Source organism: Pseudophryne corroboree, chromosome 10, assembly GCF_028390025.1.
Source record: "Pseudophryne corroboree isolate aPseCor3 chromosome 10, aPseCor3.hap2, whole genome shotgun sequence".
Classification (NCBI taxonomy): domain Eukaryota; kingdom Metazoa; phylum Chordata; class Amphibia; order Anura; family Myobatrachidae; genus Pseudophryne; species Pseudophryne corroboree.
In genome coordinates this window covers 37109566-37171938 of record NC_086453.1, presented here as the reverse complement: position 1 = coordinate 37171938, position 62373 = coordinate 37109566, and the positions used below count along the sequence as shown (strand labels likewise).

The following is a 62373-nucleotide window of genomic DNA, read 5'->3' as shown; positions in this document are numbered from 1 at the left end:
CTAGTGTGCAGAGACTGGCAACAAGTGTTTAATAACAACCTTGATGTTTATAATGTGTCAATTCAGTCTTATCGGCAGAGTGGCAACAAATGTTGCTAAATGTAGTTCAATTCCAGTTCTTAGCACTCTGCCCTTATTTATATGCTAGGGACATTGTGCAGGCATTACATATACCAGGCTTCTTGGCTGCACCTGATATTTATACCCCAAATAATTCCAATTTATGTCCCTGTTTATATAATTGCGTAATGTAGGTATATATGGTTACACACTTGTAATTGCTGATGTTGTCCCACAACTGGGGAAATACGTCTCAAATAGTGTATTAGTATGTTTATATGAGTTATATTAAATATCCCAGTGTGTTTCCATCCACCTCTAATCTTGTGCTTTTCTGCACAACTTTCTTAATTCCTCATGGATCATATATACGCTCAACACATTCATTATTGTAGGGACTGCTGTTTATTGCTGATGCACAGAGGCTGTAATAAGATTTGCAGGAGTCAGCAGTTCATAAGTATGTATTTATTGACACTCAGGGGTAAATTTACTAAGGTGGGAGATTTTTAGAACTGGTGATGTTGCCCATAGCAACCAATCAGATTGTATCTATTATCTTCTAGAAGCAGCTAGACAAATGTTTTGTAGAATCTGATTGGTTGCTATGGGCAACATCACCAGTTCTAAAAAAACTCCCACCTTAGTAAATTTACCCCTCAGTACCCTGTTTGTTACATGGACTGCTGTTTATAGCTAATGTGCACAAGTTATTAGCGGTGATACTTGTAATCAAGGTACACCTATGATTACTAATATTATCCCACATCAGAGGAAGTATGTCCCAATTGGTATATGGTTACGTTTAAATCAGTTGTATAGATTACTACCATCTACTTCAAAACACCTCTGATCTCATGCTTACTGGCACAGCGTTCGATAATAAGATGTGCCAAATTTAGCAATATATATAGAGTTATTGTTATCTCAATTTCAAAATATGCTGACCCTGCTTGCAACAGCTATCTGCTATTCAGCATAGCCATGCGTCATAGGATAATACGTGGATAACAAGCAAATCCTAAGTGTGCACGCAGAGCCCGGCTTCCTTGTGACTGAATCTCCTCCATATACTAAACGGTATTTGTGTAGCAGTAAAGACAAGTGTTTGGTGAGCTAAAACATTCAACATGCATCGGCGGCACACGGCTAACCAATGCGCATTTCGCTCTATGGTAGAGCTTCCTCAATGTACATATTAGAGCTGATTGGCTGGTGCGTTATTGCCTTGAACTTATCACCGCTTTATCACTTCTTTATGCCTTCTCCAGGCTTAATACATTTGCCCCACTGTGTGGCGTCAGACTGCTTTCCCACATATGCACTGAGGTACAGCGTACTGAGGTACAGTGCGCAGAACAGTACAAATAAATTATACTAAATGTATACTTAATTTATCCATATAGAAACATAGAATGTGATGAAAGATACTTGGCCGATCTAGTCTGCCCTATTTTTAACCTTATTGTTACCTCAAACCCTATTAGATCCTTAGTTCTTTGTACGGATATACCAAGCATGTTTAAATTGCTCTACTGTCTTAGCCTCTACTACCTCTACCACCTCTAATAGGAGGCTATTTCACTTGTTCCCTTCCCTTTCTGTGAAGTCATTTTTCCTCAAATTTCTCCTGACCCTTTCTCCCTCCAGTCTCAGTGTATGTCCTCGTGTTCTAATATTTCTCTTCCTTTGAAGAATATTTCTCTCCTGTACTTTGTTAAAACCCTTGGTATATTTGAAAGTTTCTGTCATGTCCCCCTTTGCTTCTCTGCTCCAAACTATAAATGTTAAGATCTTATAGTCTTTCCGGGTAAGTTTGGTGATGTACAGTAGGCCATACACCAATTTATTTGCCCTTCTTTGTACAGACTCTAATGTATTTATAGCATAGCCTTCTGAAGATATGGCCGCTGGAATTGAACACAGTATTCTAGATGAGGCCGTACCAATGACCTATACAGTGGCATTTTACTTCTTTCTTTCTTTCTTTCTTTCTTTCTTTCTTTCTTTCTTTCTTTCTTTCTTTCTTTCTTTCTTTCTTTCTTTCTTTCTTTCTTTCTTTCTTTCTTCTGATTCCTCTCCCAATGCAGCCAAGCATCTGACTAGCCTTCCTCATTGCTTTGTTACATTGCTTACCTGCCTTTAAGTCACCTGAAATAGTGACTGCTAGATCCCATTTCTCCTCTGTAGTTTCCGTATATAGGCCCTCATTCTGAGTTGTTTGCTCGCTAGCTGTTTTTAGCAGCAGTGCAAACGCTAAGCCGCCGCACTCTGGGAGTGTATCTTAGCTTAGCAGAAGTGCAAACGAAAGGATCGCTGAACTGCTACAAAAAAAGATTGTGCAGTTTCAGAGTAGCTCGAGACCTACTCCTACCTTGCGATCACTGCAGACTGTTTAGTTCCCGTTTTGACGTCACAAACACGCCCTGCGTTCGGCCAGCCACTCCTCCGTTTCTCCAGCCACTCCTGCGTTTTTATCTGGCACGCCTGCGTTTTTCAGCACTCTCCCTGAAAATGCTCAGTTACCTCCCAGAAACACCCACTTCCTGTTAATCACTCAACGATCAGCAGTGCGACTGAAAAGCGTCGCTAGACCTTGTGTGAAACTATGTCGGCTTTTGTGAAAGTACGACGTGCGTGCGCAGTGCGCACCATACGCATGCGCAGAAGTGCCGATTTTTTGCCTGATCGCTACGCTGCGAACAACTGCAGCTAACGATCAACTCGGAATGACCCCTGTAGTCCTCTTGATAGTATATTTAGCCTTTGGGTTTTAGAGACCCAAGTGCACGATTTTGCAATTCTGGTTGATCCTGTTGTAACTTATTTAAACTTCATTTAGTTAATTAGATTAGCAGGAAGCACGTGGTTGTGGCTTTACAACACTGCCTTCATTGTGGTCTATTGTTGAAGTTCAGATAACACTTTAGTCTTTCTACCCAAGTAGTTTTTTGCACATTATTTGGGCTCATATACAGGTAGCTTTGTGATTCTTTTTGCCTACATTGATTGATCCTAAGCTTTTAATTTACAGTGCAGCTCGTGTAAGTAGTATTTCAATCTTTTTTGTGGTTTTTATTAAGCTAATACTGTAGATAGCAAGTCAGGAAGACAGTAGAGGATCCCCTGACGTAGGTAAATGATAAACGGGAAAAGAGGATATTCTGACGTGGCCACACTCATCGTGGCTACATCTGGCCACATTTGCACCTCGTTTGCTGCGCACTTGCCCCATTCACTTTAAATGGGGTGCCAAAATATGCAGCTTGGCGCAGCTAGGCACCGGCATGCCTAGTTGTATGGCGTGTGCATGTATCCGTGGGATGTAGCCACGATGAACATGGCTACATGTGTATGCCAGGGAATATTTCTTTATATAAAACTTTGCCAGTGGTTTGTGTCTCTTTATTTTACAGGGCATGATAAAGCTTGCAGATATATATGTGACTCACGGTTATGCTAGTGTTTGCAATTTACCCAGAACTAGCATACTCTAACACTTTAGGCAGACAGGGATTGCTGGGAAATGTAGTTCATAAACAAAAAGTTTGCTTTTTTTTATTACATGTTTAAACAATTACCCCCAGACATAGAAGAACCACAATGCTGTTTTTTGCAAGTGGGGGGAGGGGGGGTGGGAGTGAGGGGAAATATATCATGGGATGGTATTCATTCTGTGGTATCCAGCTTGTCACAGCTTAGTGCTTTAAATGTTTTTTAGGGATAACAACACAATTGTACCCCAACAACCGGGGTCACATACACACAATGGTGCACCAGAACTTTTTTAGGTTGGTGGGTGCCAACATAATGGCCCAGATTTATCAAGACTTGGAGAGTGAAAAATAGCCCAGTGATAAAGTGCCAACTAATCAGATCCTAACTGCCATGTTACATGTTGTGTCTGAAAAATGACAGGAGTTGATTGGCTGGTAAATTATCACGGTGATATTTATCACTCTCCAAGGCTTGATAAATCTAGGCCATAATTTCATTTGGGCGTCCCAACACAGATGTATTAAAAATGACATCCAGAGACAGGATACACCCACAGCACCCACCCTGGCTGAGGATGTGCATGAAGGGTTATGAGACTTTTCTCTTGACTCTTAAGGGAACATTTCCAGCTAAACCCTCTGGGGGGTGCTGCGGGAAGGGTGGTTTCTGGGGGGAGCATTTGGGTCCAAGGTGGGGAGAGAGCAGGGACAAAGTTGGAGCTGAGGGGGAAGAGGGGAGGAAGAAAAATATGAAGTGGGAGGTGAGAATGGTGCTGGATTGGTCCCAGAAGAGAGTCCAACACTGAGTAACTAGCCACACACACTGTAGAGGTTGGAGCTAGGTGTAGGGAGGAAAGTGTGAGAAGAAGGCTTCTGGGGAGGAATGAAGTAGAACAGCTTGAAAGGGGATTATCTCCATCCAAAGGCTACAGATGCACCGCCCATGGTAACCCTAGACAGCATCCGCACTGTGCACTGCGACCCAGTACATTGACTGGTGCCTCTCAAATGTTTAGGGGACAAGTTGCCCCTTGCTCCCCCAACCCCACCCTTCTGATGCCTTTAAACACACAGAATGTTTCTAATGTATATTTGTTTTAACACTCTTCCAAAATCTGCACTATTGTAATCATCAACATGCATTTCCCATAAGGACTAAAGCACACACAACAGATACTGTGCACCACCAGAACGGCATATCTGCAACTGTTTTATCCAATGCATGCTGTAGGCAGAGTATATGTAGATTTTGATGCATTCGTTCTACATTGAAACCTTTCTCTCTCATACTCCACATCTGTAAATCAGTGATGTGCAGTGAGGTGAATGGCTTTAGAGGCACACACAGTGATGGATCTGAATGCTGGGAGCCTGTCTCACCCACTACTCACTTTAACTCTCTCCTCACTAAACTAAGCTACAGTGTCCATTGAGTCTCCTACCTGTATCCCTGTGTCTTCTCTTGCTGCTGACTGAGCTCCGACTACAGTGCACTTCCTGGTCACATGACACATCCAAGTGTCTATCAGTGCATAAGGTCCACCCCCACAGTCAGAGGCATGCCTCTATTGGCTCCATTTTTGTGCTGCATTACTGCCCATGGTGTGGCCCCGCCCCAGCTCTACAAAGCAGTGTCTGGCTTTAGAACCGAGGCAGAGCTGGTGCTGCCTCATCTCTTACCTCGCTGCTAGCTCCAGGAATCTCCAAAGAGCTGCTGAGTGTTAGCTATAAATAGGATTACAAAATACAAAGAAGATGTTTATGATATAAATATCTTCTTAGTATTATTCTGATCGTTTTCATATAAAATCTCAGGAGTTTGATAGGGAGTAGGGTCTGCCTACCCTGACTGCACGTCCCTGCTCTAAATGTAAGTTTAATATCCTTTATAGGACCTACAGTAGGTAGTATATTTTTATTGGGCATTTGTCATGGATAAATACATATGCTTAATGGACTTATGTCAATCTGTACATGAGACAAAAAAGAAAAAGTGATATTGACCTGACTCACAAGCATCTGAAAAACCTCAGCAATCAGCAAAGACAGATTTGTAGACAAGCCGAATAAAAGCTATGAAGACGTAGTGGAAGTGATGCAATGGAAGGGCATCCTATATTTACAGAAGTGTTTGTTTTTCTTTTGTATTGCAATATATGCAGCCTAGCATGTAACAAACTAGTAAGTACCACTGTTCTTTTTATTCAATATAATTTTATTTCTAGCTATATTTAATTTACTTACATAGACCATTTGCTACTAGAGGTAATTCAAATGAGCAGTTAAGCTCAGTTTACTCCTTATTTTAGCATGTAAATATACTGCTGGAATATAACTGTTTTTGTATCTCATTATATTTTTAATGCTTCAGCAGAGCCAGTTGATGTTTTTTTTTAATATATGCAGTTATGTATATTTTAGTTTGGTGTATACATTTATGTATGTTTTAGTTTGGTGTATGCATTTATGTATGTTTTAGTTTGGTGTATACATGTATGCAGAGGCGTAGCATGGAGACATGACACCCGAAGCAGGGTCATGTCATGGTGTTCCCACCCACCACCACCACACACACACACATACATACATACATACATACATACATAGATTCACACACATTTAGGCACAGACATACATAAAAACACACATATACACAGAGATATAGACCTATACACAGATGTATACACATATACACACAGATATACACACAGATATACATAAACACACACATATACACAGAAATATACACACACACACATATATATATACATACAGATATACACAGACATACATAAACACACATATACACAGATATATACAAACTCATATATACACACACATAAACATAGAAATATACACAGACATACATAAACACACACCTATACACAGATATATACGCACATACACATAAACACACAAATATATCCACAGATATACACAGACATACACATATACATATACACACAGACATACATAAACACACAGATATACACATACATATTACAAACAGACATACATAAACACACACATATACTCACACATACTGTATACAAATACATATACACATAAACACACACATACATGTATACACATAAACACACATATGCACACAGACATATACACACATTTATACACAAACACAGACATACACATAAGCACACAGTATACACAGACATAAACACATATACACACAGTATACACACATTAATTCTCACCAAGTAGGCAGCAGCAGAGCAGCTCCTCGTTCTAGCCTGGAGAGGCGGAGCTTCTGTGTGATTGACCTCTGTGGGTAGAAGGAAAGGACTGAGGAAAGGGAAAGGGTGGCCACCACACTGCCTGCATGTTTCAGATCACTGAATGCAGATACCTCACAGCCAGGAAGCTACTTCTGACAAGCCTCCAAACCTCCCCACTTCCATAACAGCACACCACACTACACTGCACTGTACTCTCTGCACTGTAATCAGTGACATGGAACATGCAGGCAGTGTGGTGGCCACCCCTTACCGCTCTTCTAGTCATCTCCTCCTACCCCAAGATCCCGGCTCTCAGCTGTGTTACTGGGAATCGGCGCCTTCTGTCCCCAGCGGTGCCTGGAGCTCAAGCTCCACACGCTCCACCCTCCCTACGTCCCTGCATGTATGTATGTCTTAGTTTGGTGTATGCATTTATGTATGTTTTAGTTTGGTGTATGCATTTATGTATGTTTTAGTTTGGTGTATGCATTTATGTATGTTTTAGTTTGGTGTTTTCATTTATGTATGTTTTAGTCTGGTGTATGCATTTATGTATGTTTTAGTTTGGTGTTTTCATTTATGTATGTTTTAGTCTGGTGTATGCATTTATGTATGTTTTAGTTTGGCGTAAGCATTTATGTATGTTTTAGTCTGGTGTATGCATTTATGTATGTTTTAGTTTGGTGTATGCAGTTATGTATGTTTTAGTTTGGTGTATGCATTTATGTATGTTTTAGTTTGGTGTATGCATTTATGTATGTTTTAGTTTGGCGTAAGCATTTATGTATGTTTTAGTCTGGTGTATGCATTTATGTATGTTTTAGTTTGGTGTATGCATTTATGTATGTTTTAGTTTGGTGTATGCAGTTATGTATGATTTAGTCTGGTGTATGCATTTATGTATGTTTTAGTTTGGTGTATGCAGTTATGTATGATTTAGTTTGGTGTATGCATTTATGTATGTTTTAGTCTGGTGTATGCATTTATGTATGTTTTAGTTTGGCGTAAGCAGTTATGTATGATTTAGTCTGGTGTATGCATTTATGTATGTTTTAGTTTGGTGTATGCAGTTATGTATGATTTAGTCTGGTGTATGCATTTATGTATGTTTTAGTTTGGTGTATGCAGTTATGTATGATTTAGTCTGGTGTATGCATTTATGTATGTTTTAGTTTGGTGTATGCATTTATGTATGTTTTAGTTTGGTGTATGCATTTATGTATGTTTTAGTTTGGTGTTTTCATTTATGTATGTTTTAGTCTGGTGTATGCATTTATGTATGTTTTAGTTTGGTGTATGCATTTATGTATGTTTTAGTTTGGTGTATGCAGTTATGTATGTTTTAGTTTGGCGTAAGCATTTATGTATGTTTTAGTCTGGTGTATGCATTTATGTATGTTTTAGTTTGGTGTATGCAGTTATGTATGTTTTAGTTTGGTGTATGCATTTATGTATGTTTTAGTTTGGTGTATGCAGTTATGTATGATTTAGTCTGGTGTATGCATTTATGTATGTTTTAGTCTGGTATATGCATTTATGTATGTTTTAGTTTGATGTATGCAGTTATGTATGATTTAGTCTGGTGTATGCATTTATGTATGTTTTAGTTTGGTGTATGCAGTTATGTATGATTTAGTCTGGTGTATGCATTTATGTATGTTTTAGTTTGGTGTATGCAGTTATATATGATTTAGTCTGGTGTATGCATTTTTGTATGTTTTAGTTTGGTGTATGCAGTTATGTATGATTTAGTCTGGTGTATGCATTTATGTACGTTTTAGTTTGGTGTATGCAGTTATGTATGTTTTAGTTTGGTGTATGCATTTATGCATGCTTTAGTTTGGTGTATGCATTTATGTATGTTTTAGTTTGGTGTATGCATTTATGTATGTATTAGTTTGGTGTTTTCATTTATGTATGTTTTAGTCTGGTGTATGCATTTATGTATGTTTTAGTTTGGTGTATGCAGTTATGTATGATTTAGTCTGGTGTATGCATTTATGTATGTTTTAGTCTGGTGTATGCATTTATGTATGTTTTAGTTTGGCGTAAGCAGTTATGTATGATTTAGTCTGGTGTATGCATTTATGTATGTTTTAGTTTGGTGTATGCAGTTATGTATGATTTAGTCTGGTGTATGCATTTATGTATGTTTTAGTTTGGTGTATGCAGTTATGTATGATTTAGTCTGGTGTATGCATTTATGTATGTTTTAGTGTGGTGTATGCAGTTATGTATGATTTAGTCTGGTGTATGCATTTATGTATGTTTTAGTTTGGTGTATGCAGTTATGTATGATTTAGTCTGGTGTATGCATTTATGTATGTTTTAGTCTGGTGTATGCATTTATGTATGTTTTAGTTTGGCATAAGCAGTTATGTATGATTTAGTCTGGTGTATGCATTTATGTATGTTTTAGTTTGGTGTATGCAGTTATGTATGATTTAGTCTGGTGTATGCATTTATGTATGTTTTAGTTTGGTGTATGCAGTTATGTATGATTTAGTCTGGTGTATGCATTTATGTATGTTTTAGTTTGGTGTATGCAGTTATGTATGATTTAGTCTGGTGTATGCATTTATGTATGTTTTAGTTTGGTGTATGCAGTTATGTATGATTTAGTCTGGTGCATGCAGTTATGTATGTTTTAGTTTGGTGTATGCATTTATGTATGTTTTAGTTTGGTGTATGCATTTATGTATGTATTAGTTTGGTGTTTTCATTTATGTATGTTTTAGTCTGGTGTATGCATTTATGTATGTTTTAGTTTGGTGTATGCAGTTATGTATGATTTAGTCTGGTGTATGCATTTATGTATGTTTTAGTCTGGTGTATGCATTTATGTATGTTTTAGTTTGGCGTAAGCAGTTATGTATGATTTAGTCTGGTGTATGCATTTATGTATGTTTTAGTTTGGTGTATGCAGTTATGTATGATTTAGTCTGGTGTATGCATTTATGTATGTTTTAGTTTGGTGTATGCAGTTATGTATGATTTAGTCTGGTGTATGCATTTATGTATGTTTTAGTTTGGTGTATGCAGTTATGTATGATTTAGTCTGGTGTATGCATTTATGTATGTTTTAGTTTGGTGTATGCAGTTATGTATGATTTAGTCTGGTGTATGCATTTATGTATGTTTTAGTCTGGTGTATGCATTTATGTATGTTTTAGTTTGGCGTAAGCAGTTATGTATGATTTAGACTGGTGTATGCATTTATGTATGTTTTAGTTTGGTGTATGCAGTTATGTATGATTTAGTCTGGTGTATGCATTTATGTATGTTTTAGTTTGGTGTATGCAGTTATGTATGATTTAGTCTGGTGTATGCATTTATGTATGTTTTAGTTTGGTGTATGCAGTTATGTATGATTTAGTCTGGTGTATGCATTTATGTATGTTTTAGTTTGGTGTATGCAGTTATGTATGATTTAGTCTGGTGTATGCATTTATGTATGTTTTAGTTTGGTGTATGCATTTATGTATGTTTTAGTTTGGTGTTTTCATTTATGTATGTTTTAGTCTGGTGTATGCATTTATGTATGTTTTAGTTTGGTGTATGCATTTATGTATGTTTTAGTTTGGTGTATGCAGTTATGTATGTTTTAGTTTGGCGTAAGCATTTATGTATGTTTTAGTCTGGTGTATGCATTTATGTATGTTTTAGTTTTGAGTATGCAGTTATGTATGTTTTAGTTTGGTGTATGCATTTATGTATGTTTTAGTTTGGTGTATGCAGTTATGTATGATTTAGTCTGGTGTATGCATTTATGTATGTTTTAGTCTGGTGTATGCATTTATGTATGTTTTAGTTTGATGTATGCAGTTATGTATGATTTAGTCTGGTGTATGCATTTATGTATGTTTTATTTTGGTGTATGCAGTTATGTATGATTTAGTCTGGTGTATGCATTTATGTATGTTTTAGTTTGGTGTATGCAGTTATATATGATTTAGTCTGGTGTATGCATTTTTGTATGTTTTAGTTTGGTGTATGCAGTTATGTATGATTTAGTCTGGTGTATGCATTTATGTACGTTTTAGTTTGGTGTATGCAGTTATGTATGTTTTAGTTTGGTGTATGCATTTATGCATGTTTTAGTTTGGTGTATGCATTTATGTATGTTTTAGTTTGGTGTATGCATTTATGTATGTATTAGTTTGGTGTTTTCATTTATGTATGTTTTAGTCTGGTGTATGCACTTATGTATGTTTTAGTTTGGTATATGCATTTATGTATGTTTTAGTTTGGTGTATGCAGTTATGTATGATTTAGTCTGGTGTATGCATTTATGTATGTCTTAGTTTGGTCTATGCATTTATGTATGTTTTAGTTTGGTGTATGCAGTTATGTATGTTTAGTTTGGCGTAAGCAATTATGTATGTTTTAGTCTGGTGTATGCATTTATGTATGTTTTAATTTAATGTATGCTTTTATGTATGTTTCAGTTTGGTGTGTGCATTTATGTATGTTTTAGTTTGGTGTGTGCAGTTATGTATGTTTTAGTTTGGTGTATGCAGTGGTTCTTGAATTGTATGCCTAGGCACCCTGGGATGCCTCGGTGCACTTGCAGGGGTGCCTTGGATTGGTGGCCCAGAACCAATTCAAATTATATTCTGATACTCTAGGGTGCTGAGATTCAAAAAAGTTTGGGAACCACTGGTGTATGCATTTATACATGTTTTAGTTTTTTCTTTTTTAGTTTTTTTAATTTGATCTCTAAGTCCTTAAAGTATGTTTATCCCAGGCAGTTTACCATTTTCTAGTTGTATAAATTTCCCCTACATCTAGTTTGATACTTTGTGGGGAACATTATTTTGCAGCCTTCCTTTCATGAGAGGTCAGTCTTGATGCATAAGTGAATATGTCTGGAGTTCATGAATACACAAGTTCTCTGTTTAGCAGCCCAAGAGCTACCATCTTATTGTTTACTCTGAAATGTATTTATATATTTTTAAAATAATGTAATGTTTGTTAATAAATAACTCATTTGTTTATTATTAATATTTAAATTAAAGTGATTTTATTTCTCAAATGAGCTAAATAATTCATTTATTATGGCACATTAACTTTATTTAATATTTTTCCCCACAGGTGAAACATAGTTATTATCAGTTGCCACCAATAGAATTTCACATACAACCGTTCATTATGAGAGAACAATTTATGTTTCTCTTCATTCTTGCACAAGGTAAATGAAAAGGGTAATTTAAAAATGTACATTGCTGCTTACTGTAATATTCTACTGACAATATTGAAGCAAGCATGTATCAATCAATATGTCTATGAGATGTGAGCAAGGGAAATATATTATAACGGGATGCTGAATTGTGAGCAGTACTACTGTATATTACGGAAGTATGTTTTCAGAAAAAAAATGTTGATATGATTTTCCCGCAGCCGCCATGTTTTCCAATTCAATTAGAGAACAGAAAATGAGACATGATGATTTCTATAGAAATCGTTGCACCTTTTTTCTCACACCTCCAGAGCAAGTCAGATTTTTCCTAAAATCGTTACTCATAGGAAAAATCACCAGGATTTGCTCTGGCACACTTGCAGCAGCCTCCCCTCCCCCTCTCGCCCCTAAAGACGAATTAAGCAATTGGAAATTTCCAACTAGCTTAAAAAGTCTGTAAATACTCACCTTCCAAACTGATGTCTCTTCCTCCAGTGTTGGCAACTGGACTCCTGCAGCAGTGGTGAGTATGTAATGTTGTGTGTATTTGAGTGTCTTTGAGTGTGTGTAAGTATGTGTGAGTGTGTGTTTGTATGTATGACCCTCGGTGTATGTGTGACAGTGCAGTGTCATCCCCCCCAGAGCCAGCTGCTGGGAGAACAACATCTCCCAGCAGCCCTTGAGCCCTTGAGTGGGAAGATGGAGGGGAGGCCACCTGTTGCCATGAGACTACCAGGAAGTACTGGGCAGGTGAGATTCTTTTTTGTTCACGCATCACAGGGTTTTCAGAGCTGAAAACCAGGCAACCATTTAAAAAAAAAATTGAATACCATAGGTATCGATAGTGAGCATACCTGCAGTAATCCAAAATTGGTCATGAGCTATGCAAGGCTTTTGACCGCGCTAAATATTGCACCCAATTGAGTTCCCCCCAGAGAGGTATACTTACTACAGTGCAGGTTTTCAAATGTGGAGATGATGTTAATAGCAACCAATCAGATTCAAGTTATTATCTTCTAGAAGGTTCTAGATAAATGTTAAGTACATGTAGAATCTGGTTGCTATGGGTAACATCTCCACATGTGAAAACCCGCACTTTAGGAAATACAGAATACACCTATTTGTTTTGTAATACTGTAACCATAGTTAGTTTTCTTCCAAAACCATTTGCAATATTACATTTTTTTAATTGTGTAAAATGTAATTTGCTGAATAGCAAACGTAACACCCAGTTTATTATTCAGCTTGTTAACTTTGACTTCTATTGTAGAATTATCTTGAAAAATTAAATTCAATTGTTTGTTATTTCATTTTCAGACCATTTCAGACCATTTCATTAGTCTCATCATCTTTAAAGTTTTTATTTCATAGTTAACTCAGATCCAAGTTGGATAAAATTGTTTGAGTTTTAGACCATGTAATATAGTTTTGCCCATGTTTAGCCTTCCATAATGGCTAATTGTAGACTACTATAGTTTACTTGTAAAAATTCTAAGATTACAAACCAAAATGAAAACAAACAGGAGGCTACTATCGCATGTCCTACAACAGGTTGATGAGCTATGACTCAGAAAACAATTTACACAATTCATGTGCCTTGTAACCAGAGGGGGTGTTTCTTCTGCACAAGGGCTGTTTATGGACGGGGGCTTCTAATAGAGGACGTGTCCTAAGTCCGACAATTCGTAAAATAATCTGTAGAGTACAGTCTATTATATGGTCGGTGGTGCTCCAAGAGTCAGTGGTGAGTGCAACTTAAGCAAAAAAAGAGAAAAAAAAAGGACTCTTTATTAGGGAACGCTTGAAAAGATAAATAAACCTTAACTTTTAATAGAAATCAATGTAAAATATATAAAAAAATCTTATATAATAGAAGCAAAAAGTATTTCCGCAGACATATAACACAAATGATGATTACTATTTCGTAAGGTATATTTTTGTAAAAAAAAAAATTTTGACTTGAATGAGACAATTTTTTTTACTTGAATAAGCCAAAGGTGAAAATATTTAAATTATCATGGATGGTACTCCCAGTCTCTTTTTTTTTTTTGTTATCAATAATTTTTATTATATTTAAATGAGTAAACAAATGGGGGTACAGAAGAAGAAAAGAGGAACAGCATAGGTTACATACATATATCCTGTAGTGGTTAAAGTTTAGAGTAAAAAGAAGAAGTAAGAATTATAAGAGAAAAAAGAAGGAAGTAAGAAGAAAAGAAAGAAAGAAAGAAAGAAAGAAAGAAAGAAAGAAAGAAAGAAAGAAAGAAAGAAAGAAAGAAAGAAAGAAAGAACTGTCAGGTCCATGCCAATCTGACACACAAAATTTATAGAGTCAGGTCAGTAGGTGCACTATATATATAAAAGATTGTCCTTGTTTCTCCATGTATTCACTCCACTTAAACCATTTCATAAGCGGTGCTGTGGCCGCAGAGGAGTACGTACAATCAGCAGTCTCAAATAGATAGTGCTTATGAATTTTATTAATAATGATAGTAAGACTGGGGATCATTGCCGATTTCCAAAGTTGAGCTATGGTGGTTTTAGTGGAAATTAAAATATGGCCTAATAAATAGGCATCACCGTCGGATAACAAGCTTGGATGGTAATGAAACAGAGCAACAATAGGGTCAACAGAGACATCTTCTCCTAACACATCATTATTATGCGCAAATACCGTAGCCCACAGGGACTGTAACATTGGGCAGGACCAGAAAATGTGATATAGGGTACTTATACAACCAAATTGTTTCCAGCAATATTTTGAAGTGGGAGGACAAATCTTATGGTGCCTTTCTTGAGTAAAATAGGCTCTGTGGCACAGTTTATAGTACATCTCAGAGTAATTTATACATTTAGATATTCTAAAACATAAACAAGAAATACGGTCCCAGTCATCTATCGTAAAAGACCTGGCAAGGTCATGTTCCCATTTAATCTGTTTCCATGAGCATAAATGAGTACCACCAAGAGATCCCACCTCTACTGCGTAAAGTTTGCAAATGAGAACAAATCATCTTCAGTGTAGTTGAGGAATCTAGGGTGGGCTTAGGATGGGAACTTAACCAGTGACAAATTTGTAAGTATTTATAAAAAGTCTTGTTTTGGGACATCATAAGACAATTGTAAACTATTGAAAGAAATCAGACCAGTTGAATCAAAAATGTCCTTAAGTTTTACAAGACCCCTGGGTGCCCAAGAGTTAAGACAAAGGTTAGGAATAAGATTAGCAATAGTTGATAATGACAGTTCTGGAGTGGGCAAAGAAAGTCCCTCACAAAAAGATATACTGTAAATGTATACCATGCCTGCAAAGTCACCCGGACCGCTTTGCCCAGTCCAGAATGTATCGGGGGAACTCCCACCAGCAACTATAGAACCTCCGACAAAGGAATGGTCTCCATGAAGGAATGTTTAATAGTCACCTAAGGTTTAGGATTGTCCAACTAAAAGCAATCTGTAAGGTGGCTTAATATGCAGGCACTATGATAGGTTTCAAAATGAGGATAGGCCACTCCCACAACACTTTTGGGAAAGATGAGGACGTTTCTGGCAATTTTCAGAATAGCTCCTTTCCACACACACTAAGATAAGAGTTTATTAAATTTATTGCAAATGGATTTAGTTAACGTTCTAGGGATTGTGTGTGAAAAAGGTACATAAGTTTGGGGAGTAATATCATTTTAGCTGCTGCTACTCGACCCAACCAGGAAACTTTATATAGAAACCACTCCTTAGTCAAAGCCTCAAATGCGTGCAATAGGGGGGCATAATTGTAATGAAAAAGGTCAGAATCACTGGCCAATTGAACTTCTAGGAATCTCAGAGATTTAGTTTGCCATGCATATTCTAGCATAATCATCCAATATGGAGTGTAAATGGGGTAAAGAAATTGCAGGTTGAAGAAAAAACAACAAAATGTCATCAGCAAGGAGATGCCTCCTATCTCAGGATCCAAAGACATTGGCAGAGGATCTAAGTCTCTCAGCCAAAGGCTCTATAGCCAATGCGAAAATAAGTGGCGAGAGAGGGCATCCCTGCCTGGTACAACTGGAAATATCAAACTCAGAAGATAAGCACACATTTACAGCAACTTTAGTGGAGAGAAATTAATATGATGCCAGGATCGACTGCAATATCCTCTCCCTGATGCCAAAATGCTTCAAAGTAGCTTGTAAGTAGTGCCAATTGTAGCCTATCAAAAGCTTTCTTGGCCTCAAGGGAGAGGACTAACAAGGGGACTTGTTTAAAATTACAGAATTCTATAATATCAAAGGCTCTATGGGTATTATCTGGGGCATGTCTGCCCAGGACGAATCACACTTGCTCGGCATTAATTAAAGAGGGAAATAAGGGACACAGACGCTGGGTGAAGAGTTTTGCGTATAATTTAATATTGGTGTTTAATAACACAATGGGCTGATAATTTTGTACAGAAGTGCCGGCCTTACCTGATTTAGGAACAGTAGCAATCTGTGATTCCAGCATCTCCTTCTGGAAGCTTTTGGATTCAGAGGCAGCATTAAAGACTGACAAAAGCACAGGAGCTAAATCAGTTTTGTAGGCCTTATAGAAATTAGAGGGGAACCCGTCTGGGCCTGGGGCTTTGTCTGAGGGGAGGAAATCAAGAGCTTTTTCCACCTCTAACAGAGACCATGGAGAACAGAGGGAAATGCAAGTTTCATTGTCTAAAGCTGGCAATAAGAGGCTACCTAAGAAACCTTCAATATGTTCCTGAGAAGGTTGTGGGGTGTTGGGATCATCCCTTAAATTATATTGCTTCGAGTAGAAGGCTGCAAATTCATTAGCAATAGCATTTGGGCCAGTTAACTTAGCTCCCTTAGAATTATAAACCCTCTCTTTCACATGAAGACCTCATAATTTATGAGCGAGGAGACATCCTGCTCGATTACCAAAAGTATAAAATTTTTGGTTAAGACGTGAAATATTGTGTTGTACCTCTCTAAGAGCGAAAGCATTAACTTCATCACCAGCTACAAGCAACAGTTTGTAACGGGCTTTGTTTGAAGGGTCTGCTTTATGCGCAGTCTCCAATTCAGCCAATTTAGAGACCACCTGCTCATACTTAAACTTATACTCTCTTTTAAGTCTAGTGGCCGACTGAATGATCGAACCCCAGACTAATAGATGTGTCCTCAGGATGGTTAGTAGATAGATACTGAAGTAAAGATTGGTGAATAGTTTAGGAGGCAGCTGATTGTGTTAGAATATATTTCCAAAATCTCCAAGGGCCAGGTGAGACCTTCCGCTGAGCGATGTTCCATGAAACAAAGAGGGGAGAGTGGTCAGACCAAGACATAGGTAAAATCCCAATTCTAGAAATAGACTCTAGAGTCCACTTATCAGTCAAAACATAATCTATTCTGGAATATGAGTGATGGACGTGTGTATAGTAATCTCTCACAGTCGGATGCTTGGCTCTCCACGCATCAAATAAATCATATTCCGCTAATATTTGTTGGAAACTCGAGGATAAAACTGGAATTCTACCATGATCCAATGCAACTGATCGGGATCTATCTATAGTTGGATCAATGATCATATTAAAGTCACCTGAAATCATAAGAGCGCCTTTAATATGTTCTTGGAGGATCCTACACATACGTCTGCAAAACCGAATTTGTTTAGTGTTAGGGGCGTAGCAAGAAACCGTAATATCTACATTATCAAATTTCCCAACCAAGATCAAAAATCTCCAATCTGTTACTTCCAGTCTTAATGTAGGGCCTCAAAATTCCCTGATTTGCTGACTGTTACTTTCTTTTCTCCTTTTTTCACCCAATTCCTGTACCTGCAAAATTTTGGGCAAGACATGAAGGAGTGCCACAGTCCAAATTTAATACAACAGTATTTAGGTAAAAAGTGTTATCACAGACTCATAGACTCATAGATTGACATGGGTTCCCACCTTCCATCAGTGTTGCATCATGACTGCTAGTCGCTTGATGAATTCTGAGTGCTTACTTAAATTCACACTGAGTGGAATGTGCACAATGTAGAAGCAAACTCACCTCTTCAACTACAGCATAGGATACATAAAGAGTCATCTGCACAGAACTTACTACAGTTGAATAAAGGTCTCTTCTTGTTAAAACAATAATATAAAACATTTGGTGAAAACATTCTGCAGGGTCTAATGAAGTATGCACACAAGACATGGAGAGGGTAAAGGATGTTGTGATTTATTTAACTTACTCATAAACTGTAGGGTATTGTTATTATCCATAACCTAGTTCGATAACTCGTGTTTTGCTCTTTTAAACCAGTACCTGTTGGCCAACAAAGGGAGTATAACTTCCCATCCAGGATCCAGGCATTACTTGGCTCCTGTGTTGAAATCCCCTGCTCCTTCTCACCAGCTCTTACAGAATTAGAAATCCTCGAAGTGGTATGGCATGTTAACAACATTCTACCTAGCAACAGGATAATTTACAGTACTCATACGAATGAAATATCAAATATTTACAACAACCGCGCAACACTAGTAGCACATACAAAGGAAATGTGCAATCTCCGTATACACAAAGTGAAAAGACAAGATGAAAATTCATATTATCCAAATGACAGGAAGATTCTCTTCTATAGACAAGTTTCCAAGTACGTCGAGCTAAAAGTCACAGGTAAAAAAAAAATTAAAAAAAATAATGTAATCTATTTTTTATGCAACACTTTTTATTGAACATTTCACAGACTTTTGGTAAAAAAAAAATGTACGTACTGTACATGCTGATGAAGCAATATAAGGGATTAGTGGGTGACATTAAAGGGATTATGCAGCCTGGAGGTAACTTTTTTCTGAGATGTCTAGGGGAGGTATGAGGTGAATTTAAATGCTGTAGATGAAATTAGTTAAAGTAGTTGCTTCTGATTGGCTTATAAATACTGTCTTTCCTCTATTACACGGAATGATCCTTCTCTCCAGTTGTTTACAGTGAAAAATACTTTAAATATTTTCCATCAAGTATATGTGTAAAATTATTGTCTGTTGATAGTATTGTTGATTCCTCCAATAAAGGGGGAGTTTTTGCAATTTTTTATTTTTATCAGCAATTTTTTTTTCTGCTGTATCTAATTAGGGTCACCAGTTTTGCGTCAGAATTTTTTTTCCTAATCTACCAAAAATGCATAAAATCTGTGAAGAGCGGACCATTGTGTGTTGACCATTGTCATGTCAATCTTTTGAACCTGCCGACCGTTAGTACCTGTTGACCTTACCCACGGTCAACCTTTCATCTGTCAAACTTTTGTACCTGCTGACCTAATGCATGTAAACCATTTGGTGTCAACCTATTGGCTGGTGACCGAAATACTGTAGACCTTCTATACCACACCCCAACAGATGATGGAGTTACTGTTGATTGATTGCTGTCTTCTTCAGGCGCCCACCTTGGCTGCAATATAACTACCAATATCAAGCAATTTGTCCAGTATTACAACACATGTGGTCTGTTTTTATTCCATTGTAATAGTTAGGATCACTATTGATCATGACGGTCACCTGCATCACTAAAACCAGAAGTATTTCTAATTTGAACTAAAGTCCAACAGTAATATATTTATTATATTTGAATAAGTTGCTATTTTAATATGTTAAAAATTCATAACCATAGATTATGTTTTTTGGTTTTTTTTGACAAACCAAATAACAGTTCAAAGAGATAGAGCGGTTTTAGCTTCAATAATATAAGAATGCCCATTGTCAGTAAAGTACATGAAGCTCATACGAGTTGTTATATGTTTACAAAACAGTTATTTAGTCTTTTACGCACCTACATTTACATTATACTTTATGAAAACAATTATAAACTCTTAAATTATCTCTGCAGATGTCCTACCTGAGTCAGTGCTGTCAGTGCCTGGAGAGACGACAGTGGGGGAACCCACCAAAATCACATGTTCTACAAATCATACATGTGCCTCAAGTCCACCTAGCTTCACTTGGAATGTCACTGGTGCACATGTCACCCAATATAACCTAGACCTTGGTGAGGGGGTGACAAAAGCATTGTCTGAACTAACATATCAACCCTCTGCTACAGATATTGGGTCAGAAATTCAGTGTAAAGTTTCATTCCCTAATGGCCAAACAAGTGTCAAGACGGCTAAACTCTTCATTAAACGTATGTATTACATATTATTGCATTCATGCTACTGTCCTCTTCCCAAAAAGAGGAAACCAATGATAATTTTAAATGTAAGAATATTTTTGTTTGTTTTGTGTTCATTATTGTTTGGTTTTAGTTTTCAAATAGAATGTGTTTATCAACTAAATAGGGATGCCTGAAAGAAAATGGAATTATTCATAATAGTGCTCTCTTAGATCGGTTTTATATGCTAACATGGTGTTTTGGACCTACAACAGATTTGGGCTTGTCCCAGTTCCATCCTCTATCCTTGTCCACAACCACTGTCCCAGCTCCAGCCTACGTCTGTATCCTCAACCATGCTCTTTGTAGCCATCTCTGTCCTAAATCCTCCACCCCCTCTCCGTCCTCACTCCGACCCTGTTATACTTGCTGTACCCTACTAACATGGATGGTGACCCCGGGTCCTTGAAGAGATATGGCAGACCCATTATATTTTATATTGCAAGCAAAAAAAATATTAAGTTACTGGAGAAAGTAGATGAGTGGCCTCAAAGCATTTCTGAAAATGCCTCATGGAATGTTCCACATCTTGGCACTGATTAATGCTAATGAAAAGAGTGACAAAAAAACACCATTACTAAGTAACAGCTACACTGAAGTTACTGCCAGTTGGTCTGAACTTTGACCCCCTACTACCAGTGTCACTTATGTCATCACCTAAGAGTTACAACACATACTGAGTATGTCACAGGCAGCCAGTTATTACATAGATTCACCCAGGAAACTGAGTGTGAGCAGTTGTGTGAGTCATCATTTACAGTACTTTGTATTTTGATGACATATGTGACAATGGCTAGGAGTATAGAGATGGAAATAAAAACAGGACATTCCCAGTGCACAGTAATACATTATAGGAAGGCATTGGTTATTCTGCAATTGGTTAAATTATTCATAATATGAAATATTAAATTAGCATGGCATGCAAAAAATATATATATATATAAATATACCAGATTATCTTCAAGACCCTGCTGAGGGTCTCAAATAGAGGGCACTCACCAATCAATTTCCACAGATAAAAAGTTTTACTTAGACCATTGAAGTCATCACATACATGTCGACGTTTCGGCTTCGCAGAGCCTTTTTCAAGACCACCACAGGAGACATCTGTTCAGCACGCCAGAGAGCAGTATACTGACATCTGCCTCCCGGGCTCCCTTATATAGCACAAACCCAATTACCTTAATGATTTAATTACCTAATTGCCTGGAGCAGCCCTGCCCCAGTGTTCCATATAATCACTGGAGCAGGTAACCATATAGGACATAAATAACAACCGATACTGATGTACTACAATACAGGGCTTTATTAACTACCTGTACTGAAAAGACCAACATATCACATACTTACAGCACTGTGTTTTCTGTGTAAAACTCGCGGTATGACCGGAAGTGCATCATATGCGTTCCTCTGGTCACCGCTGTGCGTTCCACTGACATTGACCGGAAGCGCGTCATATGCGCTCCACCGGTAAGCACTGTGCGTTCCATCAGTACTTCCGCCTAGGCACACATCGTGTGTCTCATAGGGTAAAATTGAACATAGTCATCATCTTCATATTTTCAGCTAATGGTTATACTCATAAATCTGACACATTAGACCCGCCATCACATAGGCTGCGGTCTCATAAACTAACTATATATAGGAGCCCGGAAGACAATGCACACATAGTCCCTTTAGGAGTATATACATACAAATATATTAGTGCATCAGAAAACCTGTCATGCTGATGCACAATGGTAAATACCTACATAGAAGAAAAAAACAAACAAGAAACAAAGGTTTAAAATGGCATAGGGAAAAGAATAATACTGTTTCTAAATATTCGATTATTTAAAATAGATACTATACTTCTTGCTAAGACTAAATCAGGATCGAAAACGATCCCCGTCTAATGTATGAAGATCTTTAGTGGATTATTTTCATTAAGTCCACGAGGTGTGATGGTGTCCAGTCTGTATATCCATTGTGACTCAAGTTTTTTTAACGCTAGGACCCTATCACCACCTCTTGTTAATTCTGGTACCTGATCGATGATCATACACCGCAGAGTTGAAACCTGATGATTATGAAGAAGAAAATGTTTGGCAACAGGTTTATCAGTAGTATTTGTCTGGATCGCAGCTCTAATTGAGTAACGGTGGTTTGCCATTCTATCCCTGAATGGTCTACTCGTCATACCTGTGTAGTAAAGACCACACGGGCATATTATCACATAGATGACGAAGGCACTCATACAGGATAGGTTATAACGGATACGAATTTTCATACCGTTATGTGGATGCCGGAATTCCTTGCCACTTAACATCGAATTACAGGTGGTACAACCTTTGCACTTGAAACAACCCGTCCTGCCAGACCTTAGCCAGTGCGTTGGTGCATATGTCGGCTGCATAGTTAGACGCATCAATAATTGACGTAAGTTGGGTCCCCTCCAGTATGCATTCATTGGAGGTTTGGTGCCACCGAGACCAAGCTGGGGATCAGTCGTCAGTAATGGCCAATGCTGACCATAGATGTTTCTTGCTGTGCATGAGGTGTGATCATATGTACTAACATGTACAATTCGATTGTCCTTCTTTGATTTCGCAACATTATCAATCGGGTGTTTAAAGCGATGACATGCTTTTTTAATGCATCTATTCAATGTTGTAAGTGAGTACCCTCTCTGGAGGAACCTGGATTTCATCTCCTCTATTTGTATTTCAGCAAGTTCGTCTGTGGAGTTTATCCTCAGTACACGCAGGAATTGGGATATTGTCAAGCTTTCCTTGAGCATAGGTGGATGCTGGCTTGTGGCCTGTAGGATGGTATTGCGATCCGTTGTCTTGCGGTATAGCGTAGTATCAAGCTTCCCACCATTCCACCATAACATCACATCAAGAAAGGTTATTGTAGTTAGATGAAACATATAGGTGAATCTGATGGGTCCCTCAATGCCATTAAGGTTATCAATCATAGCTACCAGCTCGTCCCTAGTACCTGACCAGAGCAAAAAGATATCATCAATAAACCTCATATATATTAACAATCTATGTCCAAATTGTGAAAATATATATTTACGCTCATAGTCGGCCATGTATAAATTAGCGTAAGCTGGCGCAAGGTTGGAAACCATGGCTGTCCCCTGTATTTGAGCATAATAGTCTGCACCATACATAAAATAATTTTTTTTGAGGACTAACTCAATAAGGTTTATCAGAAATTCTACAGGTGGTTTTGTATGTTGAGCCTCCACAAGTTGTTTTCTGATTGCATCAATACCATCATAGTGTGGGATTACTGTGTATAATGATTGTACATCGAGGGTCACGAGCCATACATCAGAATCTGGTAATTCAATATCTCTGACCTTAGAAAGGAAGTCAGTGGTATCACGTATATAACTCATTGTATTGCACACTAGGGGCTGTAAAAATTGATCAACATAAATGGCCAGTGGTTGTAAAAGGGACCCCTTTGCCGATACAATAGGCCGACAATGGATATACAGACTGGACACCATCACACCTCGTGGACTTAATGAAAATAATCCACTAAAGATCTTCATACATTAGACGGGGATCGTTTTCGATCCTGATATAGTCTTAGCAAGAAGTATCTATTTTAAATAATTGAATATTTAGAAACAGTATTTTTCTTTTCCGTATGCAATTTTAAACCTTTGTTTGTTGTTTATTTTTTTGTTGGTTTTTTCTTCTATGTAGGTATTTACCATTGTGCATCAGCATGACAGGTTTTCTGATGCACTGGTATATTTGTATGTATATACTCCTAAAGGGACTATGTGTGCATTGTCTTCCGGGCTCCTATATATAGTTAGTTTATGAGACCGCAGCCTATGTGATGGCGGGTCTAATGTGTCAGATTTATGAGTATAACCATTAGCTGAAAATATGAAGATGATGACTATGTTCAATTTTACCCTATGAGACACACGATGTGTGCCTAGGCGGAAGTACTGATGGAACGCACAGTGCTTACCGGTGGAGCGCATATGACGCGCTTCCGGTCAATGTCAGTGGAACGCACAGCGGTGACCAGAGGACCGCATATGATGCACTTCCGGTCATACCGCGAGTTTTACACAGTAAACACAGTGCTGTAAGTATGTGATATGTTGGTCTTTTCAGTACAGGTAGTTAATAAAGCCCTGTATTGTAGTACATCAGTATCGGTTGTTATTTATGTCCTATATGGTTACCTGCTCCAGTGATTATATGGAACACTGGGGCAGGGCTGCTCCAGGCAATTAGGTAATTAAATCATTAAGGTAATTGGGTTTGTGCTATATAAGGGAGCCCGGGATGCAGATGTCAGTATACTGCTCTCTGGCGTGCTGAACAGATGTCTCCTGTGGTGGTCTTGAAAAAGGCTCTGCGAAGCCGAAACGTCGACATGTATGTGATGACTTCAATGGTCTAAATAAAACTTTTTATCTTTGGAAATTGATTGGTGAGTGCCCTCTATTTGAGACCCTCAGCAGGGACTTGAAGATAATCTGGTATATGTGGAAGTCTATACAGGCCTCCTTGTGGAGCACCCCACTGATGACTGTGATATAGCCGTGAGTGCGGACTTATACAATGCAATATTAGTGGATCATGGCCTTACTGGTTTTTTGATACCTTTGTCAAGCACCCGCTTTTCTAATATGAACTTTGGCTACCTTGGTGAATAATGCTACTTGTGTATATGAATATCTCTCTTTATCCCAGGATATCTGGTCCTCATGCCTGACAGATATGCTGACATCATTGATCACACAAGTTGTGGTATTTTTAATGTTTTTGCATAGTGGATACTTCTTGCGTTTGTCCATACTTGTACCTGATCAGAGCAATAGAATTGTATATGAAGCATTTTTTATTTGTTATATTTTGACTCTATATCTATGATGACGCAGACAGGGGTCAATGTGTTTGACGAGGATTTATTGAGAGCAGCAGAAAGCAATTTTCTATCCCTCACTGATGACGATGCAGAGAAAATATACTTTGGTCAGATTGAGTTTTCAGAATTACCGGCTGAAACAATACCTGACCTATATACTAAATTACTAAGGATGAGAAAACGTGAAACAGATCTGGTGTTACATGGCCAATTTCTCAGTGAGTATCACCGCTCCAAAAAAATCCCCAGGGGATTCAGGGTACATAACATGCCCACCCTTGGGAGGAATAACCCTGCATTCTGCACTAAGTGGTGTTCTGTCCTCAATAAATGCTCGTCAGATCTGATCCTGCTTGTTATCGAAGAGGTTACCAATGAACTATTGAAATTACGGTCAGAAATTGAGACTTTTAAGAGTCTATATTTGAAAAAGTTGATTAATGACAAAACAGAACCTTGGTTGGATAGACTTAAGGGACAAATAGATTCTTACCAACAGGAATTATTACAATTTAAACGGAAAAAAATGGAAACAGTTAATATGGAATACAAATTACACACAGTTTATAGATGGTTAACGGGTAATTCCAATGAGGGTCAGAGTAGACGACCATATAGGTATCGTCGACAGAGACCTTTCAGCCAAGAGGGTAGCTCCCCAGTACAAACATCATCAGAAGGTGAAAATACAGATTCCAATGACACCAGACAGGAACATTTCTTAGAGACAGGGACGTACCTATACCCACCATTCCGAAGAGGAGGCGCCCGAGGAACTCGCAGAGGCGGGGGGGTAAATATAGGAAGAAGGGGTCGGCGACCCCGGAAGTAAGCTCTATATTTAATTTATCTTCACACACCTTAAGTACAGCTGAATCGTCAGTATTGTCCCTCGGTCTATCCTTTGTCCCCACCACCACACATAATCCATTTGATTGGAGTGTTGATAATTTTCGATTGGGGCGAAAATTGCGACTAAGAGAACAATTTGGTAACAAGAATGACCAGGGTGAGCCAGTTATATGCAAAAAACCTAGCTATTATGATCCAATATCACACAATGCAAGTTTTAAAACATTTGTACGCATAGCAGAAGCAGATATGGTGGCGAGGGCTGATGTAAAGCCTCAATACTTTAATTTATCTATTGAACAGAGAAGTGCGTTGAAATCCCCGAAGGATAACAAAAATATTGTGATACGCCGCGCTGATAAAGGCGGGGCGGTGGTTATCCAGGATTGGAGCCAATATGATAGAGAGATCAGATATCAATTGTCTGATAAACTCACATATATCAAATTAAAAACTGACCCGACTCAGATGTATAAAAAAATTATTGATGAGGTCATTGATCTAGGCCTTCAGGGGGGATGGATTGATGATTCGGTAGCGGAATAGCTTAAAGTGGAATATCCTGTTGTACCAATATTGTATACACTGCCGAAAGTCCACAAACGATTGGACAATCCTCCAGGTTGGCCTATTGTATCGGCAAAGGGGTCCCTTTTACAACCACTGGCCATTTATGTTGATCAATTTTTACAGCCGCTAGTGTGCAATACAATGAGTTATATACGTGATACCACTGACTTCCTTTCTAAGGTCAGAGATATTGAATTACCAGATTCTGATGTATGGCTCGTGACCCTCGATGTACAATCATTATACACAGTAATCCCACACTATGATGGTATTGATGCAATCAGAAAACAACTTGTGGAGGCTCAACATACAAAACCACCTGTAGAATTTCTGATAAACCTTATTGAGCTAGTCCTCAAAAAAAATTATTTTATGTATGGTGCAGACTATTATGCTCAAATACAGGGGACAGCCAGGGTTCCAACCTTGCGCCAGCTTACGCTAATTTATACATGGCTGACTATGAGCGTAAATATATATTTTCACAATTTGGACATAGATTGTTAAGATATATGAGGTTTATCGATGATATCTTTTTGCTCTGGTCAGGTACTAGGGACGAGCTGGTAGCTATGATTGATAACCTTAATGGCATTGAGGGACCCATCAGATTCACCTATACGATTAATCTAACTACAACAACCTTTCTTGATGTGACGTTATGGCGGAATGGTGGGAAGCTTGATACTACGCTATACCGCAAGACAACGGATCGCAATACCATCCTACAGGCAACAAGCCAGCATCCACCTATGCTCAAGGAAAGCTTGACAATATCCCAATTCCTGCGTGTACTGAGGATAAACTCCACAGACGAACTTGCTGAAATACAAATAGAGGAGATGAAATCCAGGTTCCTCCAGAGAGGGTACTCACTTACAACATTGAATAGATGCATTAAAAAAGCACATCATCGCTTTAAACACCCGATTGATAATGTTGCAAAATCAAAGAAGGACAATCGAATTGTACATGTTAGTACATGTGATCACACCTCATGCACAGCAAGAAACATCTATGGTCAGCATTGGCCATTACTGACGACTGATCCCCAGCTTGGTCTCGGTGGCACCAAACCTCCAATGAATGCATACCGGAGAGGATACAACTTACGTCAATTATTGATGCGTCCAACTATGCAGCCGACATATGCGCCAACGCACTGGCTAAGGTCTGGCAGGACGGGTTGTTTCAAGTGCAAAGGTTGTACCACCTGTAATTCGATGTTAAGTGGCAAGGAATTCCGGCATCCACATAACGGTACGAAAATTCGTATCCGTTATAACCTATCCTGTATGAGTGCCTTCGTCATCTATGTGATAATATGCCCGTGTGGTCTTTACTACACGGGTATGACGAGTAGACCATTCAGGGATAGAATGGCAAACCACCGTTACTCAATTAGAGCTGCGATCCAGACAAATACTACTGATAAACATGTTGCCAAACATTTTCTTCTTCATAATCATCAGGTTTCAACTCTGCGGTGTATGATCATCGATCAGGTACCAGAATTAACAAGAGGTGGTGATAGGGTCCTAGTGTTAAAAAAACTTGAGTCACAATGGACATATAGACTGGACACCATCACACCTCGTGGACTTAATGAAAATAATCCACTAAAGATCTTCATACATTAGACGGGGATCGTTTTCGATCCTGATATAGTCTTAGCAAGAAGTATCTATTTTAAACAATCGAATATTTAGAAACAGTATTATTCTTTTCCCTATGCAATTTTAAACCTTCATTGTTGTTTGTTTTTTTGTTGTTTTTTTCTTCTATGTAGGTATTTACAATTGTGCATCAGCATGACAGGTTTTCTGATGCACTGGTATATTTGTATGTATACACTCCTAAAGGGACTATGTGTGCATTGTCTTCCGGGCTCCTATATATAGTTAGTTTATGAGACCGCAGCCTATGTGATGGCGGGTCTAATGTGTCAGATTTATGAGTATAACCATTAGCTGAAAATATGAAGATGATGACTATGTTCAATTTTACCCTATGAGACACACGATGTGTGCCTAGGCGGAAGTACAGATGGAATGCACAGTGCTTACCGGTGGAGCGCATATGACGCGCTTCCGGTGAGTGTCAGTGGAACGCACAGCGGTGACCAGAGGAACGCATACGATTCGCTTCCGGTCATACCGCGAGTTTTACACAGTAAACACAGTGCTGTAAGTATGTGATATGTTGGTCTTTTCAGTACAGGTAGTTAATAAAGCCCTGTATTGTAGTACATCAGTATTGGTTGTTATTTATGTCCTATATGGTTACCTGCTCCAGTGATTATATGGAACACTGGGGCAGGGCTGCTCCAGGCAATTAGGTAATTAAATTATTAAGGTAATTGGGTTTGTGCTATATAAGGGAGCCCGGGAGGCAGATGTCAGTATACTGCTCTCTGGCATGCTGAACAGATGTCTCCTGTGGTGGTCTTGAAAAAGGCTCTGCGAAGCCGAAACGTCGACATGTATGTGATGACTTCAATGGTCTAAATAAAACTTTTTATCATTGGAAATTGATTGGTGAGTGCCCTCTATTTAAGACCCTCAGCAGGGTCTTGAAGATAATCTGGTATATGTGGAAGTCTATACAGGCCTCCTTGTGGAGCACCCCACTGATGACTGTGATATAGCCGTGAGTGCGGACTTATACAATGCAATATATATAAATATATATATATATGTATATATATATATATATATATATAGAAACCAAGAATATGGGCACAAGCGACCAATGGTGTCTATAGTAAAGGAACATAAAAATATTTTTATATAGAAAATAAAAGCATATTTATTTTACACGATTAAAAAACACTGATAAAATTTTAGTTTAAGAAAACATGCTTTAAGCATAAGAATACATAAATAATGTGAACAAAAATATGGTTAAGAGAGAAGAAAAAATCTAAAAGTACAAGGTACACATCAGTTTGCAGTAAATGTGTAAAAAGTGCTTATCTTAGGTTCAGGAGGTTGGTCTGGGAAGGATCATGGAATGTCCAACGCGTTTTGTCCTTCAGGACTTCATATACTGTATATATATATATATATATATATATATGAAAAAAATGAATGAAAATAGGCGACCCCTAGTGTGATATTATTGATATTAGGTGACCTTCACCCTCACCCACAAATGTTTCTCAGAAGGAAAAGAACAAAACAAATCATAATATACAGCAGCTATAGCTGCCATAAAAATAGCCTCAAGGAGACAAATTTACAAGAGAGGTGAAATCTATGAATGACTCCCAGGATATTACTGGCATTGACGACACTGACATCAAAACTTGTACCAGAACTGTGATATTGTGTTGTTTACAATCTATCAGGAAGTGGTTGGAATTCCACCATTAATGGTACACCTCCAATTCACTAGGGTGTTGCTATAGAAAGGGTATATCTCCCAGATGAAATAAATAAATAAATAAAATTAAAAATTGATATTCAATATAAAGGACGGTAGGATAAGTTGAATTAATATAAACTCAATTTAATCAAGAATGATGTCTAAAAAACACATGATGTCTTTCACATAAAAACACCTCAATAAGAAATTCATAGGTCAAGGAACATTCACGAACCCCTAAGGAGAAATGTTTATCATACCCCAGGCTAGGATTCCCTCCAGAATAAAGTCCGCACTGACGGATAGAAATACAGGTGAGTGGTAGCATTCAATGAGTCCCTTTTAAGCACAAAGTGCAAGCTTTTCCATGCAGATAGGGATATCTCCAATCTCACCGCAGGTGGTAGTGTCCAAAGGAGAGAGTCCAATTGGTGCCATCCAGGTAAAGTTTAAAGGAAGTTCTCCAATTTCATAGGGGGAATGTTTGTGAAGTGTCCAGCAATATCGTCTCAATGCGTTTCGCTGGTGTTGACAGCCAGCTTCCTCAGGAACAATGGAGATTATATTGATGAAGATGATGATGATGATGATGATGATGATGATGATGATGAAGTTGTTAGTAGTAAAAAAAAATCTGTTATTTTCCCAATTAATCTAATTTAATGTCATCTGAGATCACCAATAATAAACATTTAGATCAGAACTCACTTTTTCTATTTAGGTGCTATATACTCACATAAGAATAATTTATGTATGATGATGATGAGGATTTTGTAGTCAATGGAAAAAATAATTTTAGACTGATAAAGATGATGATGATTACTAATAATTGTTGTTTCTACAGCGAGACCCCTAACGAACATTTATATTGGAACTATTATTGGACTCATCTGCATTATTGCACTTTTAGGGATTGTCCTCTTTATTTGGAGGTATAGTAACATTATATTCTCCCCTCCGTTGTTTAACACTGCAGTAAGAGCTACACTTGTTTTTCCTTTACTTAATAAAGTTTAAGATGAAAGGGTTAAGACCCACTGAACGGCTACTAAATCATAATTTAATCTGATGAGGGTCAAAGCATGAACAGTTTATGAGGTCTATTCAATTACTGTTGGATCTTCTTAAAAGTCTGAAAAACTGCACTTTCCAACTTTTTTAGGTCGAATTTGGATTAGACCTATTAAATTATAGTGCCATTTTTCCGACTTTTAAAAAAAATCTGACTTGTCAGAAAACACGTGGATCGGTGTATTAGCCACGAATCCATGTGTTCTGTTGGATTTGTGGGCAATTTAGACAGCTTTTGGCTCATTTTCGACAATGTCAATCCCACTTTAAAAAAAAGTCGGATCGGCATTGTCGAAAACGGGCAAAAACCTTTCAGAATTGCCCGCAATTTGAATACTGAACTGTCTAATCCTTTCCGTCGGAGAGGATCCGACAGGCATTGAATAGACCCCTATATGCGCTTAGGTGCCCTATAGATCTCAAATGTATCACTGGGCTGCAAATACCTTAAGGTGTTAGAATCCACTTTCCTTCCTACTTTCAGAGTGTGAGTTAGATTGTGTAACATTGTATCAGCTAATAGGAATCCTGTTGTAATCACACTGCAATCGCTTGTTTATCATTTGCGAAACAAAACTAAGTTCTGCATTTTCCATAGATTTATGTCGCAATCGCTCTACTGTTAAATATGTATAACACACAGAGCTGTATTTGGAAATTGACATGCTAAAAATAATTTTAAATGATTACTAGATTACTAAACCTATCTATCCAATAGTACACAGCTTATCTAATGGAGCTGAAAGAAATATGGTTCTATAAAACCTCACGGCAAAACAGGTCCAAGCGTTTTGGCAGCGCCAAAAATCTTTCTCACTCAAAATGTGCTTCCTGTGATTAGGCCACACCCCCTGGAAAGTTCCCGGGCCCGGCTAGGTTGTCTACTGCCCTGGTCACAGCCAAGTGTCTATACTAGTGTTTCATTTTACTGCATCTGCAATGTGTGTAATACACAAAACTACGGTACACTACTAATCTCCGAGCGTCTCATTCGTGCCAGGAATCCGACGCCGTAGGGCTTATATATGGTAACTGTATTAGGACATAGGAGGTATTGTATGTTAAAACTCTAAAATGAGGCATAAGAAGGAAAAAAAAACATCATGGCTAGAAAAACAAACAAACATACAAACAAACAAACTAACAAACAAAACATATAAGAGATTTGTACATAAAATAGGTGAAAGGAGAAGTAGAACTGATTATTTAAGTGCTAGAACATTTGACTAATGACATAAAAGTGTTCTAGGGCTGATATGAAGACAGAAGAATAACAGGGGTATAAAACTGTCGAGGTATGGTGATAGAACTAAAACACAAATTAAGTACTGTAGCTAAAAATATTAGCAGTACATACGATAACATGAATAGGATGAGATACTGTAAGTAGATGAATGAAAAATATAAAGAAGAAATAACTGCACAAATAATTATATTCTATTTTTGGATAAGTGAATTGCAGCTTTATGATGAGGGGAGGTACAGTATAGGAAGACTGAAGACTGTTCACTCACATATGATTATAATGAATTGAAATCAATAAATAATTTGAATAATAAATAATACAAAGACTAATAAGAGATTAATGAAAATGTATATACAGGTTGAGTACCCCATATCCAAATATTCCGAAATACGGAATATTCCGAAATACAGACTTTTTTGAGTGGGAGTGAGATAGTGAAACCTTTGTTTTCTGATGGCTCAATGTACACAAACATTGTTTAATACACAAAGTTATTAAAAATATTGTATTAAATGTCCTTCAGGCTGTGTGTATAAGGTGTATATGAAACATAAATGAATTGTGTGAATGTACACACACTTTGTTTAATGCACAAAGTTACAAAAAATATTGGCTAAAATGACCTTCAGGCTGTGTGTATAAGGTGTATATGTAACATAAATGCATTCTGTGCTTAGACTTAGGTCCCATCACCATGATATGTCATTATGTTATGCAATTATTCCAAAATACGGAAAAATCCCATATCCAAAATTCCTCTGGTCCCAAGCGTTTTGGATAAGGGATACTCAACCTGTAATAACAATAATTGGTATATGGCTATAGGGGGTGTAGTGATCTGTGGTGTGAGATTCATTCCAAATGTGTCTTGGCAATGGTCATTGCATTTTTTTCCGGTGTTCTCCTCCTAGTACCTAAGACTTTCCATCTCCACAATCCTATGCATCTCCCTCCCCAACCACCACACGGACCCCAGGGAACTCTGCCACACCACTCTGGACATCCAGAAGTAAAACTCAACCATCTATTGGAATGACTAATGGGGCCCATACATCAGCAATTGGGGAAGACTATTGTGTCAATAAATCTGCAATGTATGGGGTCCACAGATCGCACAAATTGATTGGGAATGTTAAATCAGGTTTTTCGACATGTTTAATTTCACAGATCAATTGGGACTGTAACTTGCTAGTGTATGGACAACAATCTTCAGATCTGCGGAACGTTTCCAGTAAACCGATGAGTCTTTCAAGATTGGCAGATCTGTTTAACTGAAAATGATCTGCAAATCACTGAAATATATCTGTAATGTATGGACAAAGTCAGAAGGGTGGTAAAAACAAAAAATCTAAGAGACAAAATCTCAGGATCTGTGAAACAATAAATAGCGTTTGCAGATATATGGACCCCTCAAGTGTCAACTTTTTGAAGATTCACTTGATGAAGGACACAATGCTTCTCATACATAAGCCCTGTAGTATAAAACATCCAAATGCATTAGCGTATCGCCTACATTTCTGTCAGATCCCCTCCTATACATAGCCAGGGCAGTAGAGAGCCGGGCCGGACCCAGGAACTTTGCAGGGGGTGTGGCCTAATCACAGGAAGTGTGGCTATACACACTTAGAAAACAAAAACAGAAAAAAATAGTATGTTAAGTGCTTTCCTGATAACACTGCAGCCCGGTACACAGCAGCATGTGCTGGGCTGAGGAGAAGCGCTCCAAGTACTGCTGTCAGGTAAGGGAGTGGGATGACTTGGTGCCCCACTGGGCCCCTCCATCAGTACTGGGCCCTCTTGGCACCACTGTACATAGCACATAAATAGCCCATTTGAAGCACCCCCTTTCTACTTATTGTTTTTCAAACAAGACTTTCTCTCCGTATCATCTGTTATAAACTACTGATCCCCTGACTCCAAACTCACCTTCTCATGCCGCAGATTGGGTCTAATTCAGACCTGTTCTCTCGCTAGGATTTTTTTGCAGTCTTGGGTTCACATAGTCGCCGCCCATAGGGGAGTGTATTTTTGCTTTGTAAGTGTGCGAACGCATGTGTAGCAGAGCTGTACAAACAGATTTTGTGCAGTCTCTGTTCAGCCCAGGACTTACTCAGCCGCTATGAACGCTTCAGACTGTCTGGGACCGGTACCGATGTCAGGAACCCTCCCTGCAACTGCATGGACACGCCTGCGTTTTTCCAACCACTCCCAGAAAACGGTCAGTTGACACCCACAAACGGCTTCTTCCTGTCAATCTCCTTGCAAACACCTGTGCGAATGGATTCTTCGCACAAACCCATCGCTGAGTGGCGATCCGCTTGTACCCGTGCGACATGCCAGCGCATTGCGGTGCATATGCATGCGCAGTTTAGACTTGATCGCCCGCTGTACGAAAACGCAGCCTAGCGATCAGGTCTGAATTAGGCCCTTTTGTGCTTTATCAAACACTTTTGTCTAGAGCAGGCATTCCCAACCGCGGTCCTCAAGGCACACCAACAGTGCAGGTTTTAGTGATATCCAGGCTTCAGCACAGATGGTTAAATCAAAATAACTGAGGTACTAATTAAGTCACCTGTGTTCAAGCCTGGAGATCACTAAAACCTGTGCCTTGAGGACCGCGGTTTGGAAACACTGGTCTAGATCAGGGCTGGCCAAACCTGTCCTCGAGATCTACCAACAGTTCACATTTTCCAGACCACCTAGCTAGTGCTCAGGTGTAGTCATTACTAATTAAGATGTGCTGCATTCATTCCTAACTGACCATTCTACAGATCTCCAGGAGGCCTGGAAAACACGAACTGTTGGTAGATCTCAAGGACCAGTTTGGCCAGCCCTGGTCTAGAGGGTAGAAGGATGGTCAGGTGGAAGGGAATGGAAAGCAGAAGTAACCACAATAATCACTTACAGCTGTCAGTTCTGTGAGAACTCACTGTATCTGCAAGAAACATCTTTTTCAAAAGATAGAACATATTCAGACCAAGCAGAAATGAAGAATGAAATTAGTTCAGTGCTCCTTTAATAAATAATACCTTAGACCCACAATAATATTTGAATTCAAAAATCAATCTGCACATAATGTTTTATCATTGTAAATGAACACTATTTGTTTTAAATTATAACTAAAGTTCTTTGTTTCACAGGAAGAAACAATGTTTCAGGAAAAGGAATATTGAGGTAGGATTCCCCAACTGGTCATAATGAGCACACACATGAAGTATTTATTACAAAGTGAGAGAGCTACCACACATTTGATATACACTATTATTTCACATAGAATACAGACAATTCTAAGTGGATTAGTGGATACTGCTAAAGCTACGTGCACACTATACACAATTAGCTCTCCAATCTGGCTGGTTGAAAATCTGGTAATGTATGGGAGTAAGTGGCAATCAATCATTTGCTCCCAAACACTGGAAAATAAACAAAAATGGTCATTCAAATAAATAGGTAAAATCATATCAAATTTCACCAATTTGTCTAAATGACTATTTTTAGCCATTTTCTAGTGTTTGGGAGCAAATGGTCATGTCATTTGCTTCCATACATTACCATATTTGCATTCTAACCAGTCAGATTGGATAGGTAATTGCATAGCATGTTCCTAGCGTAACACTTGCTCATTTGGTCACCAATCTGATACATTCATAGACTTGTTGGTTTGAGATTGCACAAAAGTCTAAGGCAGGCATTCCCAACCGCGGTCCTCAAGGCACACCAACAGTGCTGGTTTTAGTGATATCCAGGCTGCAGCACAGGTGACTTAATAAGTAGCTCAGTTATTTTGATTTAACCATCTGTGCTGCAGCCTGGATATCACTAAAACCTGCACTGTTGGTGTGCCTTGAGGACCGTGGTTGGGAATGCCTGCTCTAAGGTGTGAAGTTCCCTCTATTTGCTACTAATCTTGAATCTGGCTGGTGGACTATAAGTTTGATACATCTGTCATGATGCTTCAATTTTCCCATGCTGTACCACTGAGAAACCCCTGATGAAGTCTTGTGAGGAGATGAAACGTGTAGGGTAAAGAAGCTGTAACATCCATTATGAGGATTCACAATTGAATACTAGCACCCTTATAATAGGAACAAAAAAAAACAAGAAAAACTTGAACTCAGAAGTGGAGAACCATACACCGACATTTGTATTACATGAATCACTCTGGTAATGTGTCAATTTCTCATTTTTTTTAGTACATTTTTAATATTTTTGTAACATATGTGTGTGGATATATGATAGAGGCTCAGATTCCAGAACCCATAGGATTCAAAATTGAGTACCCTTAGCTCTCATAAGAGCAGCATTGAGCAATAAAATACTCCTTGTGCACTTTCCAAGCGTATATTTTACACTTGAGGGGAGAGGGCCCTGCTCTAAAGTTGAATATCTGCAGCACAGACCCTTACTGGCCATGATGGTGCTGCCAGTAGTAAGTACTTGTGGCATGGAGCACTGTGGGAGATGTTAGGCACTGATTTTGGTTAAGGGGTGATACTTTGCCCAGGTACTTAATGGAATGCATGGCCAGTCCTGTGTGGACTTATGTAGCATTACGCCTGGGTTGATTAGATTCCTGTGTGTACTAACCCGCTATCACTCTTGTGTGGAAACAGTGATAGTAATTCTGTGTGGTACTATTTATCTTCAGTTCCTGCATGGAATTGTTCTGGAAGTATATCCTCGAATCTACAGAGTATGACTCTATCTGGACCACTACCCTGAGCTATGTCATCTTTCTTTGTTGCCGCGATGTGGCATTCATTGCTCAGGATAGTGGGGGGTGCACATACACACTCACCAGCTGTCCATTAACTAACATGGGGAAACTGGCCAGTATGATTAAGCGTGGCAAACTGTACCGATATGAAATACTGCAAAACACAGCAACAAACAATAAGGACATAGTGTTTCTTTCTTATATTTACACCCTGTTCTTGTGTGTTACCGACTTTTGTGCGCTGTGAAAAATAAACCATTACTTTGGTTTCATCTGCTCAGTGGGTGAGTAAGAGAATTCCAGATTCTCCCATTTATGTTGGGGATGGTGGACCTCAGTAAGTACTGTATATCACTGACTGACGGGGTTAGCACTGTAACTATGGTCATAGCACCATACTGTACTTTGAATACTTAGACAAAACTACCGTTACTGACACAACCAATGGAAATTACTCAAAGGGTCCACCGGTTCCCTAACTCTATAAAACAACAGTGCAGGCTTGGTGACACTACACCCGCGCAGTTAGCCAGCCTACCCCCTGCTTCTTGAATTAATACAGTTATAGCTTATAAAGGAAACAGTTACAAAGTTACATACATGTGTGCGCACTTTTCAAATAAACATGCAGAAAATCTGCCTGGAAGGAGCATTAAGAAATGCAGGAACTGCAGGTACAGATGTAGCTATGCTCATCCATACTGCGCCTAGCCGCAGGTGTGACACAAGTGGCGTGATGCGCGTACACGCCACCATGTGCATGCTTCTATACTGCACCTGTGACCATGAGCTTTCCATGGAGCCAATTGCGTGTGCAACTAGCAACAGCTCGGCGTACTAAGTCACACCTGCGGCAAGTGTGCACGTGCGGTCATGACGCAGGATGGATGAGCGTGGCTACATCTGTACAAACTTCAATGCGACATTGATCTCCCAATCTGAATCCAGAAACCTGAACCCCACACTGTGTGTCTCCCTGCTATAGTGTCTCCAACCATGGCTGATTCATCCTAGTGCTGGTTGGTAAGAAATAAGGGGAAGGGGCCCATGTAACTTTCCCCCTTAACTTCCACTACTAGTCTTGAATAAATATACCAGGGCTGGTTATGAAATTAGCTAATTGGGGCCTTTTTTAGACACACCTTAGGTTGCACCATCTAAACTAGTACCTACGCTATTGCAGATGCAGAGACTCCATCTGAATGTGGCCCCCAATGTGAATGAATCTGCATCTGTGTCATACTTGCCTAGTGTCCCAGAAGTTGCAGGAGACTCCTGATTTTTCGTGTAGTTCCCCACAACCCCGGGTCTGTAGGCAGATATCCAGCATCCTACCCACTTCCTAGTAAAGCAGTGAAAATGGGGAGATTATAACTAGAATTGTGGCAATGGAATTAGGGGATGGGGCTTAATGATGAGACAAACAGTATTTTATTCCAACCCCCCACCCGTACACCTGGCGAATAATTTTTTCATGATTGGGGCTGAACCTAATGACAGGAGAGCCCCCTGAAGGGTGCATCTCCTCTTTGAGCTTCTCCTGGAGAGGAGACAATAAGAGTCTGCTAAAAGGGTCTCTGTATTCAAACACTTTCCATGTACCACTCTCATATCAGGCCTAAAAGACAGACTATCTCTGTGTGTCCACTAAGCCACCCCCCTATCACCGCCCAGGTACTCTGAACACCTTTTCAAAATATTTCTGAGACAGCGTGTCTACCATGCACATGCAACTGTGATTTTGTGAACACACTATCTACACGCATGGTCACTGCAATTTAGATGCACATACAGAAGAAAGAAATCACTCCACTGTGTCTGACCAGGTGTAGTATGAAATACCTACAATCAATATTCCAGCGGTCAAAACACTGACAAGGTCAAAATACAGAGAAGGTCAAAATCCCGACAAGGTCAAAATACTGACATTTAAAATATGAACAGGTCAAAAAGTCGACACAAGTTTTTCATTGGGATTTTTGGTGTGTATGTTGACATAGGTCGACATGGACACTGTATAAGTGTGCTGCGTCCCCTCGCTGCGCTCGCCATGCTTCGGGCACGGTGCCTCTCTGCGCTTGGCACACTTCTATATTCCCCCTCCAGGTCCACTGGGATGGTAAAGTATGAACAAGCCGGATTCAATGAAAAAATTATGAAAATCTTATGTCGACTTTTTGACCTGTCAACATTTTAGTATTTTGACCTTGTCGGTATTTTAAATGTTGGGATTTTGACCATGTCTGGATTTTAAATGTTGGTATTTTGACCTTGTCAGTATTTTAAATGTCACTATTTTGACCATGTCGGAATTTTGACCTTGTCGGTATTTTGACCGTCGTTCAATGGTTGTCTGTATTTTGACCGTTGGGATTTTGATTGTAGGTAAATTGACCGCATCCCGTCAGACTAAGCATCAGCCCCACAATTAACAGGCAAGGAATATATACATCTTGTAGTCTTGAAGACCAACATTCATGTATTATATATATATATATATATATATATATATATATATATATATATATAAAACACTAAGCAGTGGGGCAGCACACCTTTTTCAACATAACGGTCCCGGTGCCAGCCGTAGATACTCCCCAGCAAGGAGTCCAATAAACAGCAACTGAAATCGGCAGCACACGGCGGAATAACCACAAGGAGTCAGGATAACTGCAACGTTTCGATGTGTATTTTACATCGTCATCAGGCAAAGAATATATACAAACACCAAACTCTGCTCACCTTATATCCCCACCATGTGCAGCGGCAACCACGGCGTCCGGAAACGGGAGGCGAGTCGCCAACAAGTGACGTCATCACACCCCGTCCGTAGCCATGGCAACCGTTTATCAACAATGTAGTGAATCATAAAAACGGCAGTAGCAGAGGCAGCCACACCGAGTTGAGACAATATAACTAGCAAAAAATACACACAATACAGACAATGAAAAAACGGCATGATAAATATAAGTATAATATGATATACAGAATCAAACTATCATATCACAAATAGAACTGCACCATAAAAGCACATAGAACCAGTCTGAATACCTTAGGAGGAGTATAATGAATATATTTAAAATATTAAATAAACGCATGTAAACCCAGATTATCATTAAGGCCACGGGGCGCAAGGGAACCCAATCTAAAGATCCAACCGGATTCACATTTAAGCAATTTTAAAGAGCGATTACCCCCCCCGTAATGATGGAGGAATATGATCAATGATCATATATCTAAGATTGGCCATGCTGTGACCCGCCTCCGAAAAGTGGCGCGCCACAGGATGGTCACTTTTTCCAGAATCAATGGCAGCCCGTATGGTAGAACGGTGTCCTGCCATTCGTTCACGCAAGGTCCTGTCGGTTTTACCGACATAAATCAGCCCGCATGGACACTTGATGATATACACAATAAATTTCGTTGTGCATGTCACCTTGTGTCGAATGAAAAACTTCTTTCCACTGTATGGATGACAAAAACTTTCTCCAGCTATCAAATACCGACAGGTAACACAATTAACACATTTGTAACAACCATTACGTCGGCTCAAAAAATGTTGAGAACTGTCGGCATTTGACATATTGGAGATATCCGTTTTAACAACCCAGTCACGAATATTACGTCCCCTGGTGTAGCATGACATCAGTCTACTATCACCAAGGTTAAGATCCTGATCAGTACTTACTATAGGCCAAAGACGTTTAGACACAGATTTAATGGCACCACTGCACACATTAAAATGATTGACCCATGGTAAACACTTATCAAGGGTCTTCTTCCTCTTTGTGTGCAGTAATTCACTTCTGGCCGTACCCAATGCTTTCTTTTTGGCAATAATCAATTGTGATAAAGAATAACCTCTGGACAAGAATTTATCAATCATATTGTCAATTTGGATACATGCATCATTAACATTGCTGCAAATGCGACAAGCTCTAAGGAACTGTGAATAGGGGAGTCCATATTTCAAAGATTTTGGATGGAAACTAGTCGAATGTAACAAAGTATTTCTATCAGTATTCTTGATGTACAAACTAGTGGAAATATGTTGATTCTCAATTGAAACCATTACATCAAGAAAATTAATGGACTTGTCACTAATATCACAGGAGAATTTGATAGGACAATCAGACCCGTTATGTATCTCAACAAATGATACTAACTGTTCTTTAGTACCAGTCCAAATCAAAAATAAATCATCTATGTACCGAACGTAAAAAAATATTTTGTCAAAAATATTAATATTACTGAAAAAAATATCCTGCTCTGCTCTAAACATATAAGAATTAGCGTACGATGGGGCCACATTCGACCCCATCGCACAACCGGACACCTGCAAATAAAAATGGTTGTCAAAAATAAAATAATTACATGTCAAAATAATTTCTAGGAGATCACAGATCAGGTCTATGTCAGGTCCAACATATAGAGGATTGTTAGTTAATAAGTGACGCACTGCAGCAATGCCATCAGGATTAGGAATAATGGTGTATAAGCTAGATACATCCAAACTACATAGAAGACTGTTATCAGGAATGTTCTCAATCTCTGATAATTTATTCAAAAAACTGGTCGTGTCAAGTAAATACCCTGGGTGTCCCAGAATACAGGGTTGCAATAAACTATCCAAGTACACTGAACAATTCTGAAATAATGAGTCCCGGGCAGCTATGATAGGACGTCCCGGAGGGTGGGATGCATCCTTGTGTATCTTAGGCAAAGTATACAACAAAGGTGCAACCGGCCATTTAGGTAACAAAGCATCACATAGTGACTGAGGGATGTGTCCATCACTAACTGCACGGGACAACCTTTTAGATAATTTTAAAGCAAACTCAGAAGTAGGATCATGGTCAAGCAATCTATAAACTGAATTATCCGCTAATTGTCGTATAATCTCTGATTTATAATCAGCTAAATCCTGGATCACGATTGCCCCGCCCTTATCAGCGGGGCGGATGATTATATCGTTATAACTGGCAAGATTTTTAAGTGCCTGAAATTCAACAGCAGATAGATTGCTAGGACCATGTATACCCTGATAATTACTGTCAACAACATTATTAACATCATGTGTAAGCATGCGGGAAAAAGTTTTAATCGACACATTATTGGTATAAGGATCAAAAGCAGATTTTTTCTGTAATCTCTGTAACTGGGCCGGGAGAGAATCCCGCTCGCTATTATCTTTGTTACCAACATTGGCCCTAGAGCCATGAAAATGTTCATGCAAACGAAGTTGTCTGTTCAATTTATACTGTTCCACCTCCCATTTAAATTCATCAAAGTGCACCTTTGTTGTATACTTTGCCTAAGATACACAAGGATGCATCCCACCCTCCGGGACGTCCTATCATAGCTGCCCGGGACTCATTATTTCAGAATTGTTCAGTGTACTTGGATAGTTTATTGCAACCCTGTATTCTGGGACACCCAGGGTATTTACTTGACACGACCAGTTTTTTGAATAAATTATCAGAGATTGAGAACATTCCTGATAACAGTCTTCTATGTAGTTTGGATGTATCTAGCTTATACACCATTATTCCTAATCCTGATGGCATTGCTGCAGTGCGTCACTTATTAACTAACAATCCTCTATATGTTGGACCTGACATAGACCTGATCTGTGATCTCCTAGAAATTATTTTGACATGTAATTATTTTATTTTTGACAACCATTTTTATTTGCAGGTGTCCGGTTGTGCGATGGGGTCGAATGTGGCCCCATCGTACGCTAATTCTTATATGTTTAGAGCAGAGCAGGATATTTTTTTCAGTAATATTAATATTTTTGACAAAATATTTTTTTACGTTCGGTACATAGATGATTTATTTTTGATTTGGACTGGTACTAAAGAACAGTTAGTATCATTTGTTGAGATACATAACGGGTCTGATTGTCCTATCAAATTCTCCTGTGATATTAGTGACAAGTCCATTAATTTTCTTGATGTAATGGTTTCAATTGAGAATCAACATATTTCCACTAGTTTGTACATCAAGAATACTGATAGAAATACTTTGTTACATTCGACTAGTTTCCATCCAAAATCTTTGAAATATGGACTCCCCTATTCACAGTTCCTTAGAGCTTGTCGCATTTGCAGCAATGTTAATGATGCATGTATCCAAATTGACAATATGATTGATAAATTCTTGTCCAGAGGTTATTCTTTATCACAATTGATTATTGCCAAAAAGAAAGCATTGGGTACGGCCAGAAGTGAATTACTGCACACAAAGAGGAAGAAGACCCTTGATAAGTGTTTACCATGGGTCAATCATTTTAATGTGTGCAGTGGTGCCATTAAATCTGTGTCTAAACGTCTTTGGCCTATAGTAAGTACTGATCAGGATCTTAACCTTGGTGATAGTAGACTGATGTCATGCTACACCAGGGGACGTAATATTCGTGACTGGGTTGTTAAAACGGATATCTCCAATATGTCAAATGCCGACAGTTCTCAACATTTTTTGAGCCGACGTAATGGTTGTTACAAATGTGTTAATTGTGTTACCTGTCGGTATTTGATAGCTGGAGAAAGTTTTTGTCATCCATACAGTGGAAAGAAGTTTTTCATTCGACACAAGGTGACATGCACAACGAAATTTATTGTGTATATCATCAAGTGTCCATGCGGGCTGATTTATGTCGGTAAAACCGACAGGACCTTGCGTGAACGAATGGCAGGACACCGTTCTACCATACGGGCTGCCATTGATTCTGGAAAAAGTGACCATCCTGTGGCGCGCCACTTTTCGGAGGCGGGTCACAGCATGGCCAATCTTAGATATATGATCATTGATCATATTCCTCCATCATTACGGGTGGGTAATCACTCTTTAAAATTGCTTAAATGTGAATCCGGTTGGATCTTTAGATTGGGTTCCCTTGCGCCCCGTGGCCTTAATGATAATCTGGGTTTACATGCGTTTATTTAATATTTTAAATATATTCATTATACTCCTCCTAAGGTATTCAGACTGGTTCTATGTGCTTTTATGGTGCAGTTCTATTTGTGATATGATAGTTTGATTCTGTATATCATATTATACTTATATTTATCATGCCGTTTTTTCATTGTCTGTATTGTGTGTATTTTTTGCTAGTTATATTGTCTCAACTCGGTGTGGCTGCCTCTGCTACTGCCGTTTTTATGATTCACTACATTGTTGATAAACGGTTGCCATGGCTACGGACGGGGTGTGATGACGTCACTTGTTGGCGACTCGCCTCCCGTTTCCGGACGCCGTGGTTGCCGCTGCACATGGTGGGGATATAAGGTGAGCAGAGTTTGGTGTTTGTATATATTCTTTGCCTGATGACGATGTAAAATACACATCGAAACGTTGCAGTTATCCTGACTCCTTGTGGTTATTCCGCCGTGTGCTGCCGATTTCAGTTGCTATATATATATATATATATATTATTTTTTTTTTTGCAGGGAAGTTTGAATAGAAAATTAGAAACAGAGGAAAATGTCTACTCTAAGAAGGTATGGTGTGCCAGTGTCTGTGTAAGGGGATGTATAATATGTAATTCTGAAATCTTTGAATTAGAATTATGTTATTATTTATATCTGTACATCTATAAAGTCATGGACTTGTCTAAATCTGCCCGGTTTGATCACCCAGGTACTATCTCATTTTTCTATAAGCTCCATCCTCTATTTAGAGCACTACAATAACCTTTGCCATTCCTTATAGATACAAGATTGTGTGAATATTAATATCAATGGAACTATTGGCATGCTTTGTAAGGTGTTTTGCTTACTTTTATGACATCATAGAAATTGGAATACATAGAAAAATCATGCACATGTTTGGATAGAAGGAAAACTTTTTGTCATAGGCCAACCGTCACTTACCTCATATTTAGAAGTGACAGTTGTCCTAATTCATGTTTCTACGCTAATTTAGATAATATGTTTTCTGTGCTTATGTATAAGAAAAAAGCAGCTCAGGTTATAACAACAGATATGGTAAGAAAAAATGAGGGTTATTGTGGCCGTGGCACCTGTGAAAAAAAATTAGTTACAGTTGTGCTCATAAGTTTACATACCCTAGCAGAATGTGTGATTTTCTGGCCATTTGTAAAATATGAATGATAGCTCACAAACTTTTCTTTCACTCATGGTTAATGGTTGGGTGAAGCCATTTATTGTCAAACAACTGTGTTTACTCTTTTTAAATCATAATGACAACAGAAACTACCCAAATGACCCTGATCAAAAGTTTACATACCCTGGGGATTTTGGCCTGATAACATGCACAGAAGTTGACACAAATGGGTTTGAATGGCTACTAAAGGTAACCATCCTCACCTGTGATCTGTTTGCTTGTAATCAGTGTGTGTGTATAAAAGGTCAGCGAGCTTCTGGACTCCTGAAAGACCCTTGCATCTTTCATCCAGTGCTGCACTGACGTGTCTGTATTCTGAGTCACGGGGAAAGCAAAAGAATTGTCAAAGGATCTGCACGAAAAGGTAATTGAACTGTATAAAACAGGAAAGGGATATAAAAAGATATCCAAGCAATTGAGAATGCCAATCAGCAGTGTTCAAACTCTAATTAAGAAGTGGAAAATGAGGGATTCTGTAGAAACCAAATCACGGTCAGGTAAACCAACAAAAATTTCAGCCACAACTGCCAGGAAAATTGTTCTGGATGCAAAGAAAAATCCACAAATAACTTCAGCTGAAATACAGGACTCTCTGAAAAAAAGTAGTGTGGTTGTTTCAAGATGCATAATAAGGAGGCATTTGAAGAAAAATGGGCTGCATGGTCGAGTCGCCAGAAGAAAGCCATTACTATGCAAATGCCACAAAGCATCCCGCTTACAATACTCCAAACAGCACAGGGCCAAACCTCAAAACTTCTGGAACAAAGTCATTTGGAGTGATGAGACCAAAATTGTACTTTTTGGCCACAACCATAAACGTTACATTTGGAGAGGAGTCAACAAGGCCTATGATGAAAGGTACACCATTCCTACTGTGAAACACGGAGGTGGATCGCTGATTGACAGGCAGAGGCGGTCGCTGGGTGGGAGGGGGCTGGACTGCGGCACGGTCTGGCCAATGCAGGCATGACCGGACCATTGGGAGGGCGGGCCGCGGTGGCTGCGTGATGTCACACGCAGCAGCTGCGACCCGGGCAATGAAGAGGTTCTCCCGGCCAGCCGCAGGAGCTGCGCTGGTCGGGAGTTACTCCTGAAATGCAAAAGCATCGACGCTGTGCGATGCTTTCGCATTTCTGCGGGGGATGGAGACACTGACATGCGGGGTGGGCTAGCCCTGTGCTGGGCGTCCTCCCCCTTCCCGCATGTCTGAGTGCCTGATCATAGCTGTGCTAAATTTAGCACAGCTACGATCAACTCGGAATGACCCCCATTGACTCCCCAAGTGAGTCTATGGTCATGCAGACTGACCGCAGCAGTAGTGATACTGACGCCATGTTTCTCTGCGTACATGATTGCAGATGAAGACAAAGACGCGCTCTGAACACGACCGTGACACTCCTGTGTTTTTGCAGTCACTCCCCTGTTACATCCCCCCTTGCTATCAATCACTTTGTGCTTAAATTGCAAAAGCAACTTTGGCGTGTACGCAGTGCGATCGCGGGTGCGACGTATTCTGCCAATGATCGCTCATTGCGTGCAAATATGAATTATGCCCACTGTACAATTACATTATCGTGGTTTTAACAACTTCTTTTCCACATTGAGTCAGATGCCGTCTATATCATAGTATTTATCTTGTATGATGTTGTTCAGAAAATACTAAGAAAGTGAACGCACCCACATGCAAGATTGTAGGTTAGTATTCCTTACTCCCTACAGCTGGAAGGTTGGGACTAGGGAGGGTTCAGCATTTTAAGTAGAGTAGGCCAAGACATTAATGATGTATTTAGACAATTGTATCTATTGTACCTGTGTCGTTGCAAATACATGTAGGCCGGGATGCAGGTAATTTGCCGGCTGTCGGGATCCCAACAGCTGACAATGTCGGCAGCCGGAATCCCGGCGAACAGGTGGGTCCATGACACCCATTGAGTGGGAATAGAGCATGTGGCGAGCACAGCTAGGGGACTCTTTGCGCTTGCCCCACTGCTGGCATACTGGCAGCCGGGATGCCGTTATCGATATACCAACAGTCAGCATCCTGGCCGCCGGTAACTCATGCTGAGGCCAGGCCAGCCAAGACACATATACATGCCTGAAAGGAGTTTTTTCTTTTGCATCTATTACATGGGAGGTGCAGATGTAAAAGATGGTACTCCTTCATCGTACAGTACATGCAATTGCTGGCCGCATGTTTACATATTGAAGCAGCGATTGCTTACACCCAGCCCTGACTAATCGCAGCGTGTGTACCCATCATGCATTCCTATAGAAGTGGGTGCATACGCACATGCAGCAGACTCACTGTTCGTGGCAAACCAGTCGCAGTTGCCGCGAATAGGCTGTAAGAAGAAGGAGGACACACCTGCATGCTGATGATAGTGACTGTGCTGTCAGTGTAGAGGTGGAAGCATCTCTTTATGTGCACGGCTCTGCATACTGTATACATTCTGCCCATTTGCTGCCAACTCAGCCCACCTATGTCTGTCTCTGTTTTGTTAATGAAGATTTATATAATCTTGTTTTCTTAATCCTTTTAGTTTGTGAGATACACGGATCTTCTAGAGAATGAAAACACAAAATATTATATAATAGAGGTGAGATGATTAATGGTAGTACATAATCGGTATGCTTAATTCCTTCTCCTTATGTGTGAGATTCAGCAAAGCTTAGAAACAGAGAAAGTGGCAAGAGGTAAAGGGCCTCATTCAGACATGATCGCACCCTAGTTGTTTTTGCTGCGCTGCGATCAGGTCAGAACTGCGCATGCATATGCAGCGCAATGCACGGGCACATCGCACGGGTACAAAGTAGATTGTTGCTAAGCGATGGATTTAATGAAGAATCTATTCGCACAGCCGATCGCAAGGAGATTGACAGGAAGAAGACGTTTGTGGGTGGCAACTGACCGTTTTCTGGAAGTGTTTGGAAAAACGCAGGTGTTTCCATGCGTCTGCAGGGCGTGTGTCTGACCTCAATTCTGGGAGCGGACAGGCTGAAGGGATCGCAGCGGCTGAGTAAGTTCTGATTACTCAGAAAATGCACAAAACATTTTTTTTACCGCTAGGCTGCACATGCGTTCGCACACTTGCAAAGCAAAAATACACTCCCCTATAGGTGGCGACTATCTGATCGCAGCGCTGCAAATAATAGCTAGCGAGCAATCAGGTCTGAATTACCCCCAGAGTAACAAAGTTAGGAGCTGATTGGTTGGTACTTTTTCGCTTTCCAAGCTGTGATAAATCTCCCTCTATATCCCATTAACATACTCTATTCCAAAGAACTAGTGATAGTTTGCGAAGAATGTGCATCTATTCTTACACATGACTGAGACAATCCCAAAACCTAAGGTCACAATGTATTGCCATACCAATCAGGTAACATTCTCTAATGGTTGCAGGATGTGTAGTGCATTGAGACCCGGAATCAGGGGAGACCTACTTTATCACTTTACTTACCTTTCCACCGTCACTGCAGAAATTATTATTAATATCTTTTATTTATATGGCACCACAAGGCATCCACACTGTCCATAACAGAGTATATAAACAAATGAGCAAATAAAAAAAAACCCACTAACAGTTTAAGATAATATAGGAAAAGTACAAGGTATGTACAGTAAACCAGGGGTTAGGTGCTAGGAGGTAGGGAGTATTGAGTATAAGATAGCGAAAGTAAGAGAAGGAAATGCACATGAGGGGAGAAGGCCCTGCTCTTGCAAGCTTACAATCTAAAAGGTGAAGGGCTAAGAGACCAGGGTTACACAGAAGGGGTAGACGGTGACTGTGGACAAGAGGGTGAGGAGAGTTGGATGGGTTTTGTGAAGAAGTAAATCTTGAGAGCCCGTTTGAAGTTTTGTAGAGAGGTGGAGAGTCGGATGAGGAGAGGTAGAAAATTCCAGATATAGGGAGCAGTATGTGCAAAATCTTGTAGATCGGAGTGGGAGGAGATAATCAGTTAGCAGGAGAGGCAGCGTGCATTAGCAGAGGGAAGAGGACGGGTGAGAGTGTAGAGAGAGATGAGGTCAGAGATGTAAGAGGGAGAGGAGTATGTGAGGGCTTTGTAGGTGAGTGTGAGAAGCTAGAATTGGATTCTGAATGGGAAGGGAAGTCAGTGAAGGGCTTGTAAGAGAGGGGAGGTGGATGTAGTACGTTTGGTGAGGAAGATGAGATGGGCAGCAGCATTGAGCATAGATTGGAGTGGAGAGAAGTGTATATCATGGAGGCCAGAAAGGAGGAGATTACAGCAGTCCAGTGAGTGGATGAGTGTCTTAGTAGCATACTGGGTGAGAAAGGGTCTGATACTGGAAATGTTTTTGAGATGGAAACGGCAGGTTTGTGAGAGGGACTGAATGTGTGATTTGAAGGAGAGGGAGGAGTCAAGGATCACTCCAAGATGGCGCACTTGGGAGCGAGAGGAGATAGTAGTGCCATCAATAGATAATGAGATGGTAGGAGGTGAGGTTATGCGGGAGGGAGGGATGATGGCCAGCTCAGTCTTAGACATGTAACGTTTAAGAAAATGCTGGGACATCCAGAAAGAGATAGCAGAGAGACAGTTGGAAATACGAGTGAGTAGAGCAGGGTAGAGGTCAAGGGAGAAAAGGTAGATTTGAGTATAATCAGCATAGAGATGATATTGTAAGTCAAAAAAGCTAATGAGCTCACCTAAAGAGGATGTGTAAAGAGAGAAAGGGAGAGGCCAAGAACAGAACCTTGGGGTCACCTACTGGTAGATTAAGTGGGGAGGGGAAGGTGGAGTCATGAGAGAAGACAGAGAAGGAATGGTCAGAGAGGTAGGGGGGTAGCCAGGAGACCAAGGGTAGTTCACAGTGTGAAATGCAGCAGAGAGGTCAATGTGAATAAGCAGAGAGTAGTGGCCCTTGTAGTTAGCAGCTTGGAGGTCATTGCAGACTTTCATGAGGGAAGTTTCAGTGGAGTGGAGAGGACGGAAACCAGACTGGAATGTGTCAAGCAGTGAGTTAGAGAAAAGAAAGACAGTGAGGAGGTTGCAGACTATACACTCAAGGAGTTTGGAGGAAAAAGGGAGGAGAGAGATGGGTTGGTAGTTGGAGGGAATGGTTGGATCAAGGTTAGGTTTTTAAGAATAGTGGAGACAAGAGCATGCTAGAAGGCAGTGGGGACAGTGCCTGATGAGAGGGTGAGATTGAGGAGATGGGAAGATGGTAACATGCAGAAGTAAAAAGGTAGTGGAGGAGGCGGGAGGGGATATGGTCAAGTGGGGAGGTGGAGGGGGTGAGGAATGGATGAGGGCCATGACTTCCTCACCAGATACAGGGAAAAGAGATGTCAGAGTTGGTAGGAAAGAAGAAGAGGGGGGTGGGGTCAGGGAATGAAGGAGGGGGGTTGCTATGGGTGTGGTGGGATGTGATGCCCTGACATATGGAGTCAATTGTGAAATCACTGTGAAAATGTAGGCAGTGACATTTTCATGGAGATATGCACCTGCCAGAGTCTTCAAAGTGCATTCACATGCTGTAAGAGAGTGGGGCTTGCACAGAGACTGCACAAGAACCTCCTCCCCTGAAGAGACATTTATGATCTCATTGATTGACACTCTTGAATCTAATTACCACCTCAAATGACATAATAATAATAATAATAATAATAATAATAATAATAATAATAATAATAATAGACGTTTACATACTTAACATAATAATAATAATAATAATAATAATAATATTTATTTTATTCAACATATGAATAAAACCTTAGATCCTGTATTATTGCAGCATGCACATCCTGTTTGTGGCATTGTGTGACCACATTGCCTTCTGTCCTGAGCAACACCTGTTATTAACAGGGATCAGTTGCCTTTATTCCTTATAGTCTTTTGCATTAAACAGTTACAAATAGGATGACATTTACTGCTAGCAGAGTGCTCAGGAAATTTGATCTGAACCTTGGAGATCTGAATAGAATATTTACATGTCTGTACATTAGTACCAGTAGAATAGCATTGCAACAGTCTCACACTCTACTTCTAATTTTCTACAGCCAACAGCTAATAATAACAAGCCTGAAACCGGAGGTAGCCATCTGCAGCCATCGCAAAATCAGACCATATATGAAAATATGTAATATAATGTAAGTTTTCATTAAAAAAATCTGGGCCTTTCTGACTTTCACTTCTCAACAATTTATACATTCCATTCTTAAACGAATAAAAGGATTTTTTTTTTTTAATTAAAGAAACAACTTTGTCTGTTTTTTTATTCTACCGGATGTGTTTTCATTTCCTTCTTGCTATAATATGACTGATATACAGTGTTGGACTAGGGCATGAAGGGCACACCAGGGTAGGGACCCGAACTTAAGGTAAGTGGCCAGCCACCCACCAGAGTGGGTGAAGCCAACCATCACAAGGAGACTTGGCCAACCACTAGAGGACATACAAAGAAGAGGGCCCCTTTATAAAAGACAGGACAGGGTGTATTAGGACCATCCAGTTTGGTTGGTAGGAAGGCTAATCTTTGTGTAGATTCCATAGAAACAAACCAAGCTTTCAAGTTCATCCATGATCCTGCTCTATTAGGTTATTGATCCCAAGATGAGGTGGTAAGGCCCAACTGGGATTTCCCCATTACACTTATGGGCCAGTATGACCCTGCACAATATAGAGTACAATCATGGGTAGATGCTACCTTATGACTGCAGTGCTAGGGAATGTGCAGTAGTATTGCCCCTCTCTGATTCCTCTATTATTATATTACTAGTTAAAAGCCTGTCAAAATGACTTACACCAGGGCCGGATTATATTAGGAGGGTGGGAGCTACTCACACAAGAGATGCCGGGTTTAGGGATGTCCTGCTGCTGGGAGCTGGGTTCTGTCATTCCGAGTTGATCGCTAGCAGCGCAGCGATCAGGCTAAAAATCTGCATTTCTGCGCATGCGTATGGTGCCCAATACGCACGCGCGAAGTACTCTCACAAAAGCCCACGTAGTTTCACACAAGGTCTAGCGACGCTTTTCAGTTGCACTGCTGGCCGCAGAGTGATTGACAGGAAGTGGGTGTTTCTGGGTGGTAACTGACCGTTTTCGGGGAGTGTGCGGAAAAACGCAGGCGTGCCAGATAAAATCGCAGGAGTGTCTGGGGAAACGGAGGTGTGGCTGGCCGAACGCAGGGCGTGTTTGTGACGTCAAAACAGGAACTAAACAGTTTGAAGCTAGGAGTACGTTTCGAGCTACTCTGAAACTGCACAATCTGTTTTTGTAGCAGCGCTGCGATCCTTTCGTTCGCACTTCTGCTAAGCTAAGATACACTCCCAGAGGGCGGCGGCTTAGCGTTTGCACTGCTGTTAAAAGCAGCTAGCGAGCGAACAACTCGGAATAAGGGCCAATATACAGTACACCAGCAGGGGCGGAGTGGGATGAAAAACCAGCCCGGGAAATTTATGGAAGCATCGCTAAGGGGGGTGGGGGTCTGATGAGGGGGTGGGTTTTTTTGAGGGGGTGCAGGATGCGGCTTTCCTTAAGTCTTTGCTGCACTTGTATCTGAGACCAGGGGCGGATTGGGCACTAAAAGTGGCCCTGTACTATTTTGTGGAAGTGGTCAGAAATGGGCAGCACAAGAGGAGTAACATACAGTGTTCCCATGGCACCATCACTGGGTGACAGAGTAGCTGTACTGCAGAGATGGAGTAACAGAATGAATGGGGACATTGCAGTGTACTGAGTGTGGTGGGCTGCCTGTCATGTGTAGGCTGGGGCCACATGACAACACACAAAACAGACTCCACAGACACATCAGCCTACCAGGATTCTCCATGGTGAGCCCTATGGCCAATCCGCCCCTGTATACCAGTATTGGCACATGTAAGCTCACCAATCCCCTCACAACTCCTGGACAGTCTAGGGGGTAGATGGCACCAGCAGCTGTCCAGAGGGGTCTGGGCATGGCCTGTCCAAGGTGTGGGAGGGGCGAGCACATGACCCCACCCCTCCGTCGGCGTGCAGTATATATAAAGCAGCTGAGCCGGCGATCTGCTTCCTCCACACCTGCATCATCTGCAGCACCAGAACTGACCCCTCTTCTTCCCGGTCACCGCACTGTTGACCCAGCACAGGGCCTCACATCTTCCTTCATGACTGATTCACCTTCCCCCCCTCCCCCCCCACTGGTCAGTGGCCACTAATGTCCAGGGCTGCCACCAGAAATTGTGGGGCCCAGGAATGACAAAATAGGAAGCCCCCCCCCCCCCCCCCCCCGAAAAAAAGTAAAATAAAAATAAATATATATTCCAAAAAATAAAAAATTATATTTCTATTCCAGTGCCAGATATGCCCCCAGAGCCAGATACAGAAATGTCCCCACTGTGCCTGCCAGATATGCCCCCAGTGCCAGATATGCCCCCAGTGCCAGATATGTCCCACTCCCCAGTGCCAGATATGCGTCCAGTGCCAGATACAGAAATGTCCCCACTGTGCCTGCCAGATATGCGTCCAGTGCCAGATATGCCCCCAGTGCCAGATATGTCCCACTCCCCAGTGCCAGATATGCGTCCAGTGCCAGATATGCCCCCAGTGCCAGATATGTCCCACTCCCCAGTGCCAGATATGCCCCCAGTGCCAGATATGCACCCAGTGCCAGATATGTCCCACTCCCCAGTGCCAGTTATGCCCCCATTGCCAGATATGCCCCCAGTGCCAGATATGCCCCCAGTGCCAGATATGTCCCACTCCCCAGTGCCAGATACGCCCCCAGTGCCAGATATGCCCCCAGTGCCAGATATGTCCCCAGTGCCAGATATGTCCCACTCCCCAGTGCCAGATACGCCCCCAGTGCCAGATATGCCCCCAGTGCCAGATATGCCCCCAGTGCCAGATATGTCCCACTCCCCAGTGCCAGATATGCCCCCAGTGCCAGATATGCCCCCAGTGCCAGATATGTCCCACTCCCCAGTGCCAGATATGCCCCCAGACTCCAGTGCCAGGTACACATGTCCTCAAAGCTCTGGGACCCTTTTCATAAAACACACAGTCACAGGCAACAGAGACATACATACTTACCTGTGTAAAGAAATACTTACCTACAAGTCCGTCCTCTCTGCTCTCTCTGTCTCTCCCACGCTATCTGCTGCTGCCGTCTGCCTCCTGTCCCTAGCTCCGCGGCTCCTCTTCACCCGACGTGCCGTAACGTCATGACATCACGCTGCGTCGCATTTGAATAAAATTAACTTTAGACGAACAGCAAGCTGCAGCTTGCTGTCATCGGCGGTGGGACACGAACGGGCAAAATCCGCGCATCGGTCAGTGTCACCGGTGGCGGTCGCCGCCGGGAATAGCCGCTGTGTGTGCAGCCCGGGCCCTCCACTCTGTCAGAGTGGCCGGGCCCGGGACAACTGTACACAGGGCACCCCCCTGATGGCGGCCCTGCCCATGTCCTCGATGCCTCCGCTCTGTGCACTGCGGGATTGTCAGGTGGTTCCTTCATCCGTTTCCTGGTTACTGTTGCCACTTGTTGCTGAGTCCGGGGTGGCAAGTAACCTGGGGTTGCAGCATAATATATGGAGGAGGGGGTGCATCGTATGCTGTATATGGTGGGAGTAGTATATGGAGGATGGGGTGCCATATATATAGGGGACACTATATGGAGGTGTATGGGGTAGCAGTGTGTATATAGGGGCAGTATATGAGTGTGTGTGTCCGTCTGTGTTACACAGAGGTGACTATATTGAAAAAAATCTTCATCCCTCTCTCCACTGTCTCTGTCTGCCCCTACCACTCCCCTCTCTCCCCAGTCCCTATCTAACCCACCCCCTCCCCTGCCTCTTTCCCCTCATGTTCTGTCTGCCCCTGCATCCCCCTCCCCTATATGTGTGTGTGTGTGTGTGTGTGTGTGTGTGTGTGTGTGTGTGTGTAGAAAACATACTGCACTATTTAGTCTTTATCTTGTTTTCTGTATGAAGAACTTTTGGTGTCATTCCAGCTTCTTTTTTATATAATTTCTACGGTGTTATAACTAGAGATGAGCGGGTTCGGTTTCTCTGAATCCGAACCCGCCAGAACTTCATGTTTTTTTTCACGGGTCCGAGCGACTCGGATCTTCCCGCCTTGCTCGGTTAACCCGAGCGCGCCCGAACGTCATCATGACGCTGTCGGATTCTCGCGAGGCTCGGATTCTATCGCGAGACTCGGATTCTATATAAGGAGCCGCGCGTCGCCGCCATTTTCACACGTGCATTGAGATTGATAGGGAGAGGACGTGGCTGGCGTCCTCTCCATTTAGATTATAAGAGACTGAGAGAGATTTACTGGAGCTGACTAGGAGGAGTACTGTTACTGTAGAAGTGTAGAGACTGAGTGGAGAGAGTTTACTAGTGAGGACAGTGCAGTTTACTTTATAATCCGTTCTCTGCCTGAAAAAAGCGATACACAGCACACAGTGACTCAGTCACATACCATATCTGTGTGCACTGCTCAGGCTCAGGCCAGTGTGCTGCATCATCTATTATCTATATATAATATTATATATATCTGTCTGACTGCTCAGCTCACACAGCTTATAATTGTGGGGGAGACTGGGGAGCACTACTGCAGTGCCAGTTATAGGTTATAGCAGGAGCCAGGAGTACATAATATATTATATAGTGAGTGACCACCAGACACACAGTGCAGTTTATTTAATATATCCGTTCTCTGCCTGAAAAAAGCGATACACACAGTGACTCAGTCAGTCACATACCATATCTGTGTGCACTGCTCAGGCTCAGGCCAGTGTGCTGCATCATCTATATATATTATATTTATATATCTGTCTGACTGCTCAGCTCACACAGCTTATAATTGTGGGGGAGACTGGGGAGCACTACTGCAGTGCCAGTTATAGGTTATAGCAGGAGCCAGGAGTACATAATATTATATTAAAATTAAACAGTGCACACTTTTGCTGCAGGAGTGCCACTGCCAGTGTGACTAGTGACCAGTGACCTGACCACCAGTATATATAATATTAGTAGTATACTATCTCTTTATCAACCAGTCTATATTAGCAGCAGACACAGTACAGTGCGGTAGTTCACGGCTGTGGCTACCTCTGTGTCGGCACTCGGCAGCCCGTCCATAATTGTATATACCACCTAACCGTGGTTTTTTTTTCTTTCTTTATACATACATACTAGTTACGAGTATACTATCTCTTTATCAACCAGTCTATATTAGCAGCAGACACAGTACAGTGCGGTAGTTCACGGCTGTGGCTACCTCTGTGTCGGCACTCGGAAGCCCGTCCATAATTGTATATACCACCTAACCGTGGTTTTTTTCTCTTTCTTTATACATACATACTAGTTACGAGTATACTATCTCTTTATCAACCAGTCTATATATTAGCAGCAGACACAGTACAGTGCGGTAGTTCACGGCTGTGGCTACCTCTGTGTCGGCACTCGGCAGCCCGTCCATAATTGTATATACCACCTAACCGTGGTTTTTTTTTCTTTCTTTATACATACATACTAGTTACGAGTATACTATCTCTTTATCAACCAGTCTATATTAGCAGCAGACACAGTACAGTGCGGTAGTTCACGGCTGTGGCTACCTCTGTGTCGGCACTCGGCAGCCCGTCCATAATTGTATATACCACCTAACCGTGTTTTTTTTTTCTTTCTTTATACATACATACTAGTTACGAGTATACTATCTCTTTATCAACCAGTCTATATATTAGCAGCAGACACAGTACAGTGCGGTAGTTCACGGCTGTGGCTACCTCTGTGTCGGCACTCGGCAGCCCGTCCATAATTGTATATACCACCTAACCGTGGTTTTTTTTTCTTTCTTTATACATACATACTAGTTACGAGTATACTATCTCTTTATCAACCAGTCTATATATTAGCAGCAGACACAGTACAGTGCGGTAGTTCACGGCTGTGGCTACCTCTGTGTCGGCACTCGGCAGCCCGTCCATAATTGTATATACCACCTAACCGTGGTTTTTTTTTCTTTCTTTATACATACATACTAGTTACGAGTATACTATCTCTTTATCAACCAGTCTATATATTAGCAGCAGACACAGTACAGTGCGGTAGTTCACGGCTGTGGCTACCTCTGTGTCGGCACTCGGCAGCCCGTCCATAATTGTATATACCACCTAACCGTGGTTTTTTTTTCTTTCTTTATACATACATACTAGTTACGAGTATACTATCTCTTTATCAACCAGTCTATATATTAGCAGCAGACACAGTACAGTGCGGTAGTTCACGGCTGTGGCTACCTCTGTGTCGGCACTCGGCAGCCCGTCCATAATTGTATATACCACCTAACCGTGGTTTTTTTTTCTTTCTTTATACATACATACTAGTTACGAGTATACTATCTCTTTATCAACCAGTCTATATATTAGCAGCAGACACAGTACAGTGCGGTAGTTCACGGCTGTGGCTACCTCTGTGTCGGCACTCAGCAGCCCGTCCATAATTGTATATACCACCTAACCGTGGTTTTTTTTTCTTTCTTTATACATACATACTAGTTACGAGTATACTATCTCTTTATCAACCAGTCTATATATTAGCAGCAGACACAGTACAGTGCGGTAGTTCACGGCTGTGGCTACCTCTGTGTCGGCACTCGGCAGCCCGTCCATAATTGTATACTAGTATCCAATCCATCCATCTCCATTGTTTACCTGAGGTGCCTTTTAGTTGTGCCTATTAAAATATGGAGAACAAAAATGTTGAGGTTCCAAAATTAGGGAAAGATCAAGATCCACTTCCACCTCGTGCTGAAGCTGCTGCCACTAGTCATGGCCGAGACGATGAAATGCCAGCAACGTCGTCTGCCAAGGCCGATGCCCAATGTCATAGTACAGAGCATGTCAAATCCAAAACACCAAATATCAGTAAAAAAAGGACTCCAAAACCTAAAATAAAATTGTCGGAGGAGAAGCGTAAACTTGCCAATATGCCATTTACCACACGGAGTGGCAAGGAACGGCTGAGGCCCTGGCCTATGTTCATGGCTAGTGGTTCAGCTTCACATGAGGATGGAAGCACTCAGCCTCTCGCTAGAAAAATGAAAAGACTCAAGCTGGCAAAAGCAGCACAGCAAAGAACTGTGCATTCTTCGAAATCCCAAATCCACAAGGAGAGTCCAATTGTGTCGGTTGCGATGCCTGACCTTCCCAACACTGGACGTGAAGAGCATGCGCCTTCCACCATTTGCACGCCCCCTGCAAGTGCTGGAAGGAGCACCCGCAGTCCAGTTCCTGATAGTCAGATTGAAGATGTCAGTGTTGAAGTACACCAGGATGAGGAGGATATGGGTGTTGCTGGCGCTGGGGAGGAAATTGACCAGGAGGATTCTGATGGTGAGGTGGTTTGTTTAAGTCAGGCACCCGGGGAGACACCTGTTGTCCGTGGGAGGAATATGGCCGTTGACATGCCAGGTGAAAATACCAAAAAAATCAGCTCTTCGGTGTGGAGGTATTTCACCAGAAATGCGGACAACAGGTGTCAAGCCGTGTGTTCCCTTTGTCAAGCTGTAATAAGTAGGGGTAAGGACGTTAACCACCTCGGAACATCCTCCCTTATACGTCACCTGCAGCGCATTCATAATAAGTCAGTGACAAGTTCAAAAACTTTGGGTGACAGCGGAAGCAGTCCACTGACCAGTAAATCCCTTCCTCTTGTAACCAAGCTCACGCAAACCACCCCACCAACTCCCTCAGTGTCAATTTCCTCCTTCCCCAGGAATGCCAATAGTCCTGCAGGCCATGTCACTGGCAATTCTGACGAGTCCTCTCCTGCCTGGGATTCCTCCGATGCATCCTTGCGTGTAACGCCTACTGCTGCTGGCGCTGCTGTTGTTGCCGCTGGGAGTCGATGGTCATCCCAGAGGGGAAGTCGTAAGCCCACTTGTACTACTTCCAGTAAGCAATTGACTGTTCAACAGTCCTTTGCGAGGAAGATGAAATATCACAGCAGTCATCCTACTGCAAAGCGGATAACTGAGTCCTTGACAACTATGTTGGTGTTAGACGTGCGTCCGGTATCCGCCGTTAGTTCACAGGGAACTAGACAATTTATTGAGGCAGTGTGCCCCCGTTACCAAATACCATCTAGGTTCCACTTCTCTAGGCAGGCGATACCGAGAATGTACACGGATTTTAGAAAAAGACTCACCAGTGTCCTAAAAAATGCAGTTGTACCCAATGTCCACTTAACCACGGACATGTGGACAAGTGGAGCAGGGCAGGGTCAGGACTATATGACTGTGACAGCCCACTGGGTAGATGTATGGACTCCCGCCGCAAGAACAGCAGCGGCGGCACCAGTAGCAGCATCTCGCAAACGCCAACTCTTTCCTAGGCAGGCTACGCTTTGTATCACCGCTTTCCAGAATACGCACACAGCTGAAAACCTCTTACGGCAACTGAGGAAGATCATCGCGGAATGGCTTACCCCAATTGGACTCTCCTGTGGATTTGTGGCATCGGACAACGCCAGCAATATTGTGTGTGCATTAAATATGGGCAAATTCCAGCACGTCCCATGTTTTGCACATACCTTGAATTTGGTGGTGCAGAATTTTTTAAAAAACGACAGGGGCGTGCAAGAGATGCTGTCGGTGGCCAGAAAAATTGCGGGACACTTTCGGCGTACAGGCACCACGTACAGAAGACTGGAGCACCACCAAAAACTACTGAACCTGCCCTGCCATCATCTGAAGCAAGAAGTGGTAACGAGGTGGAATTCAACCCTCTATATGCTTCAGAGGTTGGAGGAGCAGCAAAAGGCCATTCAAGCCTATACAATTGAGCACGATATAGGAGATGGAATGCACCTGTCTCAAGTGCAGTGGAGAATGATTTCAACGTTGTGCAAGGTTCTGATGCCCTTTGAACTTGCCACACGTGAAGTCAGTTCAGACACTGCCAGCCTGAGTCAGGTCATTCCCCTCATCAGGCTTTTGCAGAAGAAGCTGGAGGCATTGAAGAAGGAGCTAACACGGAGCGATTCCGCTAGGCATGTGGGACTTGTGGATGCAGCCCTTAATTCGCTTAACAAGGATTCACGGGTGGTCAATCTGTTGAAATCAGAGCACTACATTTTGGCCACCGTGCTCGATCCTAGATTTAAAGCCTACCTTGGATCTCTCTTTCCGGCAGACACAGGTCTGCTGGGGTTGAAAGACCTGCTGGTGACAAAATTGTCAAGTCAAGCGGAACGCGACCTGTCAACATCTCCTCCTTCACATTCTCCCGCAACTGGGGGTGCGAGGAAAAGGCTCAGAATTCCGAGCCCACCCGCTGGCGGTGATGCAGGGCAGTCTGGAGCGACTGCTGATGCTGACATCTGGTCCGGACTGAAGGACCTGACAACGATTACGGACATGTCGTCTACTGTCACTGCATATGATTCTCTCAACATTGATAGAATGGTGGAGGATTATATGAGTGACCGCATCCAAGTAGGCACGTCACACAGTCCGTACTTATACTGGCAGGAAAAAGAGGCAATTTGGAGGCCCTTGCACAAACTGGCTTTATTCTACCTAAGTTGCCCTCCCACAAGTGTGTACTCCGAAAGAGTGTTTAGTGCCGCCGCTCACCTTGTCAGCAATCGGCGTACGAGGTTACATCCAGAAAATGTGGAGAAGATGATGTTCATTAAAATGAATTATAATCAATTCCTCCGCGGAGACATTGACCAGCAGCAATTGCCTCCACAAAGTACACAGGGAGCTGAGATGGTGGATTCCAGTGGGGACGAATTGATAATCTGTGAGGAGGGGGATGTACACGGTGATATATCGGAGGGTGAAGATGAGGTGGACATCTTGCCTCTGTAGAGCCAGTTTGTGCAAGGAGAGATTAATTGCTTCTTTTTTGGGGGGGGTCCAAACCAACCCGTCATATCAGTCACAGTCGTGTGGCAGACCCTGTCACTGAAATGATGGGTTGGTTAAAGTGTGCATGTCCTGTTTTGTTTATACAACATAAGGGTGGGTGGGAGGGCCCAAGGATAATTCCATCTTGCACCTCTTTTTTCTTTTCTTTTTCTTTGCATCATGTGCTGATTGGGGAGGGTTTTTTGGAAGGGACATCCTGCGTGACACTGCAGTGCCACTCCTAGATGGGCCCGGTGTTTGTGTCGGCCACTAGGGTCGCTTATCTTTCTCACACAGTCAGCTACCTCATTGCGCCTCTTTTTTTCTTTGCGTCATGTGCTGTTTGGGGAGGGTTTTTTGGAAGGGACATCCTGCGTGACACTGCAGTGCCACTCCTAGATGGGCCCGGTGTTTGTGTCGGCCACTAGGGTCGCTTATCTTACTCACACAGCGACCTCGGTGCAAATTTTAGGACTAAAAATAATATTGTGAGGTGTGATGTGTTCAGAATAGGCTGAAAATGAGTGTAAATTATGTTTTTTGAGGTTAATAATACTTTGGGATCAAAATTACCCCCAAATTCTATGATTTAAGCTGTTTTTTAGGGTTTTTTGAAAAAAACACCCGAATCCAAAACACACCCGTATCCGACAAAAAAAATGCGGTGAGGTTTTGCCAAAACGCGGTCGAACCCAAAACACGGCCGCGGAACCGAACCCAAAACCAAAACACAAAACCCGAAAAATTTCAGGCGCTCATCTCTACCTAAAATGCATGGCTTTAATAAACCATCCAGATAAACAGAACAATTCTGAAATAGAGAGCCACGAGCCGCTATAATCGGACGTCCTGGAGGACACTGAGCGTCCTTATGTATTTTGGGAAAAGAATATAAAAGCGGTGTAACCGGCCATTTAGGAATTAATGCGTCACATAAATGCTGAGATATAATCCCATCATTAACAGCTTGTGATAATCTATCAGACAATTTCAAAGTAAATTCAGTAGGATCATGATCAAGTAATCTGTATACTTCAACATCTGCTAACTGCCTCAAAAGTTCATTCCTATAATCATCCAGGTTCTGAACTACAATTGCCCCACCTATATCAGCGGGGTGAATAACTACATCATAATAGTTAGACAGATCTTTCAAAGCTTCAAACTCTATAGCAGAAAGATTATTGGAATGAGACATAGAAGAACAGTGAGATTTAACAGCCGTCTCAACATTACAATTAAGCATCCTGGAATAGGTTTTAATGGATACATTATTAATATATGGTTCAAAACTGGATTTCTTTTGTAATTTACGCAACTGAGGCGGTAAAACCTCAGTATCCTTAATACTACTGGATGCTTTAGTGCCATGAAAAAATTCATGCAACCGAAGTTGTCTGTTGAGACGGTATTGTTCAATCTCCCAGTTGAAATCATTGAAACGTACAGTGGGGACAAAAGACAATCCAAGACTCAAAACTTTAAGCTCAATAGCTGACAAGTCCCGCGATGATAAATTAAATACTA

At 40.9% G+C, this 62373-nt stretch overlaps 1 protein-coding gene across 1 annotated transcript; it reads left to right on the top strand.

The window, feature by feature from the left end:
• Positions 1 to 18133: 18133 nt before the first annotated feature.
• On the top strand, positions 18134 to 51147 carry LOC134965146 (Schwann cell myelin protein-like). The gene is made up of 8 exons (XM_063941670.1): positions 18134 to 18155; positions 18257 to 18610; positions 19817 to 20110; positions 30663 to 30750; positions 35276 to 35309; positions 44304 to 44354; positions 47520 to 47576; positions 51000 to 51147. The coding sequence occupies exons 1-8, from the start codon at positions 18134 to 18136 to the stop codon at positions 51081 to 51083; spliced, it is 984 nt and encodes a 327-aa protein (XP_063797740.1). The 3' UTR covers positions 51084 to 51147.
• The last annotated feature ends 11226 nt before the right edge of the window (positions 51148 to 62373 follow it).

Excerpts from the sequence above, each read along its gene's own strand:
- LOC134965146 (XM_063941670.1), top strand. The coding sequence starts at position 18,134 with ATGCACACAAGACATGGAGAGG. Across the intron at positions 18,156-18,256 it reads GCACACAAGACATGGAGAGG|TACCTGTTGGCCAACAAAGG; the intron begins GTAAAGGATGTT and ends CTTTTAAACCAG. Across the intron at positions 20,111-30,662 it reads GGCTAAACTCTTCATTAAAC|CGAGACCCCTAACGAACATT; the intron begins GTATGTATTACA and ends TTGTTTCTACAG.